Source organism: Trachypithecus francoisi, unplaced genomic scaffold, assembly GCF_009764315.1.
Source record: "Trachypithecus francoisi isolate TF-2019V2 unplaced genomic scaffold, Tfra_2.0 Lachesis_group20, whole genome shotgun sequence".
Classification (NCBI taxonomy): domain Eukaryota; kingdom Metazoa; phylum Chordata; class Mammalia; order Primates; family Cercopithecidae; genus Trachypithecus; species Trachypithecus francoisi.
In genome coordinates, this window is record NW_022681466.1 from 9,233,618 (window position 1) to 9,304,690 (window position 71,073).

Here is a 71,073-nt window from a genome sequence, read left to right on the forward strand (position 1 = left end):
CCTTGCCCCATATGGTTTCCAGAAGAGGCACTGTTGCCATGGGAACACTCGTCCAATTATTCTACTTTGCAGAAAATCACTTTTCAGCCAACTTGGCTAGAACACATCCCTTCTACCAAGCAAAAATTGCGTTTTGGTTTTTGACCTTACCCATGACCAAATATTTGAGTGGAAAAGTGGCCAGGGGACTCAGGCCACAAGAGAGATGGTCATGTAGCTGGAGATGGCAGGAGAGACCCAAGCCCTGTAATAAACCGCAGGTGGACTCCCAATGTCTGCAAGTTGACAGACGAGTAGGAGCCTCCTTGAGGGACGAAGGGACAGCAGGAGTGGGGAAGGATTGAGGTTGTTCGATTCCACTCAACCAGTAGCCCTGAAGACCAAGCTCTGCTAGACAATAGGAAAGCAGGATGCTTCCAGCACCTCTTTCTGCCTCCATGGGGGGCTCAGAGTCCAAAGGGGAGTGGATGCTGGTGAGCAGATTAACAATAAGTGACAATGACAAAGGTAGAATATGTTCTAGGTAGTAAGAAGTAGCTCAATGGAGGAGAGAGAATGGAGGAGGGTAACTTGGAGGCTGGGTTTTGACGTATGAATAGGAGTTTGCCCAGCAGACAAAGGGTGAGGGAGGGTGCTCTGGGCAGAGGAAACATGAGTAAGGAAAGGAGTCATGGAACAACAAAGTACATTATGAGAACAACAGGTTGTTGAGTCGTGTCTCAGTGTAAAACACCAAGGGGGAGAGGCAGGATCATCAGATTGGAAGCTGAGTGTGCCCTGCAGAGTCTGGTGTTTGGCCTGTGTGCAGCGCGAAGAACCCCCATCAGACTGGCATTTGACAAAGGCAGGCAGGACAGAGAGCAGGAAGGAATGGCAGAAGACCAGCCAGGAGGCAAGAGGCAAAGAAGCCTGAACCGGTGCCAGTGTCAGGCAAAAGGAGCAGGAAGAGAGGATCAGCAGGCCTGGGTCTTGTGGGATGGAGGGCCAGGGCCAGGAATGAGGAGAAGACCCTGCCAGTTCTCAGCCTCACGAGACAAAGTTTAGAGATGGCTTAAACCAAATGGGGGACAGAGGAAGGCTTGGTCTGGAGGGTGGAAATGGTGCAGATTGAGTCACTCTGAGGAAGAGGGGCCCAGGAAGCATCGAGGAGGTCGGCAGTGTCAAGCACTATTGAGCCAGACTGCCTGAGTTCCAACCCCAGCACTGCAGAATACTAGCTGTGTGGCCTTAGGCAAATTACTGAACCTCTCTGAGGCTGTTTCGTCTTCTGTAAAATAGCCCCCACCTCACTGGGCCCTTATGAGGATTCACTGAGGTCCATGTGAAAGGCCTGTAGACCAGGATGGGAGTTGATGTGGGCTTTTAAGGCTCAGACTCCCTGGCTGCCTGGCCAGGGTCCTCCTGCAGCCTCCGTGGCATATGGTCCTTGTGAGGCTCAGTAAAATGTGTTGCATGCAGGGCCGCCCCTTGCGAGGCCCATTAGCCTACCTGGTGTCCTCCAGGGTGAAGACCACCTTGTCCGGCTGCTTCTCCTCCTCCCCATAGCTCACCTGGCCATGCTAGGCACAGCAAAGCGAAGATACATTTTCACAAGCAAGGAAGACCCAAGTTGCACCTAGAAATGTATGGAATGCTGTATCAGTGGAAAATGGCAAGGCCTGAAATCCCAGGCTCCCCCCAGCTCCCCACTGAACGCACATCCTCCAGGGACATCCCAGAGGCAGAAGAGGTGGGAAGAAGGGGCCGGGTTCCCCCACGCCTGAGTCCCTGCTGTGGATTAGGGATGCCCCTCTAAGCTCAGATTGGCAGCTGTCTATTCAAGCATGTCTACCCTGCTTCCCTGAGGGTGGGAAGGACTCGTTCTCTTACACAGCTTGTTTCACCTTTAGGAATCAGCGGACAGTGGGTCATAGCAAGAAAATCCTCCCACCACTCAGATTAGAACAAAAGGTGCCCGCAATGGCCCCGCAGTGGTCTCCTCCTTCCTAGCTGCTTCAGGTGTGTGCAGAACCAACAGCATGATGAGGTCAAGGACCAAGCCAGGATCCGCTCAGCCCGGGAAGGGGGAAAGGCTTTCAAAAACCATGATTTGAACTCACTTAGTTGCTCTTCAATGAAGTACAAAGCCCTTGGTTCCCTGCACGCCCACCAGCACACCCAGCCTGTGTGTTCCTCTCTGCTCCTCCTGAGACACTGTAGGCTGTATATACACGAGCACTCGGTCCTCCCTCACTCGTGTCCTCTCGGGTGCTCCTGCAAGAGGCCCTCCCTGCCTAGTCTCCGGGACCTGCCTTAATTACTTTGCATGTATTGGTTGGACGTTAATCCCGAGCTAGGTATTTGACCGACCTGGGTGACATTACTTTTTGGGGAACAGAGGCATTCTTCCAGCTTGTCTGCTCTGTGGACTTTGTGTGCATGTGGGTGGCTGCGCTCAACGGATGACCTGCTGCCACTTGGGATGGGACAGCCCAGTCTTCCACCTCCTGGCCGTGTCTTAGAGAAGTCTGAGGAGATGACTTCCCTGAACAATACACACCTCTCCGCCAGATGTGCCGCCGGCCCTTCACCAGCAAAGCCACCTGGAAGGTAGCTCTGGCATGGAGAGTTTTTCACCAACCCTGAGCTTCTCAAAGCTGCTCACCTGGCTCAAGCCACCTCCACCTTCCTCCTCCTGGGCCTAGCACAGTGCCAGGCATGTAGGAGATATGGGCAAATGTGTGTGAATTCATTCATTCATTCGTCTCTAAGACGGTCTCAATTCTCCCCAGCGGCCAGCATTCCTCTGCAAGAGACTGGGAACCTGGCATGTATCTGTGTAGGAAAACCCTCTGCAGAGAGCTGGTAGGGCCATATGGCCCCCAAGGAACAAAACAGAATAAGCCGGTATGGGGGTCTAGGCAGGGTCATGTCCAGGTGCCAGGGAGCATAAGTACCCGTAGGCAGCTCCACCAAGGCTGGCTGCTGACGGCAGAGAGCAGACTGGGGGAGTCCAGATGTAAAGGCCAAGGTGTGACCCTGACCCCCAAAGGAGTGGAGGAGAGACGGAGGCAGCAGGACTCTCCTACAGAGCAGTGGTCAGTGCCTGAGGAGCATGTGAATGGCACTGCCTCAGGATAGCTCCGCCCACCCCGCCACCCCTCCCCATCACTGCCCTCCCGCTCAGGAAGCAGAGGCTGGCTTCCACAAGCCAGGAATTCCTAGACCCCCAGGGCGTCTGGGAACATCTCTATCTGCAAAGCCCCCCGACCCCCCACCGCTTCCCAGGACAAGGACCTCACTGCTAACTCTTGGGAACCTTCATTGTTGGCATCTGCTGGAGATGGCCCCTGGGACCTTCAGGGCCTCAGACAGCCACCCACACACCCACCCCAATTTCCCAGACCATGCAACGGTGTGCTTGAGAGGCATCTCAGAGCAGGGCATGATCGTGAGCTTGCGGGCTTCACAGACCTGGACTGGAAAATAGCACTTACAGTTGTGTGTCCTTGAACAAGCCATCCTCCCAGGCCTGAGTTTGCTCATCTCTTCTGCGGAGGGGATGACACTGCCCCCGCCCCCAGAACTGCTGGGAAGGGGAGCCACAGGGTGACATGCAGACAGCACCTGAGACAGAGCTTTCCCCTCCTCTCCGCCACCTCCCGCTCCATCCTGCTCCGTGAGTGGAGTGATCACATCTTCCACACCCAAAACTGAAACACGTGGTTTGACAAAGGATTTCTGGGCTCTTGTTAGATACACAAGAGGGGTTGAAGGATTCTGTCTGAATGTCAAAATGGCAGGAAATCCACATCCTGCAGGTGGAGTTGACTTTGAAACTAGGACTGCTCTGGGACTCCAGACTGAGTCTCCTACACAGACACAGGGTTGGTCCTGCCTGACCCCAGATGTCCAACCTTCCCCCTCACCTGCTACCTCACCCATTACCCAGAGGCCTGGGCTGCAGGGTGTCCGCCCCTGTCCTTGATGCAGCAACAAGGACTCAACGACCCTGGCTCAGCATGGAGCTGGTGCCAAGAGCAGCCCACCAGGCAGAGGAAGAGAACTGAGTCCACCACTATCAGGGAGGAAAATGATGCAAATCGTAAAAGCATCAGACCCTCCCCGGCCCCGGCATCACTGCAGGTGGAGACAGACCCCAAACAGGTGCCTGGGCTTCCACTACAAATCACCCTATTGGAAAAAAAAGGGGGGAAAGATATCCATAATGGAAAACCATGACTCAGTTTTGTGGGTTTGTTTGTTTGTTGAGGCAAAGCTCTCAGCTCTGTGGAACAACCCCAGGTTCCTTATAATTTCATCAAAAGGTGGGGCATTTGGTCCACCCTGAAGGGCCAGGCACCATTTTCTGGATATCTGTTCAGTTGGAAGAAGAATGAATCTCTTCTTTTCTAAAACAATAAAAAGGTGCATAATTAGTGTGTAATGGTTAATGGGTAATTTTACAGGGGTGAGCTGAGTTCATAACATCATTCTGAATATATTTGCATTTAACTGAACTCCTTTTTTCTCTCTCTCTTCTGTGATTTTTTTTGTTGTCACTGTAATTATTTTAATTGAGTTCTTCCTCTAATGAAAACAAAGAGCGATGTCTGTGGGAGGCTTCTGGGGTGGCTGTGAGCTCCGTGGTGCCTCCTCTCCCAAGTCAGCTCAGAGTCCCCAAGTCCTTCACTCAGCCTCTGGAGGCTTCTGCCCTCTCCACCTGCTCTCTCACTCGGCTCCACTGATAACAGGAACAGGCAGGGAGGCTTTGCGTATGCACGTGTGCCTGTGTGTGTGAGGGCATGTGTGTGCATGTGTGTGTGTGTGTCCCTGTGTGTGCATGTATATGCATGTGGGGGCGTGCATTCGTTCATGTGTGTGCATGTGTGTGAGCGTGTCCGTCTGTGCATGTATATGCATGTGGGGTGTGCATGCGTTCATGCGTGTGCATGCATGTGTGCATGTATGTTGTGCACATGTGTGTGCATGTGTGTGTGAGCGTGCATCCGTGTGTGCATGTGTGTGTATATGCATGTGGGGTTGTGCATGCATCCATGCGTGTCCATGTATGTGCATGTGGGGTGTGCATGCATGCATGTATGTGTGTATGTGTGTGTGTGTATGCTTTTGTGTATTTGCCTTCCTTCATTGACCCCCACCTGTTCCAGGACAGAGTCTTGCTATGTTGTCCAGGCTGGACAGTGCAGTGGCTATTCACAGGCGTGATCACAGCTCACTGCAGCCTCGATCTCCTAGCCTCAAGTGATCCTCCCCCCTCAGCCTCTGAGTAGCTGGGAGCGCAGGTGCCTGCTACCACGCCAGCTTCAGTGCAGACATGCAAAGGCACAAAGTGGACACTCAGGAAGCTCAGAGAGAGCCTGTGGTCCCCAGGAAAGGCAACTCAAAGCCAGCTCCTAGGGACAAGGTCAGCAAAGAGCGAGCTTCACGCATCACAAGTCGACCACCTTGGCTTTGGGGTCCTAAATGTACCAAACACAGGGAGGACAGGAAGACGTGCCTGCTCACAGAAGCCTCTGTCCCAGCACAGAGGGACAGCCCTCATTCCTTCAGCCCCTGTCTCTCCACATGGTCACCAGGAGCATTGCTCAAGAAGGCCAGTTCCTGGGAAGGAACAGTAACCTTCCCAGCATGAAAGCCGAAGTCTAGGCCACAATGGGGCCATCTGTGAGGCCGACAGGGCCTCAGCACAGCCGGGGACACAAGCGGGCAGCAGAGCCTGGAAGACTCCCTCCTGGGCAGGAGGGGCCCCTGCCCACCCACTCGGCCCAGCCCAGCAGGGCACCTCTCCCAGAGCCAGTCCCTTCTCCCTCTGCCCCAGTAACAAACCTTTCCTCCCAGGAGTGCTGAGTGGCTGGGGGGGCGGGGCAGAGGAAACTCCACCCTGATTTTTCATTGTTTTTACAGAAAAGTTAGTTTCTGCCAAAAGGAAAAAATTAAAATGGGAACAGCCTCCCCCATCCCTGGGGAATTGTTATTCTCTTGATTAAACCCTCGCCTGGCCTGGCCACCGATGCTGTGCCTGGCAAATCCTCTCTCCTCCTTGGCTAAAGAAGGCCTTCCCGCTTCCTGCTCAGAAGGCCCAGGCCTTGCTGGAGTTTGAATCCAAAGCAAAAAAGAGGCAGGACCAGTCGGCCTGGGCCTGAGTAGGAGGCGTCCAGAGAGAGGGCGCCATTGCAGAGCCATGGCCCAGGACCCCCTCCGGGCCCCACCCATCCCTCTGGACACACAAGTTAGGGTTCTGATTCTGAAAAGCTGTCACTGGGTCTCTGCAGCCCCCAAGGCTCCGTCAGTCCTGAAGTTGATCCTCCCTCCCTCTCCTTGGAGAACCAGCCCAGTCGGGCTCACCGTGAAAGCCGCTGAGCTGTGGGCGTTCTGTTTTCCCTTTCCGGCCTCCTCTGAGTCACAGAGCTGGGAGGAGGGGGAAGCCACTCTTGGAGATGGGCCCTCTTCTCCCCTCCTTGGAAGGCCCTGGGGGTAACTGGCTTTTGATCCCCTGCCCCAGCCCGTGGGTGGATGGCTGCACCCTGCTGTGCCCAGGCCAGTGTCCCTTCCCAGCCTGGCCCATCTCGGCACATCTGGCTCCCTGCCTGCCTATCCCAGGCAGGTGATGTCTTCCAGCTTCTGTCTCTGCTATTTGGGGAGGTCAGGGAGGGGTGGGTAGGGTTGACGCCTGGGCCAATAATAAGTTGAAATGCTAGGAGGAGAGGACAGGAGACGTTCACCCCTCACACCACCTCCAGAGAAATCCAAGGCAGAAGTGAGGCAAAGGCCGACAGGGCTGGATACAGGGCCAAAGGGTAGGGTGCAGGTGCCCATTCCATTTCTGGGCTTGCTGACTGAGCTCCCCACCGCCAGCACCTGCATCTCTTTCCCTGGCCCCGAGCACAGCAGACAGGAAGTGCCAGGGAAGCAACACCTGCTTGCAGCCAAAGCAGCCCTCAGTCAAAGCCCAGCAAGGCTTGGTGAATGAATGCTCCAGGTCCCTGGGTCCCGAGGGATGAGCCTCCACCTGCCTTCCACGGGTCCCGGCAGGACTGTGCTCCGGCCGCCTGCAGTGGTAACCCGCTTCACAGCCCACTTTCTGCGTGCAAAGGTCCTTCCCTTCCCCGGCTCATTTCTCACGCCCCTGCCTGTGCCCCTGGGATCACCTCCCAAATAAACTACTGGGACTCAAGTATTTGAGTCAGCGTCTGCTTCAGAGGGAATCCAAAATAAGATGGGAGGGGCGGCGATGCTCCAGCCACCCGCTCCTCTGTCCTCTTTCACACAAATGTATCCTGCTTCTTTCCGATGTCCTGCTTAGCGGGGCTGGATTTATCTTCAAAAGTCCTGATTTGCCTCTGATTGAAAACCAATGTGCTCCCTGTGGTTACGGACAGCTGTGTGGGTTTTCGTTTTGTTGAAGGGAATTGGCTCACTCTGAGTCAGCCATGCACAGGGGCTGCTGATGCAGTCTCGGTGTGATCGTTAAACTTTAAGTGTCAGTTTGACTGGGCTAAGGGATGCCAGGCATTATTTCTGGGACACTGTGTGAGGGTGTTTCCAGGAGATTCGCATTTGAATCAGTAAAGATCTGCCCTCACCAAGGTAGATGGGCATCAGCCACTCCATTGAGAGCCAACAGAACACAAAGGCATAGGAAGAGCACATTTTTCTCTGCTGGAGTGGGGACAGCCATCTTCTCCCACCCTCAGACACCGGACATTGGAGCTTATCCTGGGCTGATGCCAGCATCCGCCTCCTGCCCCCGCCTCGTTCTCAGGTCTTCGGACCCAGGTTGAGTTATAGCACAGGATTTTCTAGTCCTCCAGCTTATAGGCAGCATTTCCCGGGACTTCTTGGCCTCCATAGTCGTGTGAGCCAATTCCCATAAGTCTTCTCTTACATATCTCTATATATCCTACTGGTTCTGTTTCTCTGGAAAACCCTGACTAATACACCTGGGCTCCATTGCTAAAAGTATTGTCTCCTTAAGAAGGGAGATGAGAATAACTCACTCTCCTCCACTCTGGCCTGGCACCCTCTAGCCCAGGGGTCCCCAGCCCCGGGGGACCCCTGGACACTGGAGCTTCAGCAGGAGGTGAGCTGTAGGTGAGCAAGTGAAACTTCATCTGTATTTACAGCCGCAGCTGATCCCTCGCATTGCCCCCTGAGCTCTGCCTCCTGTCAGATCGGCAGTGGCATTTGATTCTCACAGGAGCACAATCCCTACTGTGAACTGCACATGTGAGGGGTCTGGGTTGCACACTCCTTGTGAAAATCTAATGCCTGATGATCTGTCACTGTGAAAATCCAATGCCTGATGATCTGTCACCATCTCCCATCACCCCCAGACGGGATCATCTAGTTGCAGGAAAACAAGTTCAGGGATCCCACGGATTCTACATTATGGTGAGTTGTATAGTTATTTCATTACATATTACAATGTAATACTAATAGAAATAAAGTGGACAATCAATGTAATGCACTTGAATCATCCTGAAACCATCCCCTGCCCCAGTCCATGGAAAAACTGTCTTCCATGAAACTGATCCCTGGTGCCAAGAAGGTTGAGGATCACTGCTCTGTCCTATTATTTAGTTTTGGTAAAAGGAGGAACAGGGGGCCGGGCGCGGTGGCTCAAGCCTGTAATCCCAGCACTTTGGGAGGCCGAGGCGGGCGGATCACGAGGTCAGGAGATCGAGACCATCCTGGCGAACACTGTGAAACCCCGTCTCTACTAAAAATACAAAAAACTAGCCGGCGAGGTGGCGGGCGTCTGTAGTCCCAGCTACTCGGGAGGCTGAGGCAGGAGAATGGCGTGAACCCAGGAGGCGGAGCTTGCAGTGAGCTGAGATCCGGCCACTGCACTCCAGCCCCGGCGACAGAGCAAGACTCCGTCTCAAAAAAAAAAAAAAAAAAAAAAGGAGGAACAGGGGAGCAGAGAGTAAATCATATTACAGGGAACTAACCAGGAAGGTAAAGGGTGAAATCAGGCTCCTTGAAAAATGATTAGGACTGGAGAAGACAAACTTAAGAGGGACAAAAGCCTCTCTTCAAGAATGCTAGAGGGTTACACTGCTACAAAGAAAACAGATGCACTCGAGGCCTGGCACGGTGGCTCACGCCTGTAATCCCAGCACTTTGGGAGGCTGAGGCATGCAGATCATGAGGTTAGAGTTTCAGACCAGTTTGACCAACATGCTGAAACCCATCTCTACTAAAAATACAAAAATCAGCCAAGTGTGGTGGTGGGCGCCTGTAATCCCAGTTACTCAGGAGGCTGAGGCAGGAGAATTGCTTGAACCCGGAAGGTGGAGTTTGTAGTGAGCTGAGATGGCACCATTGCACTCCAGCCTGGGCAATGAGAGCAAGACTCCATCTCAAAAAAAAAAAAAAAAGAAAGAATAAAAAAGGAAATAGATGCACTCTGTGGGCCTTGTCTTAGCCCATTTGTGCTTCTATAACAAAACACCCTAGACTATTCTTACAATTCTGGGGACTGGCAAGTCCAAAATTGAGGCACCACATTTGGTGTCTGGTGAGGGCTGCTCTCGCTCCAAGGTGGCATCTTGGTGCTGCATCCTCACATGGCAGAAGGTGGAAGGGCAAGTGAGCACTCCCTTCAATCTCAGGACCTTTTATAACAGTGCCAATACCATTCATGAAGGTGGGGCCCTCATGATTCAATCACCTCCCAAAGGACATGCCTCTTAATACTCTTGCACTAGAATTAAGTTTCAATGGAAATCTGGAGGAGATGCCATCATTCAAACCATAGCAGGCACAAGGGATAACATTAAGATGAGTGAGTGAAAGCTCTAGCAATATGGATTTTCAGTCTCACAGCTGACTCAAGATGCCATAAGCTGCTGTTGGAAGGTTACTGAGGTCCTCATCACAGGAGGCATTCAAATACTGGAAACCAGTTGTGGAGAATAGCACAAGAGGACTTAGTTCAAGATCAAGACTTTGGGGTTTTCCCTGGCAGGTTTTAATTTGGCCCCATGGGTAAACTGATGGATTACTGTCTCTTTGATCTGACGTATGATAATACTCATTGGACATTGATTTGGATGGAGGCTGAGCCCTGCATGGGAGAAAGCGCGGAAAGCTGTGTGGGAAGGAGTGTGGTGGGAATGGTAGCAGCCTCAGCCTCTCTGTGCTCAGCAGGTAATCAGACCCCGCCCCTCCACAGAAGGCAGCTCACCCGTGAGGTTGTTCCCCTACCTCACTCTCTGGGGAATCCCAGCCCCCCACTCCCCCTGCCCCCACCACCCCAGCAGCTGATTGAAAAAATCTTCCCACTACAAACAATGCTGTCCCCAGATAGTCTGGGATCTAGCATGTTCTGCTTTTGTTGCACTTCGGGGATCAGTCTAATGCCCCAGGGATGCAATAGTGCTCCTGACTCTGAAGTCAAAGGACCTTTTGCTGCCTGTCACTCAACCATAACTGGAGCTGACTGGGCTGATCTGTCCACAGTGTTCCAGATCTCCCTCCCTGGGTGACCTCCAAAGCTGCACCCTGTTCTCAAGAGGCATCTTCCCAGGCCAGAATCTCCATGCAAACCCCAAGGTTCTTTTGGAGGATACTGCAGGGTGGTCACGCTTCTGAGCTGATTCTGTGGCCCCTCCCAGCCCTGAGATCCCACGAGGCTTTCCTACCTAGGCCTCTGGAATGCCAGGAAAGGAAAGCCGAATGCTCAGAGCTCCTTACACTCGCCCCAGTCCCTGGCAGAAGGGAAGCTGCCCTGAGTCCCACTGGCTGCGGCAGTCCTCCCGGCTGCTGAGTGACTCATCAGCCTCAGCAGAGCCTACTGTGGTTGGTTTAGCTCCTCTCATGCTTGCCCTGACCACCCCACTGGGAAAGGGCTTCTCAGAACAGATAAGAATTAAGTAGCAGTTGCTCTTGGCCTCTCTAAGGCAGGGGGACAAAAGGGACCAGGCTGACCAGAGGCAAAACCATGGACCAGGCAAAGCATGGTCCCGGACCCCTCTCTTCTGCCAGCTCCTCCTACCCTCTTGCCATCCAAAGCAACCACATTCCCAAATGCCTCTTTGAGCTCCTTACCCCAATCAGCCCTTCCTCCCACAAGGGCTGCATACCCCCAATAACCCCCTCTGTCCTTGCCTCCCCTTGCCCCATTTCTTCATTGACCGCCGTAACTGGAGGCCTGGAGGAAGGCAAGTGTATCAGGGAAAATAGTGCAAGCCCTTGGAATAGGCAAAAAAGATGAATGGGTATCTATCTAGCACACCTTTTGAGGTTATCTTCATTTTTCATTGTCTTTGAGCTATTTTGCCACTCTGCAAGTTGTAGAAAACTCATAATCATGCACATGACCCTTGTCCATAGAAATACAAATGAATTGTGTCCAGTGGAATGCGGGTGAATATAGCAGAGTGTCCTGCAGAATGCAATTGACTGTTGCCCTGTTGCGTGCTTATGAATATACTTCAGCATTCCTTACTGCCTATGGATGTGAGGTTCTTTGAACCAGTTGTAACAATGCACTGGTATCTTCCCTAATTAACAAGTTAAATGAAATCACTGGCATATATTCATTTTATATTTGTATGAGACTCAAGCGCTTAGCTTTTATCAAAATTATCAGCTGGGTGTGGTGGCTCACACCTGTAATTCCAGCACTTTGAGAGGCTAAAGTAAGAGGATCTCTTCAGCCCAGAAGTTAGGGGTCAGACCGGGCAACATAGCAAGACCCCACCTCTACAAAAATTAAAAAGTTAGCCAGACATGGTGGTACACACCTATAGTCTTAGCTACTTGGGAGACTGAGGCGGAAGGATTGCTTGAGCCCTGGAGTTTGAGGCCACAGTGAGCTATGACTCCAACACTGCACTCCAGCCTGGGCCACAGAGTGAGACCCTATCTTAAAAAAACATTTTTTTTTTGTTTTGAGACAGAGTCTTTCATTGTCCCCCGGGCTGGAGTGCAATGACATTATCTCAACTCCACCTGAATGGCGCAACCTCCACCTCCCGGTTTCAAGCGATTCTCCTGCCTCAGCCTCCTGAGTAGCTGGGATTACAGGTGCCTGCCACCATGTCCAGCTAATTTTTTGTATTTTTAGTAGAGACAGGGTTTCACTAGTTGACCAGGCTGGTCCTGAACTCTTGACCTCGTGATCTGCCCGCCTCAGCCTCCCAAAGTTTTGGGATTACAGGCGTGAGCCACCACGCCCAGCAAAAAAAAAAAAAAAAAAATCTTTTTTAATAAAATTTAAAAATTATCCTTTAGCAAGGGTGGACCACTAATTGGTGGTCTTTCAAGCTCTGTGGGTAAGAGCTGGAGGATGGAGCATTTAAGCGTTTCTGTATTTGGAATGTCCAGCAGGAGACGGGAGGCGGGGCCAGCTGTCCCTGTCTACCCTCGACCCTACATTCTCCTCCAAGCCAACTCTGGCCTTGCTCATTTTCCTTTGAGACTGACTCAGGAGTTCCCAGGACTCCAAGGCGTAGTGACTCACGCCTGTAATCTCAGGACTTTGGGAGGCCAAGGCAGGCAGATTACTTGAGGTCAGGAGTTCGAGGCCAGTCTGGCCAACATGGTGAAACCATCTTTACAAAAATACAAAAAACAAAAAAGTTCCCAGGACTCTGCTTTTAAAAACTGTCTCAGAACCGCCACCCCTGCCATCTGCCTGCCCATCTCTGCAGTTGCTGAGTAACATTAAGGTCTTGCTGCTGCTGCTGTCACTTTTCCCTTGAAATGACTCACAGCACTTACTTAAAACAAGCATTAGGGGATTACGTGTCCAACACATGCCTTTGGGATCACATTCAAACCGTAGCTGGGGTGATAGCTAAAGGGCACAAGGCCTTGGGTTTTTTCCAAGGTGATGAAATGCTCCAAAGTTGACCTAAGTGATGATTGCAGATATCTGTGAATATGCCAAAAACCACCTGCCAAAAACACAACGGATGAGTCACATGGTGGATTCATTCATTTGCCAGGGCTCCTATAACAGAAGACAACAGGCGGGGTGCCTTCAACAACAGAAATGTATTTCCTCACAGTTCCGGAGGCTGGAAGTCGAAGAGAAGGTGTCAGCAGGGTTGGTTTCTTCTTTTTTTTTTTGAGATGGGGTCTCACTCTGTCTCACTCTGGCAGTGGTGCAATCACGGCTCACTGCAGCCTCTTCCTCCCAGGCTCAAGCGATTCTCCCACCTCAGCCCCCCGAGTAGCTGGGACTACAGGTGTATGCCACCACAGCTGGCTAATTTTTGTACTTTTTGTAGAGATGGGGTTTTGCCATATTGCCCAGGCTGGTCTTGAACTCCTGGGCTCAAGCTATCCTCCCGCCTCAGCCTCCCAAATTACTGGGATTATGGGCATGAGCCACTGTGCCCAGCCCACAGGGTCTGTTTCTTCTGAGGCCTCTAGCCTTGAGTTGCAGACAGCCACCTTCTCCTAGTGCCTGGTGCCACATGGTCCTTCCTCTGCCTGTGGGCATCTCTGCCGTTTGTGAGTCCAAATCTTCTTCTCTCAGGAGAACATCAATCTTATTAGATTGGAGCCTACCCTAATGGCCACATTTTAACTTAATCACCTCTCTAGAGTCCTATTTCCAAACACAGTCACATCCTGAGGGACTGGGGATGAGGGCCTCAACATGAATTTTGGAAGGACACAGTTTAGGCCATATGAATTAGATCTCAATAAAACTGTGTTTTAGAAAATGAGCGAAAGATCCCCACAGCTTTTGCCAAAGAGGGGCCTCTTATTCCTCTCCAAGGGAGGTCACCATTTAACTTCCTCCCATATTTCTCCGGAATCAAAGGTGACTGTCCCAGCTTCCACTAACCTCAAATGGGCAGGCCAGGCCACAAGCAGGGGGTGCTGGTTTGGAGTCTAGTGGACCTGGCTCGCACCTGGTGGGACAGGTGGACTCTTTGGGCTTGAAGTGTCTCTAGGAGCCTCAGCCCCTGCAAGGAGCCAGGCGTCCCTCCAAACATCCACGAGGAAATCTAAGCTGACTCGCCGACATGTACCAGGCTGTGCTAGGGGAGGGACAAAGAGAGGAAATTGGAGGCGAGTCCTTGTCCCACAAGGTAACAGGTGCCCTGCCTTCGGGGGTATCACCAGGGTGGGCGTTGTTCCCCACCTCAGGTAGCTCATAGCCTGGCCAGGACCACCCCACTCAAACCTGAACCCAGGCCTGAGGGTGGGTGGGAAAGCTGGGGGAACTGGAGACTGAGCTCCCTCATCTACTCTCTTTCCCCAGCACCCCAAGGGCTCCACAGAGATGACCTGAACACAGAATAAACAGGGCTCCTCATGGCAGCCGCCAGCAGTGGGTGTCTGAGGCAAGCCCTGGAGGGCTGGCTCCCTCTCCCAAGGCACACCGCCCACCAGGCTGCCTGTTGGAGCCTGCAGCCCCTGCTGATGCATCAGAAGGGCGATGCCTCTAAGATTTGAGCCGTCTCTCCTTCTGTTGTGAGTTGCTCTCCTGTGCGCTCCTGGCGGGCCTGGCACCTTCAAAGCATTCTGTGGATATTAACTAATTAGTGTAAACACAACAATACAGAGATGACCTATTAGGAGGCTGTTGTTGGTATCAGATGATTAAAGGTGGTGAAAGCCTCCCCGACAGTTCTTCTGGGACTCAGCTCCAACTTTTCTCCCTGCAAGCCTGGTCTCATGGCCTGGAAAAGCATAATGAGGTCAGAGTCTGGTGAATTCGGAGTGGGTGAGAAAGCGCAGTGCCTGTTGCCTCCGCCAGTTAACCCAAAGAATCTGTGGCAGGCCGGGCGCGGTGGCTCAAGCCTGTAATCCCAGCACTTTGGGAGGCCGAGACGGGCGGATCACGAGGTCAGGAGATCGAGACCATCCTGGCTAACACGGTGAAACCCCGTTTCTACTAAAAAATACAAAAAACTAGCCGGGCGAGGTGGCGGGCGCCTGTAGTCCCAGCTACTCGGGAGGCTGAGGCAGGAGAATGGCGTAAACCTGGGGAGCGGAGCTTGCAGTGAGCTGAGATCCGGCCACTGCACTCCAAGCCCGGGCGACAGAGCGAGACTCCGTCTCAAAAAAAAAAAAAAAAAAAAAAAAAAAGAATCTGTGGCAATGGCTGCTCAGGATGAAATCTTGACCTGGACTACAGGAGACAAGAAGTTTGGACTTGTGTGTGACCAAGGGATCTGGGACTCCCAGTGTCCATAGGTCAGCGCTCAACTAGTGCCAAGGAGGACCCTAAAAGGAGACAGCCATGCAGCGGGGAGGGTCAAAGGAGCCAGGCGGCTGGCTGCTGGGCCCTGCTGGGACACTGACTTTCTTACCTCCGTGGGCTTCCTCAGAGGCAGTCATATTGGCTCATTTGACTTGCACATACCTGTGAGTTGGTAGGTTCTATATTTTACCAGTGAGGTACACAAAGCCCAGAGAGCTTTGCCCAAGGTCACACCAGGAGGAAGCAGCTGGAGCCAGCCCAGAATCCCTGATCTCTGGAAAGTCACCTCATTCATTCATTCAACAAACTCTCCAAAGCATTAAAAACAGATACCTGCATTCTTGTCTCATCAGCAAATCACGGCACTCTTGTCTTCTAAATTTATCCAGAATCAGCTACTTCTTACATTCCCCAAATATCATGCGACGACTGCAGTAGCCTCCCAACAGCTCCCCATGCTTCCCCTAACCCCCTGTCCCCCGCAGTGTCTGAACACATCAAGTGTCAACACAGCAGCCTCTTTAGCTCAGAAAACCCCAGCGGCCTTCATCCCAATCAGAGGAAGCGCACAACCCTCACAGCTCCCTTCTCTCACTCCCAACCGGCCTTCTTGCCTCCTCCACAGCGCCCAGCACATTCCACGTTAGGGCCGTGACACTTGCAGTTCCCTATGCCTTGAGCCCTCTTCCACCAGAAACCGCTTGGCTTGCTTCTTCGCCTTCCCCAAGAGGTCTTCCCTGTCCACACTGTCTAAACAGCCATCAGCAAACTTTTTCTGGAAAGGGCCAGATTGTAAACATTTTCAGCTTTGCAAGCCAGACAGTCTCTGCAGCAACTCTTCAGCTCAAAAGCAGTCCTAGGCCACACATGCATAGAGGAACAGCGCTGTATTCCAATAAAACTTTATTTATAAACACTGGCTACCGTGGACTGATTTGACCCAGGGACCGTTGTTTGCCAACCGCTGATCTAAAAAATCAACTCACCATTCCCTCCTCTCTCCTCAGCTTCATTGTTCTTGGTGGCACGCATTGCCATGTGATATGTAGATAATTGTCTACTTCTTTGTCACCTGCCTCTGCCACTGGGACATCAGCTTCACAAGAACAAGGACTCTGTCTATTTTGCTTATTGCTGTATCTTTAAGTCCTCAGACAGCATCTGGCATACAATCAGCACTCGTATTAAAAATAAATACAAGCCACACATTATGCATCGGGGAGGAGGACACCCACTGGCTTCAACAAAGATTCGGGTTCTGTAATTATATCTTTTCAGCATGGGTTTCTCTAAGGAGCAAGCAGGAAGAACAGGTATGAGTAGCAAGACCTTCAGACCAGCCCAGTGCCTGGAGACTCTGGACTCAAATGAAAAGCACTGTCTGAGCCTTGTTTGGAAAGGAAACTCTCCAAGTGTCTGAGCCTCATAATCAACCAGCAGGAATGCTTGTGACATTTCATAACAAATAATAACAATTTCTTACCTCCATGGGCTTCCTCAGAGGCAGTCATACTGGCTCATTTGACTTGCACATACCTGTGAGTTGGTAGGTTCTATATTTTACCGATGAGGTACACAAAGCCCAGAGAGCTTTGCCCAAGGTCACACCGGGAGGAAGCAGCTGGAGCCAGCCCAGAATCCAGGCTTCCAGCTTCCATCACAGCCCTGCTCTGACACATCCTCCTTAAAGGCCAGCCTCCTGTTTCCCCGATGCATAAACCAGTGCTAACGCAACATATCACTTAACAGATATTCGCCGAGTCCCTATCTGATGCAAGAAACTGAACTAAGTGCAATGCAGGAGATAAAGATATTCGTGTAAGTTCTGGTTGTAAAGAGACTCCACAGGAGAGCCAGTCTGACCTTCCAATGCAGGAATCTCCTTTACGGCATTGCATGCTGGTTATTGCTGTAAACCAAAATCACCACAAACTTGGCAGTTTAAAACAACAGTTTATGTGGGTCAGGAGTCTGAGTGTGGCTTAGCTGGGCCCTCTGCTTCAGGGTCTCATCTAAAAGCTGTAGCCAAGATCAGAGCTGCAGGCTTATCTGAGGCTCAGCCCAGGAAGGTCTGCTTCCCAGCTGTCATGGATGGTGGCAGCGTTCAGTTGCTTGTGGCCTGTTAAATGGAAAGCCGCACTTTCTTGCTGGCTATTGGCCTGTGGTCACCATCGCGTCATGCTGTTGGACAGAGGCTGCCGTCAGCTCCTTGCTTTGTGGGCCTCCCCAGTGTGGCCACTTACTCCATCAAAACCAGCAAGAGAGAAATTCTCTCAGCAAGACAGATGTCACAATCTTATGGAATCACAAGAGTGACATCCCATCGCTTTGCTGTATTCTATTGCAATGTAAAGGCAAGTCACAGGTGCTGCTTGCACTGAAGGTGAGAGGACTGCATAAAGCCATGAACGCCGGCAGGTAGGACCGTGGAGCCAGCATACACCCTGTCCACCTCATCTGCTAGGTCTTCCAACTCTCCCTGAACATCTTCAGAGACACACTGACCACTCCCTCACAAGGCAGCTTATTCCATTCTGATGTCACTTGAATGGTTAGAAAGTTCTTCCTAGCATCAAACCCAAATCCATGTCTCTATGGCTTTTAATCATTGATCCAAGCCCTGCCGTCTGGAGTGACATAGAAAAATTCTAATCTGGGCCAGGCACGGTGGCTCACTCCTGTAATCCCAACACTTTGGGAGGCCAAGGCGGGCAGATCACTCAAGTTCAGGAGTTCAAGACCAGCCTGGCCAACATGGTGAAACCCCATCTCTACTAAAAACACAAAAAATTAGCTGGGCATAGTGGTACATGCCTATAGTCCCAGTTGCTCGAGAGGCTGAGGTAGGAGAATCACTTGAACCCAGGAGGTAGAGGTTGCAGTGAGCTGGGATCACACCACTGCACTCCAGTGCAGTGCGATACAGTGAGACTCCACCTCAAGAAAAAAAAAAAAGAAAAGAAAAATTCTAATCTGGCAGAAGTTAGACTCCAGGAGGGCAGGGATTTGCTGTATCCTCGGAGAAGAAGGTTGCTGGAAAGTTCCAGGCACATCAAAGGTATTCCATAACTACGTGTTGAGACTAGAGAACGGTGGTTCAAGAGGTTGTCTCAGCAGCTTATTGGCTGCTTTCAAATGTAGAGGTAGCCTTGTATAGGAACTTGCTTATCCTGTGTCTTGAGGGACAGACCTTCACACCCTTCCTCGGGAGACTGGCACTTTAAGAGGCTCTATTCCAACCCTGGCACATGACTTGCTCAAGGTCACATAACTGGTAAATGGCAGGTGTTGGACGCCAAGCCTCTTGACTCCTAGCATTTCTCTGCCTCTCTATCTTTGTGTGTGACTGAATGTGAGACAGGGACACCAGACAGGCCTGGATCCTGCCTCCTGGGAGTTCGCAACTCTAAGCTATTTCCTCTACCTTCTGTGAACTGCCTTGATCCCTGGTCAGCAAACTAGACGTGGTATCCTCAAAGCCAGACACAGGTGAGCAGCGGGCCTCTGCGGGCTGCAGCAGGGATCCAGGCAGTCACTGCCTGCTGCTTTCACTTAGGACTGCTGTGCACCTGCTCTCCTTCTCCCACCAGGAATGACCACACCCAGTATACCTCCTAGGGTGTTGGCAGCCTCCCCAACACTGAGCGCCCAGCCTACTTCAGCCTCCAGGCTTCCAGTTTCCTGGCAGTCAGGTCCGTTTGCTCTGGAGCTTCTCAAGGGGCCCCCAGGTCCTTCATCACTGCACCTGCAGCTGCAGTACAGGCCTTGACCCATGGCGAATTTAGCAGGTGTTGAATGAATGATTTGAGCCCACAGGATCTGAAGACCTTGGCCGGGAATCTCAGTGGTGAGGCACAGCCTGCCTGAGCCAGTGAGAGGAGAGGTGGAGCATCTACAGGGCTCCAGGAAGCCCCTGCTGCAACCCTGCCTGCAAGTCGAGGAGTCGGAGGGAGCTGAGACTGAATTTCAAGTTCTGGGGAAATGGAAAGGCCACGAGGAGAAGCAGGACGTGAAAGCCACTTTCCCTTCTCGGAAATGTCCGTGTCACCATTATCCCCAACACTTTCCTTTCCACTTCCCTGCCTCTAAGGGACCCTCCCACCATCAGCTTCCTCCTCTTTATCCTGTGCCTCCAACTGCCCCCTTCCATGGCTGCTATATAATAAGCATTCAATAAATATGAGTCATTAAATAGTCACTCCTGTTCCTGCCTCTTCTCCCTCTCTATATTAACACACTCAAGGTTCTATCACCTAAGAAAATTAAAACTTTCCAAAATGTTTCCCACATGTGGTTGGCTATCGATGATTTTTATTCCTGCCTTTGCATTTTTACATGTCAGAGTTCTCTACCACACACATGTCTCTAAGAGGATTACGATGAATAAGAGCTGACATTGGCTGAGCAGGAACTCTGGGCCATCCCTCTTGCTAGAAGTTTCCTATGCATCCTATCGGTTCAGCCTCTCGACAACCCCATGTAGGGTTATCAACTGTCCCAGATGGCCCAGGCCTGAGGGGCTTCCTGGGACAAGAGACTTTTATTGCAAAAACTGGGATAATCTCAGGCAAACCAGGATGGTTGGCCACCCTTCCATCAAGGAGGCACTATCATGTTCCCCATTTTACAGATGAGAAAACTGAGGCTCAAAGAGGCTTAAAACTCTGCCTCGGGGCCAGGCACAGTGGCTCATGCTTGTAATCCCAGCACTTTGGGAGGCCAAGGCGGGGGGAGATCAGTTGAGGTCAGAAGTTCGAGACTAGCCTTGCCAACATGGTGAAACCCCATCTCTACCAAAAAATACAAAAATTCGCCAGCTACGGTGGCACATGGCTGTAGTCCTGGCTACTCGGGAGGCTGAGTCATGAGAATTGTTTGAACCCAGGAGGCGGAGGTTGCAACGAGCCGAAATCGCACCACTGCACTCCAGCATGGATGACAAAATGAGACTGTCTCAGAAAACAAAAACAAAAACAAAAAAACCTGCCTCAGAATCTGATCCAAAAAGGGACAAGCAAAGGACATAAGTAGACGTTTCTCCGGAGAAGACATACGAATGGCCAAGAAGCCCACGAAAACATGCTCAACAGCATTAGTCATCAGGGAAATGCAAATCAAAACCACAATGAGGTTGAGGTGCCATTCACACGCTCAACAACAGCCATAATTTTGTTTTAAAACTGAAAATAAGCGTTGGTGAGGTTATAGAGAAATTAGAACACTTGCACATTGCTGGTGGAAATGTAAAATGTTTCAGCCACTGTGGAAAACAATTTGGTGATTCCTCAAGAAGTTAATCATAAAATTACTACATAATCCATGATTCCACTCCTACAACTATACCCAGAAAAACCTGAAAATAGAGACTCAAACAAATACATGTGCACACACGTTCATAGCAGCATTATTCACGCCATCCAAAAAGTGGAAACAATCCAGATGTCCATCCAACAAATGAATTGTGGTCCATCCACACGCCGGAATATGATTCCTTAAAGAGGAATGAAGCTCTTAGACAGATGGAGCCTGAGAACGTAAAACTCAGTGAGAGAGGCCACAGGCCACATGCAAAGCTCCTGTTTAACCTGATTGCATTTTTTTTTTTTTTTTTGAGATGGAGTCTCATTCTGTCACTCAGGCTGGAGTGCAGTGGCATGATCTCGGCTCACTGCAACCTCTGCCTCCCAGGTTCAAGCCATTCTTCTGTGTAAGCCTCCCAAGTAGCTGGGATTACAGGCGTTCGACACCACCTCCAGCTAATTTTTGTATGTTTTAGTATAGAGGGGTTTCGCCATGTTGGCCAGGCTGGTCTTGAACTCCTGATCTCAGGTGATCCCCCCACCTCAGCTTCCCAAAGTACTGATTGCATTTTTATGAATTATTCAGAGGTGGCAATACATGGAGACAACACAGATTGGTGGCTGCCAGGGGCTGCGGAAGGAGGAAGGAGGACTGACTACCAGTGGGTACGAGGTTTCCTCTTGGGTGATGCCAAGGTTTGGGAACTTGTAGAGGTAGTGGTTGCACAACACTGAATATACTAAATGCCAGTGAATTGTACACTTAAAAATGGCTCATTTTGAGATGTGAGTTTCACCTTGATTTACCAAAAACGACAAAAACAAAACCTGTACTTCAGGTCACACAGCTGATAAACACAGAGCCGGCCCCAGAGCATATCACACCCACCAGCCCGCCTTCCCTGACCACTGGAGCCCCGTGTCGCTGCTAGTCCCCCAACCCCCGCCTGCCTCCCAAGCTTCTCCAAAGCCTCTCTCTACTTGTCCACTCGCCATTTGCTTGTCACCAGGGTCAGGCTTCCCCGCCCACCACCCTGTGCTGGTCACCCACCCTCTTCTGCTGGGCAAGTCCAGTGAACAGCACTGGGGGGTATTTGCCATTTTCCCCTGCAGACTGCTGCAAACTGCCTACGTAAAATTACTCAGAAAAACCCAGGGAGGCCAAGCATGGTGGCTCACACCTGTAATCCCAGCACTTTGGGAGGCCAAGGTGGGCAGATCACTTGAGATCAGCAGTTCAAGACCAGCCTGGTCAACATGGCAAAACCCCGTCTCTACTAAAAACACAAAAATTAGCCGGGCACGGTGACAGACCCCTGTAATCCCAGCTACTTGGGAGGTTGAGGTGGGAGAATCAGTTGAACCCAGGAGGCAGAGCTTGCAGTGAGCTGAGATTGTGCCACTGTACTCTAGCCTGGGTGACAGAGTGAGACCCCATCTCACAAAAAAAAAAAAAAAAAAGAAAGAAAGAAAGAAAAGAGAGAGAGAGAGAAGGCAAAGGAAGAAAAGAAAAGAAAGAAAAGAGAGAGAGAGAGAAGGCAAAGGAAGAAAAGAAAAGAAAAGAAAAGAAAAACCCAGGGAGCACAGGACCCAAGCTGGTCACCTCCTGAGGCTGCTGCTTTGCCCCTCTAAAGACGTCTCAAGGGCTATGTCTTCCGATGCCCCCTCTTCTCCTCTTGGTCGGCCCCCACCTCTCAGGCCTGCCCTGCAGGTTGTCGCGGGGGGCTCTTCCTCCTTTGTTTTTCTAGCCTTCGCTCAGCTCAGTCAGTCGGAGCCTGACCATGGGGGTTGCTCCTCTCTGGGGCAAGAGAATCATTCCTGTCTCCTGTCGAGGTGACCCTTGGTAGGAAGGTAAGGTCACTGTCCCCAGAAGGCCTGTGGGAAGAGGCACTGCATTTTACTCAGAGCCCCTGCAGCTGGGGAGCTGAGGCGGGGCCATTTGTCTCCTCTGTCTGTCAAGACACACCTGAGAAGCAGGTGGGGAGAGAATCCACAGAGCTCCTGCAGGTGGCTCTCTAGGTGGGACGGGGCCTCTCTGCTTCCTGGGGCCGCAGGGAAGGCGTCACAGGCTAAGGGTGGACCCTGGACATGGCTGCAGTTCTCACCATTTAGCTATGGGGTCTCTCTTCACACCTCCGTCCCGAGTGTCAGGGAAGGACTGGGCGGAAAGCAGCCAAGAAGCGGGTCTCATCCACAGACACGCGGGGCTTCAAGGTGGAGGAGCTGCAGCCCAGTGGGGTGAACAAGGTGCCGGCAACTGCGTAGTGACCGTCAGGGCAGCCATCAGTTCCTCCTATGAAACCCCACAAGGGCGGCTGGGACTTGTCACCCTGAAGAGGCTGCAGTCCCCTCGCACAGGTCATCTTGGAGCAGGCAAATTCATGAAAGGCCCCTGGGGCCAGGAGGAGGCTCAGTACAGTCCCAGAAGGTTCCATGAAAGCCAGAAGCAGTGCCCTCAGCTTCAGCCAGGATCCTCCTGCCTGCACCTTGGTTGACCACCCAAGGCCTGGGTGCTCCTGCCTCCAGCCCCCTTTCCCACCATGAATCCACATGGTCTCCTTCTTTCCTGGTACAGCCACAGGACAGCTCTGTCACACCCTCCCCAGTGACCTACCATGAGCCACCTGGGCCAACTGGCCCTCCTTCCCCACAGAGCCCTTAGCGCCCAGGACATCCCACGGTGCAGGCCCAGAAGTCCTGGGCTCCCTCTGGGCTCCTATGTAAAGCCAGAGCCCTGGAGGCCAGGTGTTTCCTGTGGGTGGGGGCCTAAAAGGTTCTATCACACTCACACTCCACCTCCTCCTCCTCCAGGGCCTCCCACTCGTGGCTCAGGCTCTGCTGTTGTCAATCAGAGGCAAGAGAGAAGGCCCCGGGGTTGGAGTGCGTGAAGGCCTAGACTCTCTATCACAAGGTGGGCAGGGGTGGGGGAGTCTCAGGACAGCAAGGCAGGAAGGGGAGAAACACCCAGAGCTTGAGGGCAGAGATAAGCAAGGGGCCCCCAGTTCCAGGCAGCCTGTGGGTGTGGCCTCTGGGGACCAGCCAGACAGCCTGGCATGGACAGCCTCACTCGTCTCGCTGCTTTGCAAATCCACAGGTGGTCAAGCACCCACGTGGTCATCACACACCCGCGCCTTGCAGGTCCAGGATGAAGCTGTGATCATCGCTGGCTGGGAAAGCAGCTTCCCGGCTCCCTCTCAGCAAGCGGAGTGCAATGGGGTGGGCGGCTGCTTGCTGCAGACTCACTCCTGTCCCCAAAGGAGCCTTGAGAGGAGGCCCCACCATATGGGGAGACGGAAGATCCAAAAGGCCCAGCCTGCCCAAGGAACTCCCAGTGAATGGCAGAGCCTCTCCCTGTCCCAAAACTCTGCCTCTGGCCACCCCCAAGCACTGCCCCTCTGGTGGCATCAGGAACCCGAAAAAGAAACCTCAGGCGGGGCCGGCCGAGAGCCCTTCTCCCAGGCTTGCCTCCAGCTGTGCAGGAAGCCCACCTGTCCGAGACTCACCTGGAGCATTTGATGAAAAGTAGTCCTGGGCCCCCACCCTCCCTGGCCTACTTGAACAGGATCTCGAGGGGTGGACCCAGGACTCTGCCCAAGACTGTTGAGTCCCTCCCTCCCCGGTCTTTGAGGTGGCAGGGCCTCCCCTTTTGCCTCCGCTCCCCTGTTCCTGCCACAGCTGCCTCCTCAGGACTGTGTTGCTCTTTTTCTCTGAGCTGGTCTGGCTCTCAGTGGGTGGGGACCTGATGTAGCACTGACATGTTTCATCTGCTTGACTAGCAGGTCAAGGACAACCTGGAGATGGACAAGTCATCAGGACCCCAGACCAGGAAGGACGGAGACTCCAAAGTCCACCAGTAGAGGGAAGAAAATAGCCACTGTCCCCAGACAGAGCCACCAGTCACACAGGGACAGGATCCCAGAATGAGCACTGGGCAGGTTTCTCAGGGGCGTTGAGCTCTGGTCTTCCCTGTGAGCGGCCTTGGACAAGTCATCTGCCCAGACTCTCCATGCCCCGTACTGTGTCTTCTCAGAGAGTGAGGGTTCAGAAGCATGGTGCTCTCTGAAGTCTGTGGCTGGGATGTCCATGGCAGTGACGACCTTCTGAAAACCATGTGGTCTCTGTCCCACTTTCAGCTTCATAGTGCACGAAAGCAAGTCCAGAGTAAGCACCCCAACAGGGCTCAAGACCTTCTTCTTGGGCGTCCCTGTCGCATCAGCTTCTTTTAAGTTAACTTTTTCTTGCAGTACAGTACGAATAAAGAAAAGTCTAACACTATGTGTCCAACTCCATTTGGACTTTCACAAAGTGAGTACATTCATGTCCTCAGCTCTCAGATCAAGAAGAACATATTGCCAGCTCCCAAGTCCCCTTCTGCCTCTTCCTGTCATTAATACCCTAAGACAACCACGACCTTGACTACTAATCCCAGAGGTTAATCTGGCCTCCTTTGGAATTACGTGACAGCTACACTGTTGCATCTGGCCTCTCCTCCCACAGGGAGTCTGAGCCTCACCACATGACGTCATAACTCCTCTCTCTCACTGCTGTAGCCCAGCCCATCTCATGAACAAAGCACCATTCGTGTATCCATGCCTCTGTGGATGGATGCTTGGCTCGGTTTTGGGTTTGGGCTATTATGGTGCTGTCATGAACAGTCTTTTGGTGAACATTTGCACACGTTTGCTTTGGGAAATCCTTGGGAAAGGAATTGCTGGGTTGTTGGGCAGGCGTGTTCAGCTGCAGTAGGCCCTGCCAGCTTCCTCAAGTGGCCGTACAAATTCACCCTCCCTCCACCATTGTGGGAGGCCCCAGGCTGCCCCTCGGCACCAACATCTAGGATGTCTTTTTCTTTTGAACCACTCTCTTTCTTGGATTTCGTGTAATGCTGTGATTGTAATTTGTATTTCTGTGATGACTAGTGAGGTTGAGCACCTTTTTCTATGCCATCATCTTTCTTTTTTCTTTTTTTATTTTGAGTTTCTAATAGACACATTATAATTGTACATATTTATGAGGTATATGTGATATATTGGTACATGCATACAATTTGTAATGATCAAATCGGGATTTCAGGACAGGCATCCCTTCAAACATTTACCATTTCTTTGTGTTAGGAGCATTCTGAATCTTCTAGCTATTTTGAAATACACTACAAATTATTGATATCCATAGTCACCCTATCATGCTATTGAACACTAGAACACGTTCCTTCTATCTAACTGCATTTTTGTACTCATTAACCAACCTCTCTTCATCCTCTCTCCAACTCCCTACCCTTCCCAGCCTCTGGGAACCACTATTCTACTCTCTACCACCATGAGATCCATCCTTTCAGCTCCCACATATAAGAACATGCAGTATCTGTCTTTCTGTGCCTGGCTAATTTCACTTAATATTATGACCTGTGGTTCCATCCATGTCGCTGCACCTGATAAGATTTCATTCTTGGCCGGGCGCGGTGGCTCAAGCCTGTAATCCCAGCACTTTGGGAGGCCGAGACGGGCGGATCACGAGGTCAGGAGATCGAGACCATCCTGGCTAACACGGTGAAACCCCGTCTCTACTAAAAATACAAAAACTAGCCGGGCGAGATGGCGGGCGCCTGTAGTCCCAGCTACTGGGGAGGCTGAGGCAGGAGAATGGCGTAAAACCCGGGAGGCGGAGCTTGCAGTGAGCTGAGATCCGGCCACTGCACTCCAGCCTGGGCCACAGAGTGAGACTCCGCCTCAAAAAAAAAAAAAAAAAAAAAAAAAAAAAGATTTCATTCTTTTTGTGGCTGAATAATATTCCACTGGGTATATGAACCCCATTTCCTTTACCCAGTGTCCTTGATGAACACTGAGGTTGATCTCATCTCTTGGCTACTGTGAATAGTGCTGCAGTAAACATGGGGGCTCCGCTGTCCTTTCATATTGAAGTTCTTTATATATTCTGGGCACTAAACATAGATATAGATATGAGTATAGACATAGATACGGATATGGATATGGATAGGTTGAATATGGATATAGAAATGGATATGGATATAGATATGGATATGGATATAGATATGGATAGTTTGAATATGGATATAGATGTGGATATATATGGATGTGGATATGGATATGGATATAGATATGGATAGATTGGATATGATATGGATATATAGATACAGATATGGATGTGGATATGGATGTGGATATAGATATGGATATAGACACAGATATAGATATGGATAGATTGGATATGGATATAGATATGGATATGGATATATAGATAAGGATATAGACATGGATAAATTGGATATGGATATAGATGTGAATATGGATATGAATGTGGATATGGATATAGCCATGGTTGCAGGTATAGATATAGATATGGATAGACTAGATATGGATATAGATGTGGATGTGGATATAGATACAGATATGGATATAGATATAGATATGGACAGATTGGAAATGGATATGGATGTGGATATGAATATAGATGTGGATATGGATATAGATGTGGATATAGACATGGATAGATTGGATATGGATATAGATGTGGATATGGATGTGGATGTGGATATAGACACGGATGTGGATGTAGATATGGATATAGATAAGGATATAGACATGGATAGATTGGATATGGATATAGATGGGGATATGGATATAGATATGGATATGGATGTGGATATGGATATAGCTATGGTTGCAGATATAGATATAGATATGGATATGGATGTAGATATGGATATGGATATGGATATAAATATGGATGCAGACATAGACATATCATAGATATGGATGTGGATTACAAATGTCCTCTCAGACTCTCTCAAGGTGATGCTTCTTCTTTATTCAGTTAATGCAGTGACTTACACTGATAGGCTCTCCATTGCTAAACCACCTCTCCATTCCTGGAATAAACTCAACTTGGTTGTGATGCGTTCACTTTTTGCATGTTGTTTGGTCGGAGTCGCCAGTGTTTGTCGTAGGACTATTGCAGTCACATTCATGGGGGGGCCACCTGTAATTTTCTTTTCTTTTCTCGACGTTTCAGTGGAAGGTCTGTGTATCAGGGTTAAACGGCCTCATAAAAGGTGCCGAGAGGCATCCCTCTTTCTCTGTTCTCTGTGAGAGTCCGTGTGAGGTGGGTTTGATTGACACGTTTGTTGTCAATTTGGGGAAAGACCCACAGGGCTCATCTCTGTCAGGCCAGGGGACCATGTCTGGGGGTCAGGCCTCAGTGGCGTTGTCTGTATTCCCATGGGACAGGAGCGTGGGGAATGGGGAGAACCTGGCTTGTCACATGACAGAAGTCCCTGAAATGGGCTTGAACAGGAGGGCAGGGTCTGCAGCCAGGGCCTCTGCCTTCTCCTCCGTGTTCCTTCTCAGCTCTCTCTGTTCCTCCAGGGCCTCCCGCCACCCTCCTGCCCACTGTCCTGCTTTCCTCCTGTTCCATCTGGGCCCCTCTTCCTCTGTCTCCACCTCTCTCTCAGCCAGGACTATTCATAGACCCCTCCTGATGCTGTGCGTGCCTATATGTGTGTTTATGTGTGTGTGTTTATGTGTCTGTGTGTGTCCGTGTGTTTATGTGTGTGCTTGTGTGTGTGTGTGCATGTCTTTGTGTGTGTTTGTGTTTGTGTGTGCAGGCTTTGTGTGTGTGTTTGTGTTTGTGTGTACAGGTTTTGTGTGTGTGTTTGTGTGTACGCGTGTGTGTGCATGTGTTTATGTGTGCATATGCATCTGTGTGTGTCTGTGCATGTGTGTTTGTTTATGTGTGTGCGTGTTTATGTATGCATGTGTTTGTGTGTGTCTGTATGTTCGTGTGTGTTTATATGTGTGCATGTGTTTGTGTGTTTATGTGTGTTTGCAAGTTTCGTGGGTTTGTGTTTGCGAGCATGTGTTTGTGTGTGTTCTGTGTATGTGCATGTGTTTTGTGTGTGTGCATGTGTTTATGTGTGTGCGTGTGTGTGGGTATGCATCCGCTCACATGTATGTGTGTGTGCACGGCCAGCAGCAGTGCCCACTGCTGGGAGATTCTGCCCACTGCTTGAGGCTGCCCTGTTCCTTCACCAGCTGTGGCTGGGACTCAGGCCTGTGCCTCCTCCTCGGCCACTCTCATGCCCCCGTTCCCACCTTCACCACCTCCGCCTCCTCTGTTTCCCGACCCTGCTGCTGGAGCGCGCAGCCCTGTGGTGACCCCACCGCATATGCCTGAACAATGTTCTAGAGCGCCGTGAAAGATTCAGGAGGGTAAAGCACTAGCACATGTGCCGACTGAGCTCCCGGCTGGCGGAGGCAGAGAGGCGGCAGGGCAGAGCTGTGGTGTAGGCAGGAGCTGGAGTGGAGGTGGGCCCTGCACCGCGGGCCTCCTGGCTCCTGCCCTGGTCACACAGTGGGAGTGCCTCACCTCCATGCCCCCAAGCCCAGAGCATCACAGCCAAGGCGAGGCGAGGAGGAGGGCACCCCGTAGCTGACAATCAGGCGAGTGTTCCCTGAGAGCAGACGCAGCACCTAAATTATGCATGGCCCAGGCCAGGTGCTGACTGGGCTGCCCTGGAGGGATTGCCCACTGCCTTTTTCAGGGATTAGTCCCTTAATGACACCTAAAAATGAGCAAGCAAACGTGGGCATTCAGCCGAACGCCTGCCCTTGCCTGATAGAAATGCAGCTGTCTGGTCTCAAGGCTGTGCCATCGATGCTCTGGGAATAGGTCCTTAGGGAAGGACCTAGCCACACCCGTGCCAGATCAGCCAGCTGTGATAATGGCTGACGCTCCCTGACGGAGGAGTCCCCCATCCTCCAAAGTTTCCTAACCAAGCCCTGGCCTGGAAGCCTCCCTGTCAAGCCTCCGGGTGGCCCTGCCCAGGAGCTGGACCCAAAGCCCAGGCCACACCTGCCACACCGTCAGCATGACTCTGGCTGGCCTGGACAGAAGAGACAGGCAAAGGTAAGTGTCCAGCGAGAAGGGTCATGGCCTGCCCCGGTGAGGGCTGTCCTCTTCCACTGGCCCACATCTCTGTTCTGTGACCCCAGCCCTCCTGGGAGAGGAAACACCAGGGAGCCTAGCAACCCGGATTGGAGCCCAGGTTTGGAGTCCAGGATTGGAGCCCAGAATTGGAGTCCGTGGATCTCTGGTCCAGGCCCTGCAGCTGACTCACACCATGCCCTTGGGTACATCCCTTCCCGCTCTAGGCCCCGTGGCCCTCTCCTCAAAGGAACAGAATTATTCCAGGTGACAAGGACTGTCCCCACTCCAACAGTCTACAGCTCCACGGGATCTGGGCCCAATGAAGCCAATGTGTGGCCCTGGAGATGCCCGGGGCTGTGAGGGGTGGTGGGATGAGCCCCCTTCAGTCCTGGAAAAGTGTCCCCGTGGGCTTTCTCCCAGCCAGGGGCTTTGTGGGCTCTCAGCAGAAGTTGTGTTCATCATTATCATTCATTGCAATAACGAAAATAATAGTAACATCCTAATCATAGGCTCCTGGGCAGGATGGTGGCTGCCTTAAGGGACTCTTTAGCACAGGGGAGAGGAACATTCTCAGAAACTAAAGAAGCTCCCCAGGCTTGGGACTGCAGGGAAGTGACCGAGGGGCAAAGGCCTGCAACCCCAGCCATAACCCTTGGCCGCAGGTGGGCACCTCTGCAGGGAGGCAGCATCGGCAGGAGCATTTCCTGTCCCAGGGCTTGGCTCTGGAGCCCAGAGAGCCTGCCCTGGCCCGAGACTCATTCAAAGAAGCAGCAGAATCCCCAACACAAGCTTCTTCCCCCTGCACCCCTAGGAGCCCCTCCTGTGGCCTCTGCTGCAGGCACCTTACTTCAAAAGAGATCCTAGCAAACTGAGTTCACCCAGTTGGCGCCAAGGAGAGGAGAGGGAGGTAAGGACCGGCAGGGAGAGGAGATGGCGCTGGGAAAGCTTTGCCTGTGGGGAAGGGAACCCCAGCTTCAGCCAGGGAGTGGGACAGAGCAGTGCCCTGGGGCAGAAATGCACTGGCCCTGAGGGAGGGTAGCTGCAGAGCTAGCAAAGGCCGGACATCCAGGCAGTGCTCCTTTCTCCCACCCCCACCCTCCACTCCCGCCCCCCTCAGCAGAAGGTGGTTGCCTTCAGCAACTTCCCCCCGGACCACCCTCACCCAATGCCTGGGTCATAACAGCGGTCCCAAAAAGACACGAGCTGATGGGTCAATCTGGGCCCAGTTTCTGGGCAGTTGTGGCCGGGGTGGTGGGGCAGGTCCCACAGAACCAACAAGGGTTAGGGGGGTGGTAGTTAAAGCGTGGGCCCCCAGCACTACGGAAGGCTGGGCCATCACCCCCAAAGGTGCCTGCCTGCTATGTAGCGCGTCCTGTGAATAGGAGGTGGGGAAGGCAGGCTGGTTGAGTTTGATCTAAGAAACAGAAAGAAGATTTATAGGGGTGGTGTTTGGACTTCAGAAACTTGGACAGCAGCCAAGGGAGGGATGAGATGAGTTCTGTGGCGCCAGAACCCTGGGCACAGTGGTGGCACATCAGGAAGCAGGAACAGGCTTTAGCCCGACAGCAGGAACCTGCTAGGAACTAAGAGAGCCGATGGGCAGGGAAAGGCCACCTCGTCAAGGAGTGAGCCCTGCAGTGCTGCGAACATCTGAGTGGACTCACATCCACCGGCCAGGCATGGGGTAGAGCAAGGTCCAATGCGGCCTCAAAGGCCCTCCCTACACAGCCCCAGCATCCTCCAGGGGTTCCTTCCTGTCCTCACGGGCCTGCTCACCTCGGCAGCCTCCACAATGCCACGCCTGCCTCTGTGTCCTCCCTCGAGACACTCAGGACCCAATAGGCCACGTTATGTCCTTTCTCAGGCTTGGCACCTGCAGGTCACTCTGCCATCCCCTATCCATCCTTCACTTCTCTTCATGAGCATCAGCTCTTCCAGGAAGATAAGAACCGCCCCTCCCTTATCATAAGGAACTCTTGTGCTTGTTTGAAAGCCTATGTCCCTGTGGACTTTCAGCATCACAAGTGCAGGGGCCACCTCACCCCGGTTTGCCTCTCCGTCCCAGAGGAGAGCACAGGGCCTGGCACATAGCAAGTGTTTAAGATGTAGGTGCTGAATGAATGAATGAGTGAATAATGTCAAACGGACAGTGGTTGGGTCTCCCGACATGGTACTCTCTGGCCTCTCTAGAGACACTGACATCCCAGGGACTCTTCCTGGGCGTCCAGGTTAAGAAGATAAACCCAGCTCAGGGAACCTCCGAGAGGTGAAGGTTAATGAAGACTAGAGGCAGCTGATGGGGTTGAGGTGAGGCAAGGTGTGACTGGCATTCAGGGAGCCAACAGAGTGTGCCATTTTCTTGTTGGTTTCACCCCTCTCTTTATTTATATATACACCCCACTTCTTCTCTGGAAGCATCAGGGAGTCGGGAGGTTTGGATTCCAGTTCTAGGTCTGTTCTTGGGAAGCCCTAATGTAATGACTTCCCCTCTTGGGACTTCAATTTTCTCAACTTTGAACTTCACCACTTGGGCCAGATAATTTCTCAACCTCATATCCGCGGCTGGCAGATGTCCTGGGATCTGAAGGCTGGGTGAGCACTCCCAGAGCCTGAGTGTGAACCGGACTTCTGGTTTACTCATGGCCACCCAGCCAGTGGGACAGAAGCCACCAGAAAAAGAGACCTCTTCATCTGGGTGCAGTGGATCCTGCCTGTAATCCCAGCACTGTGGGAGGCCGACATAGGCAGATCACTTGAGGTCAGGAGTTCAAGACCAGCCTGACCAATATGGCAAAACCCCATTTCTACTAAAAATACAAAAAACTTAGCCAGGCGTGGTGGTGGGCACCTGTAGTCCCAGCTACTTGGGAGGCTGAGACAAGAGAATTGCTTGAACCCGGGAGGCAGAGGTTGCTGTGAGCCAAGATCATGCCACTGTACTCCAGTCTGGGTGACAGTGTGAGACACCACCTCAAAAAAGAAAATAAATAAATAAATAAATAAACAAAAACAAGTAACTTTTTCCCAGTTCATGTCCAGGAGGTCAGTATGGCTCCCCAGCTGCCCCTCCTCCCCAGAGTCAGCAAGGTGAGAAATGCAGCACTGCAGATGCCTGACTCCAGGGTAGAGTGTGGGCGTGGGTGGGCTTGCTGGAGCCCCCGCTTTCCTCCATCACAGGAAGTGCGACCCAGTGGTTTTTTGCAGTTGCTTGTGCCAGGGCCCCCGGGCCTGACTCCCACCTCTGCTGTGTAATAGCCCTGTGGGTGTGGGGCTGATGCTGTGTCTTCCATGCAAGGTCTTAGAAACAGTCTCCAGGAGACCAGGCTACTCCCATGCAGCAGACGGCAGGGAGAACTGAACCTGGCCGTTCTACAAGCTTCACAGCATGTGTGCACACCAGGCTTTTGATTTTTAATGAGTTTTATCCGTATCTTCAATTGCATAATGCATCTCCCTGCTCCTTCCTCCTTGTGGGGCCACCTTTCTTGGGTCACTTTGGAAGGCACTTTGCTGTGACTAAGATGAAGTTCCTCACCCCTAGGACCTCACTTCCTTCCGTGGGTGACTGACGTGTGCACACGTCACCAGAGGACCTGGCAAACTCTGAAGAAGCCTTGTTGGGGGCTGTGGAGGGGGTGTCGGTGATGATGGGGGATTGACGGGAGCTTTGCAGGGAAGGGGTCTTTGAGGTCCCTGGGTCCCAGCTGGGCTGAGCTGAGGGGCAAAAGTCTTCCTGCATCTGTTTTCTCAGGTCCTGTTTGCAAGGAGGCTGAGTAGACTTCCAGGAGAACATGGGCCAGGTCTGGACCTGACTAGGGGCGCCCACAGGCACATCTATGAAGACTGGGGAACACGACGCCAGGGAGGGATGGGGCCCCTGAGGGGAGGATTCTGGTTCCCTGAGATAATGGAGTCACAGGACTCAAGGACAAGTACCTGCAGCCTCTCGGCCTGTCCTGGAGTGTGGGGTCAAGTGAGCCTCCTGCACACCTCCCCGCTGTCCTCCAGAGCTCAAGCAGCCTCGGATGGGGCCCCCAAGACTACAGAATGCAGAAGGGTGAATGGCTTCCCCATCCCTCCAAAGAAATCAGGCGAGGATTTGGGGTTCAGACCACCCATTATGACACCAAGGTGGCAACCAGGAGTGATGGGAAGAGGTCAGGGCTGACCATCAAGGGCGTGTGAGGGCCCCCAGGCCTTCCAGGGATGGTAGAAGGGGACTGAACACAAACTGACTGAGGCCAAGGTCCTGCACTAACACAGATAAAGATAAACACACCTGCACAGTTGGCTGTGCACATGACCGTGACTCATTTATCCTCAAAGGCTTGGAAGAGTGGGGGCGCTTGAGCTGCATAACATAATTTGCCTAACATGAACATAATTTCAGTGGGCTGACCTGTGAAGGAAGGGAGTTCCATGTGGAGGATAGATTTCAGGGTCCTATAGATTCCCAAGGATCCCATCTTTTTCAAGCCAACCTGGATGAATAGCTGCTTGGTGTGGTGGGTTAAAAACAGCTGCCAAGTCTTGGACTCTCCTCTTATTGAGAGGTGATGTCTAATTGTCCTCCAGGCAGTGGACACAGGCAGAAACCAGAAGGCTTTTCTGCCCTAGCCTCAGCAGTCCCAAAGTATCACTTCCACTACTTTCTATCACTCTAGCAAATCATCTACCCCTCATCCATTCATCCACTCATTCAAGCATCCCTCCATTCTTCCATCACCCCTCCCATCTGCCCACCCACTCATTTATCCATCCAACCATCTGTCCACCCATCAACCCACTTACTCCTCATTCATCTATCCACTCATCCAATCATCCATTCATTCTTCCATTACCTCTCCCATTCACCCACCTACTCATCTATCCATGCAACTATCTGTTCACCCATCGTTCCACCCATCCATTCATCCATCTATCCATTCAAACATCAGCCCACCCATCTACCCACTCACCAACCACCCATCAATTCAAACACCTATCCACACACCCATATACCCAGTCACCCATCCATCCATCCATCCATCCATCCACCCACCCACCCATCCACCCATCCATCCAACCAACCATCCATCCATCCAGTCCATAAACTCTGACTTTGGAGAGCCATGGGTATGAATCCTTTCCTGATGGCACTCACCCCCAGTGGGGAGAGTGACACGCAAACACATGGGCCAAGAAACTGCAAACTGTGAGACATGCTTGAAGGAAAAGAACCAGGAGCTGTGAGGGAAAACATTATGGGAGATCATCTAGATGGGGTGGGAGGAACGGCCAGCTGCTTGGAAGTATCTGAATGCTAACATGGCACACAGTAAAATCCAAACTGTAACCTGCTTTATTGGAATGTTTGTATGATCCTGAAATCATTCAACAAATGGTCTGCAAGACCCAAAGTCCAACTCCAGCTCATTAGCAACTTTCAAAAGACTGAAACCAGCAGTGCAAGCCCAGCCTATCTCCCCTGGACAAACAGCCATGCTGCTGGCCACAGGCAGCCTCCCTGGGCTCAAGGGAGAGCCAGCAGTCGAGATCCCACCAGAGCCTCCTTTGCCTGCAGCTGCATCATAAGCCGAGCCTCCTGTGCCAGCAGGGAGGTGGGAGGAGACCATGGAAGAGAGGGAGAGGGAGGCAGGACTAGCTCTGCTTCCCATTCCCCAGAGAGGCCAGAATGCTGATGTGTGCACTTAACCCAAATTGAAGCCCAGGAAGGAATGATAAACTGAAAGTCTGACGTGTTTCTCAGCCTTCTGCATTTTCTGTTTTGGAATGTAGGAAGAAACTGGCATTTGAAGAGTCACCCCGTGGTACAAAGCCCCAGCACCACCACCACGCCTTCCTCTTAGGTACCTGGCTAGGTTCCTGGAAGAGGCTTCCATCCAGGAAGAGCCACTCGAGATCTTAGCTTGCTGGATCAGTGGTACCAGCCAGCCCTGGGCAGAATCGGTCAGACTCTCAGGGCCCCTGTCACCCCCGGTGCCTGGTCAGCACTGTCCTGTTCTTTCCCCTAGCCCAGCACCAGCTACAGTCATCTCCCCTCAGAATGGCTGGTGGGGTCCCCCCAGCACTCTGCCCCACCTCATCCCACATTGGCCCCTCCAGTTCTCAGCCTGGACTATTTACAATCTTTGATGAGTAAAAGATACTCATGATGGAGACCTTCACCTGAAACAGGGGTGGCCAGCATCTGACACCGTACTCTTCTTGGCTGTGCCATCTGCTTCTGGGCAATGGACTCTTGGGGCACTAGCCTCATTGTGGAGCCCATCGAGGTGGAGGGGTTCACTGCAGACCCTCTCCCTTCCTCCTTCTGTCTTGTTGGCATCACAGTCAACTTCCAACAGAGTCTCTCTGTTCATTGTCCTATCTGCTTCTGTCTTCCCTCATTGATATCCAAGGGGATGGGGAAGCAGGAGCTGGCCACTTTATTGAATATAGAATGTAGATCTGGAAGGGATGAGGGCATGTGGGCCTGACCCCTGGGAGGCTACAGAGTCGTAATGCACAGACCAGGACCCTACACACCCATCCTGCTTGTGTAGCCTGAATAAATAATGCCCATCTCAGGGTTATTTTCCAAATGTATATGCATGCAGTTGCAAATAATCAAATACAAATTGATTTTAAACCACTACTGAATTCAAAGTAGCTTTTTGTCATTGTGAGTTTTCTCAACCAATGAAACCTAAAAATAAAAGCGCCCGCACGTGAAGAGATCCTCAAAGGGTTGACATTAAAATGCAGTTCACAGGCTTGAAAAGATGAAGAACCACAATTCCATGGCAAATCCTTCTTTTTTGATAAAGGAATTGCGTTCAGAGCAGTTAACAGCCTTGGCCAAGGTCACACAGCTTGGGACGGTGGTAGAACCTGAACTCTCCCGGGCTCTGACCTCAGATGAGAGCAATTACCTTAATTCCTCTGAACTTCCACTTCCTCTTCTGTAAAATGGGATTGTTGAGAGAATTAAATGAAAGAATCTGGGTCTGGTGTTTGGCATGGTGCTAGCACACGGTAGGCACTCAGTAAGTGATGACCATCCCATTATTGTTCTCATTATCACAATTATATCCTGCTGCCTCATGCATTCTCCATTCGCTTCTAAATCAACTCACATTGGTGAATTACTTGCCCGCACGCACACAATGGAATTGGGTAGGCAACGTGGTCAGATAGCACAGTCCCCTTTAGCGCTACCCCACCCTGACCAGCACTCAGGAGTTGAAAAGCAAATGCCCCTCAGCATGGAGCCCTTGCATTGAGCTCCCCCAACAGCTGGCACTTTTCCTCCTACAGCTCTGCTCTCTCAGAATTGTCATTGCCTGGATCTGTGTCCTACATCAAAGAGCAAGCAAAGTAGGGATGGGAACCAGATGAACCCTTCACCAGGTAGCATCAATGCTTTACAGAGAAACCAATCAATGGGTCAATGGCTGGATGGATGGGCGGATGAATGAATAGATGGTTGAAGGGTAGATGGATGGATGGATGGATGGATGGAGGATGGGTGGGTGGGTGGGTGGATGGATGGATGGGTGAATGAGTGGAGGATGGGCAGGTGGGTATATGAAAGAAAGGAAGGAAATACAGATAGATGAATAGATGGATAAATGGACAGATGGATGAGAGGGTGGATGGATAGAAGGAAGGAAGAGAAGAAAGATAGAGTGTATGGATGGATGGATGCACAGATTAATGAATGGATGGGTGGATAGAAGGAAGGGGGGAATAAAATATGGATGGATAGATGAGTGGGTAGATGGGTCAATGGAAGGATGAATGAATGAATGGGTGGGTGAGTAGAAGGAAGGAAGGAAGGAAATATGGATGAATAGATGGATGGGTGGGTAAATGAGTGGAGATGGGTGGGTGAATGGAAGGAAGCATGGAAGAAAATGTGGAAGGATGTCCATTTGTAAATAAATAAATAGACGGATGGATAAGTGGGTGAATGGATAGAAGGAAGGAAGGAAAGATGGATGAATGGATGAACAGATGAATGAATGGGTGGACAGATAGAAGGAAGAAAGAGCATATGGATGGGTGGAGATGGGTGGATGGACCCTTTGCTCAGGATACTCCCTGAAACTGCAGAGAAAGAGGTTAAGCAAGAGGGTGAGGAAAGACAGGTACAATGCTTTGGGGAGACTCCACATGAAGTTTCCACAGACCCTAAAACCACTCAGCAGCTGCCCAGAGTCCTAGTGTCCCTGCTTACCCTAGTGTCTCTGCTCACACCTTGGAGATGGGAAGTGAAGGCCAACTGGAGAATCGGAGGAACCCAGAAAACCTCAGCCCAGTCACCAGAGCAAACCACCTTCTGCCCTAAGCCATGGAAAGGCTTAGAGGTTAGGTGTACTGGCCACAGAAAGGAGGGAGTTTAATGGTGGTGGAATCAATGCAATAGGCAGCAGCTGGCTAAGAAAGGATTTTCTCTGAGAAGGGCTCCAGGTCCTGGCCCAGGCCCTGGCCCTACATGAAGGTTGGGGTGGGTCTCTTCCTGCCTGAGTCCAGGGCCAGGACTCCACTTGGGAAGGGAGCTGGCAGCCACCTGGGGGATCCTCGGGCTTGCATCTATTTGCAGCCTGGACTGCTTGCTTTATTTATTTGTGCTTTTGGCTCCCGTGTGCCAGAGACCCTGTGTGCTTTGTTCTGCCACAACATGGCTGCATGGCCTTGGACAGTGCTGCAGCCTTGCAACGCCCCAACCCCCTCCACAATGACAACAGAAAGCCACCACACATGTGCACGTACACACACATCCACACACACCAGTGTGTGCACATAGGCACACCAATGTGCACGTGCACATGCGGGCACGAACACACACACGCCTGCAGGCGTACACACACATCCACACACACCAGTGTGTGCACATATGCACACCAATGTGCACGTGCACATGCGGGCACGAACACACACACGCCTGCAGGCGTACACACACACACACACACACCAGTGTGTGCACATAGGCACACCAATGTGCACGTGCACATGCGGGCACAAACACACACACGCCTGCAGGCGTACACACACACACACACACCAGTGTGTGCACATAGGCACACCAATGTGCACGTGCACATGCGGGCATGAACACACACACGCCTGCAGGCGTACACACACACACACACACACACCAGTGTGTGCACATAGGCACAGCAATGTGCACGTGCACATGCGGGCATGAACACACACACGCCTGCAGGCGTACACACACACACACACACACACACCAGTGTGTGCACATAGGCACACCAATGTGCACGTGCACATGCGGGCATGAACACACACACGCCTGCAGGCGTACACACACACACACACACACACACCAGTGTGTGCACATATGCACACCAATGTGCACGTGCACATGCGGGCACGAACACACACACGCCTGCAGGCGTACACACACACACACACACACACACACGAGGCACCCACTCTCTAGTCACAACTCTCCTCTCTCCTCTCTGGAGCCTGTCTCTGTCTGGCCCATCCTCTGGCACCCCACTCACCTCTACTGATCCATGTATCTCTTGCTTTACACACACAAAAAAACCTGTATCTGAAATGTTCACACTCATGTCTCAGCTTGAAAATTAAATCCCTTTAATGACTGAAGGTCCAAGTCCTTCTGCAAAGGAAATCCTGGAGCGAGTCCTTGGGTAAAGTTAAACATTCTGTTTGTAAGCCTGCCAGCCAGGCCCAGGCCAGATGCTGGAGAGAGAATAGCCAGGGCTACACAGGCAGATTTCTCCTTTTTCCAGGTGTGACGCTCAAGTGACTTCTTTGGGGACAACTAGCTATAGCCAGCTGGGCTTACCAGCTCAGCCTCCTCCACAGTGTCCTAATGGAGAGCTGTCTAGTGAATATTCCTTCAGGTCTTTTTTTCACTATTTTTATTAAAAGACAGTATAGGCCTGAGTTCAAATCCTATTCTGCCACTTAGTAGCTGTGTGACTTTGGACAAGTTACTTGACCTCTCTGAGCCCTGGTATCTTCAGTCTGTAGAATGATGATAATGTCAATACCACCTCATTGCATTACTGTGAAGAGTGAATGGGAAAACACACACACAGTCACGAGCACCGTGTCCAAGTTGTTAATAATGAAAATATTACTACCATTTTATTTACAGCGTACTAAATAGTGAACAATATGATTCTATTTACAGCAAACCATGATGAATGGATGGCATGGGCTCAATGCCAGCTTCCAGCCCCAGTCACCAGGCAGCAGTTCAGCCCCCCTTGAGGTAGGGCTAAGGGAACTTGAGGCCTCGGCTCAGGCCTGGTCTATGCCTTGTCTTCTTGCTCCACATCCTTGGATGCCATTGCACACCCCACCCTGGCCTCACTAGGTTTTTTCCTTGGCCTCCACCTGCAGGTTCAGATCTCAGAATGTGTATCAAAGTTCAAGGAACAAGTTTCCTTCGGGGGCTGCCCATGTCCCCCCAGTGTCCCCTGGAAGAACCAGGGGAACACTCATCAGTCCTCTAGACCATCTGAATCTGGTTGCTGGTGAGCTCAGAGAGGGGAAGCAACCTGCCCCGAGACACACAGCAAGGCAGCGGCAGGAGGCTCCCAAGGCTCTGAGCTCCAGCCTCCGACTCTACCACCAGACAAGTTTGCAATGGAACTACTTCATGCCCCAACGACAGGGAGGGGAGAATGAGTCCTTGGTAAATATGAAAAGCCAACTCCTCCCTCCTGAGGTCTCCACCACCAAGAGCTGCTCATACACTTCCTGTTGCCTTCACGCTGTGGTCAAGGCTGACCTCTCTTCTCCGCCAAAGGCTGACCTCTCTTCTCCGCCCTTCAGAAAGAGAAGACATTAAAGCATGCGGAGAGAAGGGAGGGCCCTGGGGACAGGGAGCCGGCAGAGCCGCCAGTCTCACTGAGTGCAGTGAAAGAAAGCAGCCACCCTTGCCTTCAGTGTGGAGCCTGGGCTGCACCCAGCCTGGAGTCCAGGGCCTCAGGCAAGCTGCCTCCCTTCCAGGCCGGCACTGGCCATTCCAGGACCCCGGGACTCCCTGCCCTCACTTTCACAGAGGCATCTGGGTGTTCTGGGTGCACAGCTCCTCTCAGCACAGCAGGCTCGGGAGCCCACTGGGCTTCAGGCAACTGTCAGCAAAAAACAGTAACAGCACGATCCCTCCTGCTCACGGGCACCTGCCAAGTCCTGCAGGAAAAGCCCAGATGGGCCGGGCACGGTGGCTCAAGCCTGTAATCCCAGCACTTTGGGAGGCGGAGACGGGCGGATCATGAGGTCAGGAGATCGAGACCATCCTGGCTAACACGGTGAAACCCCGTCTCTACTAAAAATACAAAAAACTAGCCGGGCGAGGTGGCGGGCGCCTGTAGTCCCAGCTACTCGGGAGGCTGAGGCAGGAGAATGGCGTAAACCCGGGAGGCGGAGCTTGCAGTGAGCTGAGATCCGGCCACTGCACTCCAGGTCGGGCGACAGAGCGAGACTCCGTCTCAAAAAAAAAAAAAAAAAGCCCAGATGACTCCGGGATGGGCCCCTGACTTCGAGGGAGGCCAGCCCCCTCGTTTCTTCACTTTTTTGACCCGTGAGAAAACAGAAGCGTTCATTATCCAGAAGCATGTGGACGTCCATGCAACCGGCAGCACCATGCCCTGGGCCAGCAAGGGCTGAGGACAGGACATCTGATTCTTTCCTCACCTTCCCTCAAGGACAAGGTCAGCCAGCAGAGCACTGGGGCGAAGATGTGATGGAAGAATGCATTTATAACCAAGGGGAGCCGGATCACCCTCACCAGCTAAGGTTAGGCAATAAACGAGTGCTCAGGTTTGCATAGAATCAGGGCTGTCTCCCTGGAAGAAGGGGACTGTCAACCAGGTTGAGAAGGAGAGGCACCAGGACTGAAGCATGTACCTAACTTCAGGTGTTAAATTATCTGCACAGTTCTACACACCTGCTTGCTGGGCAGGGCAGCCACCTGCCAGCTGCTCCTGTGACCTCCGAGAATTGCTGAAGCCTTTGAGGTGTCTGTCCAACACCAGCCGGGATGTGTGAGAGCTGGGGCGTGTGTTTGGGGCTATTTCTGAGTGTCGCGGGTGAGAAGATGAAGCGGCCAGTATTTCCTGATCACTCTTCCTGGCTGATTCTGACTTTTATTTAGCCTCAAGCAGTTCTGAGACTCCAGGAGCTAGAGTTGTGTCAGACACTGCCAATGAGTGAGGCAGACACACTGAAGCAAGCTGGGCGTGGCAGAAAATCAGGTGTGCCCGAGGCCTGACTACCCCTCCCTTTCGGTCCTCACAGCAATAGGATTCCCCAATAGACATGTGGGTCCTGATTGCATGGCTCTGGAGAGGGAGGAGAGGCTGTCCACAGCACCGGCCCCTCTGCAGACACACACACACACACACACACACACACACACACACACATCTGAACAGGCCAGGCCAGGCCGGGCCAATGCAGTGTCTCGCTGTGAAGTAAGAGGACAGCAGACGCCCTGTCTGAGAGCCACATGGACCAGCAGCCTGCGTAGGAGCAGCAAACCATGTCCCAGACTCTGGGTGGGCCTCGTTTATGTCTGGAAAGAAAAGGGATTCTGAGGCGGGCTGGGGCAGGCAGTTGGCTGCAGGGCAGGGAGCTCGCCCCTATTCACCACAGCCCAAGGCCCACCGTACGGGCCAAGAGGCTCTGCAGGCCAGCCCTGGCTGCCAGGGGTCCCTGGGGACAGCTTTGGAGCCCCTGGCTCAGCGGCACCTTTCTCTTGGATGTTTAACCTCCCAAAGTTGTTGATGGTTGATCAGGCAAACAGAGGGTGCTTCGATGCTGGCCAACTTGGAGAGCCCTCTTACCTCTCCTGCGTGGGATTTTCCTGCCCAAGGGCCTGTTGATGAAGCGGGGCATCCCTGGGTCACCACCGGCTACAAGGCCTTTCTTAAAAAAAAAATAAAGCCAGATATAGACAGCACTGCCTGCAGGAGCCAGGTGAAGAGCAGGATAGAAACAATTGCCCAGATTCTCCAAGCCCAGGGATCACTGCCACCTTCAGTGTCTGACCTTGGGCCTAAGGGCCCAGATAATTGTCTCATTGGAATTGTCTCATTGGGCCTCCACCCTAGACTGTCTGAATACTTCTGGAGCCCAGCCCTCACCACAGAGGCCATTGTCATTTTTAAAAAATAGTAATAATGGATAAACATTACATTTAAATTGTGATATGTCTAGACAATGGAATATTATTCAGAGAGAAAGAGAAATGGGCTATCAAGCTACATAAAGACATGGAAGGAAATGTAAACACATATTGCTAGGTGAAAGAAGCCATTTCCAAAGACTGCATCCCATATGATTCCAACTCTGTGACATTCTAGAAATGGTAAAACTGTGGGCTGGGTGCAGTGGCTCACACCTGTAATCCCAGCACTTTGGGAGCCCAAGGTGGGCAGATTATTTGAGGTCAGGAGTTCAAGACCAGCCTGACCAACATGGCGAAACATCATCTCTACCAAAAAAATATATATATACAAAAATTAACCGGGCATGGCAACATGTGCCTGTGGTCCCAGCTACTCAGGAGGCTGAGGCAGGAGAATCACTTGAACCAGGGAGGCAGAGGTTGCAGTGAGCTGAGATCGTGCCAATGTGTATTGGCCTGGGTTACAGAGCAAGACTCCATCTCAAAAAAAAAAAAAGGCAAAACTACGAAGACAGTAAAAAGATCAGTGGCCACCAGGGTTTGGAGGGGAATGGAGGATGACTGTGTGGAGCACCGGGGGTTTTGGTGAACGAAATGATTCTGTAACTTACTAGAACGGTGGATACAGGGCATTGTGTGTTTGCTGAAACCCACAGAGTGTACAACACAAAGAGTGAACTCTAAGGGAACTGTGGGCCCTAGTTAATGACAATGGATCAGCATTGGTTCAGTTGGAAGGAATGTGCCACACTAATGCAAGGCCTCAGCAATAGGGCAAGTGTGTATGTTGGCAGTGGGGAGGGTAATACAGGAACACTGTATTTTCCACTCAATTTTTCTGTAAGTTTAAAACTTCTCTAAAATGTAGTCAATTAACGCTAGTCTGGGCAACATAGTGAGATCCCCATCTGTTAAAAAATATTTTTAGTAGTCTCTAAATTAAATAATAATAATAGGTCAGGCGCAGTGGCTCATGCCTGTAATCCCACTCAGGCAGATCACCTGAGGTCTGGAGTTGGAGACCAGCCTGACCAACATGAAGAAACCCCGTCTCTACTAAAAATACAAAACGAGCACAGTGGTACATGCCTGTAATCCCAGCTACTCGGGAGGCTGAGGCAGGAGAATCACTTGAACCCGGGAGGCGGAAGTTGTGGTGAGCCAAGATTGTGCCATTGCACTCCAGCCTGGGCAACAAGAGCAAAACTCCATCTCAAAAATCATAACAATAAATTACACACAACGCACATTTCATTGTGTGTCTATTAACCACACCTTTTATTTTCTGCATTCTGATGCTTTGACATCTTGGGGCCTTCCAGACCCTGGTGGGATTGCCCCTCCCAGGGTTAGGTAATTCCTCAACGTAGCAAACAGCTCACCTTCTAAAGGGCCTTTCATATGCAAACCAGCCAGTCCAGAGCCCACACCCTAGCCATCTCCTTTATCAGGCTTTCTCACCCTGGGCCACTATGCACCTGCCCTGATCACCCCAGGGCCAACTGCCAGACATCTTGGGACAACCCCTATCCCCAGAGCCCTCTGAAATTATTCAAACTAGCAATCCTAAACCTGCTTATCCCACCCAGTCCTTCCCACGGAAACCACGGGAAAGGCTCCTGCCGGGCTCCACTTCCGTCCACCCAGTCCTTCCCACGGAAACCACGGGAAAGGCTCCTGCCGGGCTCCACTTCCGTCCCACCCAGTCCTTCCCACGGAAACCACGGGAAAGGCTCCTGCCGGGCTCCACTTCCGTCCACCCAGTCCTTCCCACGGAAACCACGGGAAAGGCTCCTGCCGGGCTCCACTTCCGTCCGCCTCTGGCCAGCCCTGGTGCTCCCCCGTGTGGCCTGCATGGTGTGGTCTGGGCCTTTCTCGGGGCTGTGAGTAATAAACTGTCTTGTCCATGGCCTGGTCTGTTAGCCACATCAGACCTAAATAACAACAGCACCTACATTTTAAACAGCACTGATCTAGGACGGACACAGGGTGAGGCGCTGGACAATTTATCCACCTGGGACTCTCGTTTGGAAGGTGAGCTTGGCTCGGTTTTCAGGGCGGCAGCAGCAGCTCCTAAATTGAAGGATTTTCAGTCTGTGGAGTGTCCATGAGATCCATGCTCTCTGGAAGTCCTGGACTGTGGTGGTAGGGATGGAGTCCACCCCGTTTAGTCCCCAGATGAATGAACTGAGGCCCAGAGAGGGGAGGATTTGCCCAAAGTAGCAAAGCTCACTAGCAGCCCATCTTGCACTTGGCACGTATGGGAAGCCACAGAAACTGGGCACAGCTCAGTGTCTCATGCCCTGCCATGTCTGGGTGGGTGGGGCTCGGACACCCACTGCTAACACAGATGCCCAATTTCAATCAAGCCCCCAGACCCCCAGCCCACCCATGGCAAGTGTGTTCCAGCCACGTCGCCTTTCTTCCTATTCCTCAGTATCCTGTCCTCCTATCCAGGCCTCACCTGACCTCAGTGCCGCCCAGAACCCCAGCCCTCCAGTTCAGAAGGGTTCAAGAAATGCAGATAGGATCTTAGCACTGACACACAGGAGGGTCCCCCGATGCACACGAGCCACCTCCCCTCCCTCAACCCTGCTGCAGGGCAAAGCCAAGCAGATGCTCTTAGCAGAGCAGCCCTGGAATGCCTTGGGAGGCATAACTGGCAACTGTGTGCAGCTCAAAGGTGGAGCCACTTCCAATGCCCAGAGGAGGCTAGCCAGAGGGGCGAAGAGGAGACCAGGCTGTCACATCAGGTCAAGTGATACGTTCAGTGGTGGCCTGACCACAACCAGCTTGGAGAGGAGGGTTTGGGACCTGGACTCTCATGCCCAGACTCTCTCTCTCTCTCTCTCTCTCTCTCTCTCTGTGTGTGTGTGTGTGTGTGTGTGTAGGGGCAGAGTGGAGCTCTCCCTAAAAGTTCTTCTTAAATAGATAATGTTTATCAAGAAGTACCCAGACTAGCAGCAGGAAAAATAGTTAATAACCACTTAAGTAAACACCAAGATTGGCATGAACCATTTTTCAAGAGAAAAGAGCTGGGAGAAGGCTGCCAAGCAATAGATGGAAAGTATAATAAATTCCATGTCACTCACGAGGCTGTGACTCTCCAAGGCGCTCTGGGCCCATATCTGTCGCTAAGGTTCTGATGGGCCAGCACACGACACTTCATCGTCTTACTACTTTGACATATCACATCCAAAAAGGTGGTGCTGGGCTTGGGATGTGGTGGCTCCTCTTCCCAAACCACTGAGAGTTTGGAGAGTTCTGTGTCTGTGGAAGGGGAGCTGGCATCAAGCTCGCTGAGGCAGTGGCACCGGGAGGAAAGAGCACTTTCCAGAAGCCAGTGTCCAGGGCAGAGGATGGGAGGTGATCTTAGGTGATGGCATACGAAGAGGGGCTGTTCCTCCTCCTTCATGCAAGGATCATGCAGCTGACCCTAAGCCAGGCTCCAGGCACTCTGGCCAAGCCTCATGTGCCCTCATCCTTCTCCAGTAGTTCCCAGCGTGGGGCAAACAGTTCTGTCTTCTCAAAACCCAGGCGCATGTATCTCCTTTGCAGATGCTTCAGAATCCAGAGCCAGAACTCTGCAGAATGAGGCAGCTGGAGTGCCCCAGTGGAACCTCATTCTGCAGACCTAGCCCAGGGGAGGTTACGGGGCAGGCAGCTTCAGAAACCCACAGACAAGCAAAGGGATGTTTTATTTGAGACTACAAGGCCACAGTGATTCCCAACTCACCAATCCACGCTCCAGCACTGACCTGCTGTGTGAACTCAGACAAGCCCCTTAACCTCTCCTCCACCTCAGGTTTTCTCACCTGTCAAATGCAATTCACAGTTTTAGCTCTGCCAACCCTGCCAGGCTGTGGGCAGATCAGGTGAGAAAATGGGATGGGCTTGCATTTAGCCCTCCTCTATGGTCCTCCCTGCAGCGGCTGAGGATGGTAATAACGACAGCAGCCGAGCTTCATTGAGTATGTTGCACAACAACTCATTTCACTCTCCCAGCAACCCCATTTTTCAGATGAAGAAACTGAGGTGTAGAGAAGGTAAGAAATTGGCCAAAGTCAGAGTGAACGAGCAGTGAGGCCGGGTCTGCGTCTTGGATCTATCCAGCAGCCCCCGGGCCAGGTTTCTCAAACATTGGCTCTCCACCTTTGTGATTTTTGCCAGATCTGTGTCCCACCCTGAACTATGATGTATAATATTGTGTTTGTATGTATTAGGTATCGTCATTTATTCAACACATTTTTATTGAGGACCTAATAGATGTGCCAGGCACCTTTCTAAGGTTAGAGATACGGAGTAAACAAAAGGGACAAATACACCTACCCATGTAGGACTTTTAATTTTTTGAGACAGGGTCTTGCTCTGTCACCCAGGCTGGAGTGCAGTGGTGCAATCACGGCTCACTGTAGCCTCTGCTTCTGAGCTCAAGTGATCCTCCCACCTCAGCCTCCGAAGTAGCTGGGACTACAGGTGCGTACCGCCATGCACACCTAGTTTTTTTTGTTTTGGTTTGGTTTGGGTTTTTGTTTGTTTGTTTGTTTTTGTTTTGTTTTGTTTTGCTTTGTTTTTGTAGAGACAAGTTTCACCATGTTCCCCAGGCTGGTCTCAAACTCCTGGGCTCAAAAGCAATCCACCTACCTCTGTCTCCCAAAGTGCTGGGATTACAGGTATGAGCCACCACTCCTAACCAATAACCTACTCACTTTTAAAGTAACATTTATTTTCAGTCTGGGTGTGGTGGCCTATAATCCTAGCACTTTGTGAGGCCAAGGCAGGCAAATCACTTGAGGTCAGGGGTTCAAGGCCAGCCTGGTTAATATGGCCAAACCCCGTCTCTACCAAAAATATAAAAATTAGCCAGATGTGGTGGTGCTCGCCTGTAGTCCCAGCTACTCGGGAGGCTGAGGCACGAGAATCACTTGAACCCGGAGGCGGAGGTTGAAGTGAGCCAAGATCCCGCCACTGCCCTCCATCCTGGGTGACAAAGGGAGACTCTGTCTCAAAAGAAAAAAAAAAAGGTAACATTGATTTTTTAAAAGACAAGTTCATGTCGCTACTACAAATGAAAATCCAGGATTGGATGTTCTGATCCTGTAAACATAAATAACATTAGAAATCAAGGTCAGCAAAGTCTAGCTGAGTATTCTTGTCTGCTAAAGGCTTGAATCCTGAAGAACGCTCTTGTTTGCTTAAAAAGGAGATTTCCAATCTTCAAAAATGTCTAAACATGGAATTATCCCATGACCCAGGAATTCCACTCTTAGTATACACCCAAAAGAATTGAAAACAGATATCCAAATCCTTGCACACAAACGTTCCCAGGAGCACAGTTCACTCACAGGAGCAGAAAGGTAGAAAGAACGCAAACGTCCGCTCGGGGCTGAATGAACACACAAGATGTGGTTGACCCACACAGCGGAGTATCACAAAAGGAGGGTCACAGCTGGGTGTGGTGACTCACGCCTGTAATCCCAGCACTTTTGGGAGGCCGAGGTGAGCACATCACCTGAGGTCAGGAGTTCGAGACCAGCCTGGCCAACATGGTGAAACACCATCTTTACTAAAAATACAAAAATTAGCCAGGTGGGGTGGTGGGCACCTGTAATTCCAGCTACTGGGGAGGCTGAGGCAGGAGAATTGCTTGAACCCAGGAGGCAGAGGTGGCAGTGAGCCGAGATTGTACCACTGCACTCCAGCAGTCTGAGTGAGACTTCGTCTCAAAAAAAAAAAAAAAAAGGAGGCCCGACCAGGCGCAGTGGCTCAAGCCTGTAATCCCAGCACTTTTGGGAGGCCGAGACGGGCAGATCACGAGGTCAGGAGATCAAGACCATCCTGGCTAACACAGTGAAACTCCGTCTCTACTAAAAAAATACAAAAAACTAGCGGGATGTGGTGGCAGGCGCCTGCAGTCCCAGCTACTTGGGAGGCTGAGGCAGGAGAATGGCGTAAACCCGGGAGGCAGAGCTTGCAGTGAGCTGAGATCCAGCCACTGCACTCCAGCCTGGGCAACAGAGCGAGACTCTGTTTCAAAAAAACCGAGGCCCACAAAAAGGAGGGAAGCACCAATTCAGGCTGTAGCACAAAGGAGCTTCTAAAACATTATGTTCAGTGAAAGACACCACGCACAAAAGGTCACATGTAAAATAATTACATTTCTATGAAATATCCGGAATAGGCAAATCCACAGAGCCAGAAAGCAAGGTGCTGAATGCCAGGGGGTGTGGGGGGGGCGGAGACGAGGTGAGGGAAGGAGGAACGAGGAGTGGTTGCTTAATGAGTATGGATTTTCCTTTCGGAGTGATGAAAGTGTCCTAGAACTAGATAGAAGTGACAGTTCCACAACATGGCGAGGACACTAAATGTCACAGAAGTGCACACTTTAAAATGGCTAGTGGTTAATTTTATGTTCAGTGAATTTTATCTACATTTTTTTTCAAATGGGAGATTCCCAAGTGTTAGCAAGGTGTTAGAGACATACCTTCACCAAATGAGATTTTCTCCTTAATGCAACAAGAGAAGAATGAAAGAGAATTGCCTATTGCCTGCTGATCTCCATGGTACTTGCGCCTGCAGTGTCTCCTTGGGTCTGCTGGGTGAGCAAGCCGACAGGACTGCCGACAGGAAGGTGATGGTATCTGCATTTATTTCCTGGCGCTGCTATCACGAAGAACCACAGACTGGGGGTGGTTTCAACAGCAGAAATGTATCATCTCACAGTGCTGTAGGTTAGAAGCTCAAGATCAGGGTGTCAGCAGGTTTGGCTTCTCCTCAGGCCTCTCTCCTTGGCTTGCAGGTGTCTGTCTTCCCACTGTGTCCTCACATGGTCTCCGGGCGCTCACACATCCCTGGTGTCTCTGTGTCCAAATTATTGTGAGGACACCAGTCAGGTTGGATGAGGACCCATCCTAATGGCCTCATTTCAACTTAATCACCTTTGAAAGACCTCATCTCCAAACACAGTGCAGTCACATTCTGGGGCACCGGGGACTTGGGCTTTAGCATGTAAATTTTGCCAGGAGAGGACACAATCTGGCCCCCAGTGATGTCCCAGCTGATTTGATGAGGGACATGCAGAAGGCAGCTCAAGCCACAAAGTTGGTGGGAGCAGAGCCGGCCAACAGTCCAGGTGCTCAGAGCTCCCACCCAAATATGTTCCTCCGCACCTGCTGCTGCACCCAGGGGTGTAAATGACCATACACACACACACACGGGCACATGCACGCACACACACAGTCTATTTCAGAGATCAAGACTGTTCAGCCCCAGCTCCCTTGCCATCTCCACTGTGTCTCTCTCTCTATCCAACAGCTGCACAGGCCCCCATGAAGGCTCTGATCCAGCATCTGGGGGATGCATGTGACTGACTAATTAACTCTAATGAATTACGTGTCCACACGCCTGGTGAAAAGGGCACACACAGAGGATGCATGCTTTCCCGAGTTTGGACCTGGAGAGATTGATAACAACAGCCACGCATTTGGAATTCAGAGTTGGGTCTTTGTTTAATATGCATCTTTCTTCTCCAGGCATCAAAGAGATTAATTTTTTTTAGAGTAAACAGACTTCAAAACAGGATTTAGTCTCTGAAAGCCTGCACCTGATTTGTCAGTCCTGGCTCAGGCTGCCCCAAGCCTTAATCATTTTGCAGGTGGATGAAAGAGATCTGAGATAGTGACGGGGGTTGCGGGGGAGAGGAGGGGAGAGGATGCATGCGGAAGTGCCAAGCATACTGGCTCTGCTCCTGCAGCTGAAGCAGACATCAGGACCGGGTCTATTTGAGCCAGAAACAAAGGACACGAAGCAATAAAAATGAGCCCATTTTCCCATCCCGCGCTTCCCACAGCCCCTGCCTCGCGGGAGCCCCATCTCCTCGCTGAATGTGTCCAAGGATGTGCCCATTTCATCCTGGCTGTTTTAAAAGCCATCCTGGAAAAGATGCTCATGTGGGAAGCCCTTTACCTCAGTGTCAGCTGGCTGACTCCACTTGAAGCAGCCTCCTCCTGAACCAGTAGCCCCTCCACTCTGCTCAAACCCAAAACTGGAGTCCCCTTCACGGTCTCTGTGTCTCTTGCCCCAGGCCAAGCCTGCAGAGTCCAGCATTGCAGACCAAGCCTGCAAGGCCCATGTTCAAATAACATGCTCTCATTCTTGAGGGGCCCCTTCTTCCCCCATCCCTCCCCAGCCACATGGCGGGACTGAAGCTTACACCTGTTTTGATATCCAGGGAAGAGTCTAGTCCAGTAGGTCACCTGTCTGATGGCCACCCCTTAAATGCAGGTGGCATGCCCCAAAAGAATCAACCTGCCTCTGAAACCCTCCCTGGTCCCCACAGAGGGACAGCTGCCCCCACCCTCCCTCCCTGCACCATCACCAAACACAGATCACAACCTGTATCCTTCTTTCCTGTCCCACCGCGGCCTCAACAGCAAAGCAGTGTCCTGTTACATGATGGGGGGTGGGGCGAGATGTTAGGGGAGGCCCAGCTCAGCCACACTGCTGGAGGACATTTCTGTTCCTATAGTATCCAGCAGCTGCCTGGATCCAGTATGTCTACACCCCCTCAGAGGCCCGGTTTCTGCACTGCCCCGCCTCCCCACAGCAGAGTGTGGACCCTCAGTGTAAGACAAGCAGTGCCCAGAAGCTGGGTGTGGAGTCAGACAGAGCTGGACTAAACCCCAGTGTCTCTTCTTTGCGACTTTGGCAACTTCTGAACCACCCTGAGCCTGTTTCCTCTTAGGAAGAATGGAGGTGATCATGGAACCCACCCTTGGGCTGAGTGTGATGTGATAGATGGTGTGAAAATGCCTGGCACAGAGCGGGCACTCAGCACACACTAGCTCCCCTGCTTACTCCTGTGCGCCTCGGCTCCTCAGAAAGAGAAAGCTGCTCAGCAGAGAGAGGAAGGATGCAGGGAGAGGGGAGGGCTCCAGGAGAAGGGAGGGCGTGGAGAGAAGGGAGGGTGGGCCCTACTCCCTGTTTAGGCCAAACTGCACTTCACCAATCTCCAGGTTCCCTTGTGACCCCCCAGCTCCTTGGGGCACCCACATGCTCCCCTGAATCCCAGCCCCCCATTTGTGGGCACTAAGGGAGCTCAGACTGCAGAAACATCCAGGTTGGCTCCAGCCCGGCCATTCTGACCACATACTCGTGCTAATTCTGCCAGAAAGACCAGCCTGTGGTTAGCAAGGGCAGCCATTATGGTTTCCAGAAAATTCCTTTGAGCAAAGAGAAGCTGTTTGCCATTCCTGAGGCCCCTCCAGCCTGTACAAATGTGGCTTTCCAATTAAGCTGGGGCTGCTCCCAGATCTCTATCTGCTTTCGTTCTAAAGTAAGTAAAATCCTAGAGCAGTAGGCACTCCTTTTTGTTTTTCTAAATCACTTCCAGTTATTTTTTCTGATGACCCAAGTAGTGCCTTTTCTGTTATCCAGGAACATGGTGGAGGGGCTGGTTGGAGTCAGAAGTCCAGGGGACCAAGTTGGGGACCTCACAAGGAGAAACGAGTTTGGGGGTAGGATGGCAAGCTCCTCTCTGGATGGATTGAGCAAGACGCACTTTGGAATTCTTGAATCTGCCTCTGGGCAAGAATGTCTGGGAGAGTTGGATGCCCGAGGCTAGTTCTCAGGTGTGGGCTGGAGTGGCAGACTTGGAGTTGTGTGGGCTGGAGTGACAGACTTGGAGTTCCTTGGCACAGATAGGACATCACATCATGGGCTTGGATGGGGTCTCTGGGACAGTGTGTGGAGTTGAGAGAGGAAAAGGCCAAGAATGAAACAAGGAAGAGAAAACCTAGAGAAGAGAAATTATCAAAGTGTGGTAGGAACGCAGCGGGGGACAAGACCAAGACAGAGGGATGCAGTGAAGTTGGGGAGGAGAGGGCTTCAAGAAGGGGCAGGTCAGCTGCATCATGTGGCCAGAGAGCTCAGTTCAGATGAGGCCCCAAATGGTCCACTGGACGTGGTACTTGAGATGTCATCAGGCAACCAGGAGAACACAGCAAAAGTGACATTATGCCAGTTCTAGGTCCAGTCTTGAAGACTGGCACATTTCACTTCCTCTTTCTTAAAATAGGCTCTCTTGGGGCCCTCCCTCTCAGACCCAAGCACCCATGCTGTGAGAATCCCAGCCTAGGTTTTGCGTAGCCTCTCTAAGCAACAGCCCTGGTGGAGTGGCCAGCCCAGAGTCAGCATCAAATTCCAGTCCTGTGAGTGATACATCTTGGGGACTCTGACCTAGTCATGTTCGTTTATGACTGCAGCCTATCCAGAAGAACCTCCCAGCTGAGCCCAGTCAACTCATAAACTCATGAAATAACAAAATGGTTGGTTTTCACAAGCCAAAAAAAAAAAAAAGTGTCATCAGAGATTTCACCAGAACAACTTTAATGGCTCAATGGGGATAGACCCCTAACCAAGAGGGATAAAGCATGAACAAGCATGTGTATTGTGTGCACACAGGCATGTGTGCAGGGAGGAGAGACAGCGTTTAGAAGGACTTCATTGAGGAACTTGACTTTGGAAGGACTGCTCATTCCCCCTCACTACTAAAGGTCCCATCTTTGCCAGGTCTCAGGTAACTTTCCTACCAGGAAAAGCCCACCCACAGCTTGAGCAAATGGCTTCACCAAAGACCTTGACCCTGTGATCAAGCAGCCTCAGAGCCTTAGGCAGGGAGTAGCAGCCTCAGGCCCCAGTCCCAGCCCTTCTACTTAAATTATTGGGTCTCAGCTGGGTGCGGTGGCTCATGACTGTAATCCCAGCACTTTGGGAGGCCAAGGCAGGTGGATCACTTGAGGAGTTCAAGTCCAGTCTGGTCAACATGGCAAAACCCCATCTCTACTAAAAATACAAAAATTAGCTGGGCGTGGTGGCACACGGCTGTAATCCCAGCTACTCGGAAGGCTGAGGCATGAGAATCATTTGAACCGGAAAGGTGGAGATTTCAGTGAACTGAGATCGTGCCACTGCACTCCAGCCTGGGCGACAAAGCGAGACTCTGTCTCAAAAAATAAATATGTATATATACAGGGTCTCAATTTCCTCCTCTCCAATGCAGGGCTAATGGCATTTCGCCTGCCAATTTCTCAGGGCCATTGCTGGAAAGAAGTAAAATGAAAGATATAAAAACTATCAAGGCAAAGGCTAATGTAAGAGATTCTTCGGATTCCTATTCAAAGGGAGGAGGAAGTTGAGGGAGGAGGAGGTTGAGGTCCAACCAGAAGCTGGCGGCCTCCTGAAGCTTCGGCAGCACGCTTCTCTAAAAGCAAGCTTAGGAAGATCAAGGCACCCACAGGGCTTTGAATCTCACTAACAACCTCTGGAAGCTCTTCCATTCTGCTCAGATTGACATTGTACTAAAGAGCCTGCCTTTAAAGAGTCACCAAACGGGAGGAGAAATGAAGTAAGTGTGACAAATATGCTGATATCCAGAGAGAAAGAGAAGGTGGGGGAAGGAGGCGGGCAAGCCCAAGGGCTTCCTCCAGGGCAAGTGGCTGGGGTCCCTGCCTGGGACTCTGAGGGCATTTCTGGGGGACCGGGTCTAACCAAACTCTGATGTAGAAAAATCCAGGGACTCAAATACCCAAAGGGTTTGGAGAGAAAGGTGATCTGAGCTCCTGTGTGCAGTTGACCAGGTCTTACACAGCAGTTCCCTGGGAACACAGAACCCTGAGAGACCAGGCTCCATGGCCACCATGGTCAGGTCTTATTGGGCTCACTGCCCCCCAGGCCTCCGGCAGAAAGTTCAGCCTTTATCTCCATGCTGGCCATATGAGCTGTGTGGCCTGTATTCGCTGTGTGACCTCGCAAAGCCTGTGCCCATCTCTCTGAAAAGATACTGGGTTGTTCTGAGTATTGAAAATCCTATATTTAGATGTTCCCAGCTCATGCCTAGGACATAGAAGGATTGCAGAAAGCTGTAGCTTTTTAAAATACCCATTTCATTGAAGTACAATTTACATGCAATGAAACTCATTCTAATTCTAAGTGTATCATTTGACGGATTTTAACATGTATATATAGTCATGGAACCACCACCCAATCAAGATAGAGAATGTTTCTATGATGCAAAAAAGTCCCTCCTGGCCCTCTGCAGTCAATCTTCTGCCCCTGTCTTGACCCCAAGCAACCACTGATGGGTTTTCTGTCCCTAAAGCTCTGCCTTTTCCAGAATGTCATACACGCAGAGGTCTCTGTGTCTGGCTTCCTTCACTTCTCACAATGCTTTCAAGGCTCACCCACATTGCTGCATGTACCAGTAGCTCCTTCACTTTCCTTGCTGGGTAGCATTCCATCCTTTGGATTAAACAATAACTTGTGTGTGTGTGTGTGTGTGTGTGTGTGTGTGTGTCAGGGTCTTGCTCTGTTGCCCAGGCTGGAGTGCAGTGGCATGATCATAGCTCACGGCACCCTTGACCTCCTAGACTCAAGCAATCCTCTTGCTTCAGCCTCTTGAGTAGCTAGGACTACAGGTGTGCACCACCATGCCCAGCTAATTTTTTTTTTATTTCTTGTATTTTATTTCCTGGTTTTATTTTTTTTTTAGAGATAGGGTCTCACTATGTTGCCCATGCTGGTCTCAAACTCCTAAGCTAAAGTGATCTTCCTACCTTGGCCTCTCTAAGTGCTGGGATTAAAGGTGTGAGCCACTGCACCCAGTTAATAATAACTTTTTAAATATTTGATTATGTTTAATGATACTTGAAGCCCACCCTGACTCCTGTTCCCCTGTATAATACTCTGCTGTTTCTTCTTGGGTTCATCTCAGAGGTATCATCATGGTCACTTTCCTGGCATGTTCCTGAGCTTTTTTCTTCACTCAGACCCAATAGTACCTGCTGGTGGGGAGAGGGGTAGGGAAGGGGAAGGGGTCGCCCACCCAACCCAGGCTCAGCCCCCATCCCATGTGAAACTGTGCCCACCCGCCGTGGCTGCACCCACGGATGTCACCAGTGCAGCAGCAGTGCAGGTGTGGCCTTGCTGTAGCAGGCCTGGTCCACCTAATGCCTTCCCAGCCCCCGCCTGACCTTTGCCGAATCTGTCCTTTCTTTCTCAGCCAGCCCTACAGCCCCACAGAGAAGGTGGCGTGGAAGGTCCCCACAAAAGAATCCAGCCCTTCTCCATCCACTGATTTCTTTTCTTTCATTCATTCAACAGGAAATTATTGAGGGGCTTCCTGTGCCAGGCACAAGCCAGGGGCTGAATGGCAGGCTCCAGGGCCGCAGGGCCCAGCCAGGCCCACCTCCATCACCTCTCCTTCCCCGCCCCGGACTCGGCCCAACAGGCAGGACTGAAATGAAACCTCACCCCTCCAGCATCCTCCAATTTCTTGCTCTTAGATCAGACCCTACACAGCAGCAGGCAATTGAAAAGGACTTCCGGGTGCCCGCTCACACTTTCATCCTTCTTTTCTCTCTCCCTTTTTTCATCTTCTTTTTAAAAATGCTCTTTAATAGTGGGAAAGTTAGCATGAAAAGGAGAGAAAATGAGGCTTGAAAAGAATGTGTCTGATGTGCAGCAATTTGTTCACCTGCGAGAGGTTCTTCCCCTCCTGAACCTTGCTGCTGGGGGGCCCAGCGCTGCCAGGCGGCAGGAGGCGGGAGGCGGCTGGGAAGCGGGAGGAGGCCCTCCCTTCTGCCCTTCTGAAAGCAGAGGCAGGAGGTGGGTCAAGGTAGGAGATTGACCTCATGACAGCAAGTAAAGTCAGGGTCATAGGAGACCAGGGTCACCTGCCATGTCCCTCTGGCACCTGTTGGAGCTACACTAGAGACCTGGAGAATTGTTCACCATAAGGCATTTCCTTTCCTGTCTTAAGGCAAGAGCCTGGTGTCCTGTGTGGTGGGGAAAGGGGGCCTAGAGTCAGGGAATGGGGTCCCAGCAGGGCAGGTTCAGGGCCTGGTCACCCCAGGACTCGGGCCACCTTTGCTCCCTCCCTCCTGTTTGGGCTCCAGCCACGTGCCCCACTGACCCCTGGAAGAGCCAGTCAGGACCCAGCTAAGGATCCTTCCCCGAGGATCCCAACTGGGTTTGGGGTTTCAAGAGAGCCTCAACCAGCCTCCATCCACTCTGCACTGGACTGACCCTGCTGCCCCCTCCCCTTACTCAATGAGAAAGCTCAGGACCCACACGCAAGACAGAGCCTGCAAGAGAAGACCCCCGATGGGCTCCTTTCCTGCAAAGGAGACTGTTCTTTGGCTGCTGTCATGAAAGGCAGGGAGGCGGGGAGTCTGGGCCAAAGTGCCCACAGGGTAGGGGCTACTAGAGCTTGTTTCCCTGGGAAATGACAGAGGGGTGCGACGCCAGTGATCCTGGAGTCTTGACAGGCTGGACCACTCAATGGTTAGACGGTGGGCTCTGGGCCAGCCTGCCCGGGTTCAGATAAAATCGCATCAAATCCATTTGCTGCTTATTAGTTGTGTGGCCAGGACTGGAACCAGACAGAAACTGGGGGTGATTGTAGCGGTGCCTCTCTGAGCCGTTGTACAAGTTACCATCCATAATGCACTTGGGATGGTACTTGGCACATAGTAGGTGCACGGAGAAGGCTTGTGTCCCAAGCTCAGCGTCATTATTTAGCCAGACCTTCCCCTGCATAGTAGCGCCCACCCAGCTGGCAGGATAGGAGGATGGAGGATGGGCACTTCCCCCCTCCCCTTCCACCTGGGGCAGGGACAATCTGCCAGGAGTGCCCCTGTCCCTGAGCTCTGGCCTCCCCCCAGTGACCGAGACAGAGCTGGAGCTGGGCTGGGTAGCAAAAGCTGCAGACAGGGGGCTGGGCTGCCACCTCAGGGTTGCCCCCACACTGTACAACTCTAGGGGATGCCATTTACATTAACAGCCCATGGTGGCCCCTGCCCAGGGCCAAGGCACAAGCTCCGGAGGAGACAGGCTAGGGCTCCCTGAGATCCTGTTTGCCCACCAAAGGCTGCTTCAAAGGCCTGAAGAATAAGCCTGACAAGGCAGAGACAGAGGCATGGGCTGAGAAGGGCCTGGGAGCCCAGTTTGCCAGTGGGGGCCCAGCCTCAGGGGAGACATGGGTTTTCCCTTCTCCTGGAGCACAGTGGCCTAGTTTTCTCCTGGAGACAGAAGAGACCCAGAGAAAAGCTTCACGCTGTCCCTCCTTCAAAGCCATCTCACACCCACACAACTCCGCACCCCTCCCCAGAGGCCAGAGCTGCAGGAACCCAAGCGAGAGTGTGGTTTCCTCTCAGCCTCGCCCCTCAGAGGCTTCCGCTCAGCAGCAGCTGCGGCCAGCCCAGCTCAAGGCGAGATATCAGCCAGTCCTTGTGAAACCTCCCTGCACGGTGGAGACAGACAGACAGGGCACCAGGCCAGGTCCCTTCCGGTGGAGGGGGCAGCAAGTGAGCAGAGGCGATCAGAGGGGTGGGAATCACAGGGAGAACAGTGACTAGGGAGAGTGATAGAGAAGTGTGTGCCACTGCTGTGTGCATGTGCAAATGTGCCTGTGTGCACATGCGTATGTGTGCTGCACGCTCAAGTGTATAGCATGTGTGCAAGTGTGTAGGTGGGTGTGTGCAGATGTGTGAGCAGGCATAGCTGTGTGCAAATGTGTAAGTGTGCACTGCATAGGCACAAAGGATGTGTGTCAGTGTACAAGTGCTGCTTATGCAAGTTTGTGATTGTGTGTGCAAATGCATGCTGGTGTGTCTGTGCCTGTGTGCAAATGGGTGTGTGCAAGTGTGCAGGTGTGTCACACAAGTGCAAGGGTGTATTTCTGCAAATGCACATGTGTGCAAGTGTGTGGGTATGCGTGCAAATGGGTGCTAGTGCACAGATATGTGGGTGTGCAAGTGTATGCAAACGCATATATGTGCACATGTGTTCAATACATGTGTGTGCAACTGTGTACATGTGTGCAAGTGTGTGTGTGAGTGCCCCGGAAAAGAGAGAGGGAGAGGATGAGAGAAGGAAGAGCAGAAAAATACCTGTGGTAAAAGCCAGTACTGCTCAGCAGATGTGTCCAGCGGAGAGCACCAAGAGGCAGGACCAGCCTCTCTTTGTTCCTATCTCGGTAGCAGCCATGTAGCAGTACAATGACTTGTGTTGCTTGCCTGGCAGATCACACAGGTCACAGATGCCTCCTCGTCACAGGATGTGGTCGCTGCACCCTGTCCTAACTCTAGTCCTTTCCCTCATCTTCCCCAGCTAACCCCTTCCCTCCAAGCCCCCTGCCCTGATCGCTGTCAAGGTCAGCAGACCACACCCCATCCATGAGGGAGCCAAAGGTAGTATCTGCTCAATGCTGTCACTCTCTGTGGGCCAGCTTCTCCTCGCCCAGGAACAAGGGGATTTCCTGACTGTCTCTTTAGGCAGGGTGACGTAAGCTGTTTTCCTAGAGTGGAGCCAAAGAGCCTTCCAGGCCTTCATTTATCTAGATGTGGAGTCCTTTGGGAATGAGCATGGCAGGCTTGTTCCTGCCCAGCATCTTGGAAGATTTCAGACCAGTGCTTCCTGTAGACGATTGGGACCTAAGAAACAGAGCCCTGCAGAAGGCTTGGCAAGACCGCATGTCCCAGGGTGGCCGGTGTTTCCAGCGGTGACACTTGGGATTGAAATCAACCTTTGGAGGGCAAGAGACCCCACAGCAGCAGCTGTGCCACTGACTGGGAAGTGCCCAGCCTTGGCGCTGGAGTTGGGAAATGGCCTGGACATGAAATGTGTGGAGACCTGACCCCTGTGCTGGCCCCCGCAGCAGAGGCAGGCCCAGGCAGGCAGGGACCTGCTTTTCCCAGGGCTCTCCAGGGATTTCCTGCACAGCCCTCAAGAGCCTACCCTGCATTAACATCCTCAAGGTCAAGAAACTCTCCTTGAGGGAGTCTCCAGAGACAGACAGCCTGGCCATGCCCTGGCAGACCCACCCACTCTACTCCAGGACTTCCGGATTTGGTCTGTGAGTCATGGCACGGAGGAGTCTGCCATCGAACCAGCCACCGCATCAGAGCCGGGGCCACCTCCTCCTCCGTCCCACTGTAGCTCTTTGAGCCTCAGTTTCCTCATCTGTAAGGTGGGAGGTGAGGATACCCAATTCAGTGTCTGGTGAAGACAAAATTTATCCCCTCATCCAGGACTGGCCTGGAGCAGACACTGCCCCTTCCTCCTCATCTCGGCCCCAGGACAAGCATGGCTTCCCTCCCTAGCCTTCCTCCCTTGGAGCTCCAGGCACTGAGGACTCTTGGCAGATCTCATTCATGTCATTCTCTCTCTCTCTCTCTCTCTGTCTTTCTCTCTCCTTTTTGGAGACAGGGTCTCACTTTTGTCGCCCAGGTTGGAGTGCAGTGGCCTCAGCCTCCCAAGTAGCTGGGATTACAGATATGCACCACCATGCCTGGCTGCTTTTTGTATTTTTAATGGAGACAGGGTTTCACCATGTTGGCCAGGCTGGTCTGGAACTCCTGACCTCAAGGGATCTGCCCACCTCAGCCTCCCAAAGTGCTGGGATTCTCTCTCTCTCTATCTCTTTCTCCTCTCTCTACCCTGTCTCTTTCCCACTGTCTGTCTCTAATCTCTGTGTCTATGTCTCTGTCTCTCCTGCACCCCCACCTGGATCTCCACCCCCATTCTTCACCAGCTGACTCCTTCATCCATCAGAATGCCGCATAGATACTCCTCTCTCCTGGAGAACTTTCCTGCCTCTGTGTCCTAGGGGCTTGTATGTGTCCCAAACTTTCCCTATCTTCCCATCAATCGTGGTGAGCTAGAATTACATGATAATCTGCCTGCCTCTTTCTTGGGCTACAGTCCCCTTGAGAGCGAGACTGGGTCCAGTAGACTGCTGTATGCCCAGTGCCCAGCACAGGGTAGATGGCCATTAAATATACATGAACCAGTGACCGATTGAGATTGAGACCTGACTAGAAGCATCTTCCAAATGGCTGCTGGGAGAGCAGCCCATCCTGCACCCCAACTTGTACCCCATCCCCCACTCCTCCAGCTCCTCTCCTCCCAAATCCCTGCCACCACAGCCAAGCTCGAGCTCCACGGCGGCTCTGCCATCATCGGAGGCAGACTCATCAGCTGTTGCCATGGAGACCAGCCAGCAGTGAGCTCTGCGCCCTCCTGCTGCAGGGGCCGAGCAGAGCATGGGGACAGCCTGAAGCAGGCAGAGAGAACCCATCAAGGAGGAGGCAGGGGCACGCATGGCTCTGCACCCAGGCAAACCTGGAGTTGGGCCCCATCTGCCGCTACTCTCCTTCCTACACCTGTGACACCTCAGGCAAGTTGCTTCATCTCCCTGAGCCTCCCGTGAAATGCAGAAAATACCAGCCACACAGTATTATTGAGGGATGGGATCGACCCATTAGGGTGCGGGGCTGTCTCCGTGTCATTTTGGTGTGCCAACCTCTGCCTTGCTGTCTGGGGGCTGTTTTGAGTGTTTCTCTCCCCTTGACCTTTGTGTCCAACTCTCCCTACCTCAATTCAGATGAGGCTGAAGGAAGGAGAGACTCCATTCCTGCGATAGCACAAAAAGATTTTCTGTGACATTTGAAAACAAAGAAGAAGTCTACAGGGTTGTTAACCAAATTTTGAACTTGGTCTGGCCCTGAGGGCTACTGATGTGGGGATCACATTGGTTGCTTTCTGCAACGAGCTAAGGGCTATGGGCAACTCTGCTCACGAAGAGCTTAAGGTGGCATCTCACTTGCAGGACAGCCTCCAGGTCTCACTGGAGTCAGGGAAAGTGATCGTTGTCCTGTCTCCTTGTTGCTTTAAATGGTAGCTATCTCTGGAGATGGCTGAATATCCCTGTGTCCACTGGGGACTTTGGGGACAGAAACATGCCAAGATGCTACAACCAGCCCTGGGCACAAAGCCAGCTCTCCAGCTTTCCATGCCCAGCATTAGTCCTGGCATGGAGCTGAACACCTGTGTCTGAGGCGGACCCAGGCCCTGATGCAAAAATGTGCCACCCACCTCCTTCTCCCAAATGTCAGCTTGACCCAGCTGAAAGGCAGAGAAAACTTGGCAATGTTCCCAAAGGGGACAGGAAATTGTCTCTATTGTTAAATGGATGGATGGATGGATGGATGGATGGATGGATGGATGGATGGATAGATAGATGAGTGGATGGGTGAAAGGGTGGGTGGGTGGATGGATGGATGGGTGGATGATTGGATGGATGGGTGGATGGATGGGGGGTGGGTGGGTGGGTGGGTGGATAACTGGATGGGTGGATGGGTGGTTGAATGGGTGGATGACTAGGTGAAAGAATAGATGAATGGATGGATGGGTGGGTGAGTGGGTGGATGGATGGATGGATGGATGGATGGATGGATGCATGCATGCATGCATGGATGGGCAGGTGGGTGGATGGATGGGTGGATGGATGATTGGATGGATAGATGGATAGATGAGCAGATGGGTGGGAAGGTGGGTGGCTAGAAGGAAGGGAGGAAAGGAAGGAATACAAGAGCCATTCTTGGTGTAAAGGCCCACAGAGGTCAGGAGTTCGAGGCCAGCCTGGCCAACATGGTGAAACCCCATCTCTACTAAAAAGACAAACAATTATCCAAGCCTAGTGGTGTAGGCCTGTAATCCCAACTACTCAGGAGGTTGAGGCGGGAGAATCACTTGCACCTGGGAGGTGGAGGTTTCAGTGAGCCAAGATTGTGCCATTGCACTCCAGGCTGGATGACAGAGTGAGACTCTGTCTCAAAAATAAATGAAGGAAAAGAAAGAGGGAAGGAAGGAAGGAACGAAGGAAGGAAGGAAGGAAGGAAGGAACGAAGGAAGGAAGGAAGGAGAGAGAGAGAAGGAAGGGAAAGAAGGAAGGAAAGAAGGAGAGAGAGAGGGAAAGAAAGGAGAGAGAAAGAAAGAAAGAGAGAAAGAAAGAAGAAAGAGAAAGAAAGAAAGAAGAAAGGAGAAGGAAGGAAGGAAGGAAGGAAGAAGAAAGAAGAAGAAAGAAAGAAAGAAAGAAAGAAAGGAAGGAAGGAAGGATAAGGAGGAAGGAAAGAAAGAGAAGGAAGGAAGAAAGAAGGAGAGAGGAAGGAAGGAAGGAAGGAAAGAAAGAAAGAAAGAAAGAAAGAAAGAAAGAAAGAGAAGAAAGAAAGAAAGAAGACAAAGTGGGGAAGATTGCACCACGATTGTCTCAGATGGGTGTTGCTATGAATAAAATTCAACAATACCAAAAAGAGCCTTACAAAGAGAGAGAGAGAGAGAGATAAGGTCAAAGAGACTTCTGTGTGCTTCATGAATGAAGCACACTAAGGAGAAAGGTTCCAGAAATTTTAGAGGAAAAAAAGTGGCTGAACATAGATGTTTGGTGAGCATAATAAAAATAAATAATGCCGTAAACTCCTAGAAAACCTGGTAGTTTTCCTTCAAGGGCTTCAGTTAACTCCGGAGTGAGCCGTGAGCTGTGTCTGATTCCGTAATTTCACAGAGCAGGACACTGAGCCAAGGGCCATTGAGACTAGGCTGTAACTCGGAGCTGGTGAAATACAACAGTAAGGTGTTTATTGGAGAATTTTGAGTATGACTAAGTCATTCTTTACAGAGCTTAGCATTTTCATCGTCTGTTTTAGGATGAGAAAACACCGTCAACAGCATTCGGCACGATCGACAGGTTGTGTTTGCTGTTGGCTTATACCTCCTGAAAAAGGACTGTCATGTAAGTTTTATTGTAATTCCCCTCGAAGCAGCCACAGGTGCTCACTGGCTCACCAACAACGAGGAGGTGATGCCATGGGCACAGTCATTCCTCACGGCCATCAGCGTGTGCAGCTTGGGGAAGCACCACAGCACCAGGCGTGGCTCAGTTGACCCACCGAAGTTTCCAGATCACGGAGGCAGAGAGGAGAAGCTGGCAACAGAAGGCAAGGCGGGGTCTGTGGAGGCTCTGCCTCTGCCTCTGCCACTGTGGAACCCTGAGCCAGCCCCCTGCCTCGGGCCTGCCTATATTCCTACAGAGATGTGAAGAGGTATTATGTGTAGCTAGACGGGTTCTAACATGTCTCCCAGGGCTGGTATTTGGAAGAAATAATAAAGAGGAGAAGGACATTGGTGCTCCCCCATGGATCCCAGTGGGTCTGGCCTGAGGTTTGGGGGCAGTCCCGGTCTTCCTTATTGAGTCTGTGTGATCTCAGTTTCCCCTCCTGTGACCTGCAGCTTCCTCCCACAGAGCTTTGCAAACTGTTCTGGCAGTGGGATCCTTTTGGGAAACAGCACCTTACTCAGGACCCCAAAATATGACACGGATTAAAAAGTAGGCCTGTCGTTCTGAGTGAGAGGTGGGCCACCCCTCCAGGCACCCCACCTGCTCGGGCTCCCATTTCCACCCTCTCCACTCCAAACTCTGAAAATCCCTGTGTGACAGGGAACTGGCTTTGTCTTGTCTCCTCACAGCCTGACAGCCACAACTCTCTTATATTGTAAGACCCCTGAGGCTAGAGACTATGTCCTGTCCTTTTATCTCCAGCTCCTAGCAGCATTCCTAACCCAAGGCAGCCACACAGTGTTTGTTGAGTGAATGAATGACCTGGGAACTAGTCGTTACAATAATGCTACTTAACAGACAGCCCCAGAAATCTCAATGACCTACAGCAACAAAGATCAGCATTTTTTCTTATTGGTGGGTACAGGACAGCAGAGGCTGGGCTCCAGGTGTAATTTCAGGGTACATAGCCACACCCAGCATTGACGCGGAGCAGGAAAAATTCTGCACCCACTCTTGGCGGGGAAGGGCGGGAACGCACTGCTAAGCCACCTGGCGAAAGAGGCAAACGTGAAATTCAACACCAGGGAGGGAGGGAAGAATTAGAAACAGGAATCCAATCTGCCACAAACTAGAAAACGGAAATAATAAAAAAGAATGCACTCCTGGCAGGGTAGAGGTTGTTACGGCGCCACGTGTTTCAAGCTGCTATAGGCTACAAAGCGGCAGGTGAGTGGAGCGACCATGCGCTGTTATGCCACGCCCCCTTCGCTGCGACCACGCCCCCTCTGCTGCGACCACGCCCCCTCTTCTGCGTCCACCGCGCAGTGACCGTAAGGAGAGCTCATTCTCATACACCGGGATGGCGTGCTGGACATAGGGACCCCTGTGCAAACAAGGCCCACCCCACAGAGGGATTGAAGCCCTGCGTTCTGCTCTAACAACCGCCTGAGCTGCCACTCCTCAGAAAATGACCGATTAGGAAGGGAGGCTGGCCTGGCATCTCCAAAGCTGTCAGGACAGAGAAAAATGGGGATATTGCCAGCACCTCAGGCTCGGTGGCAGTATATCCGAGGATGTGAGGGTGTCTGTGTAACTGGCATGGGAATAGAAAGGTCCCGCCTCCCCCATGCACCGGTGTCCGCACACACACTCACACCCTCCCTCCCTCCTGCTCCCCCAAAGGGACTCAATTCAAAGGCGTAAATACACCGTGTCTGCCCACCTGAGGGCTGCTGTGAGTGTCAGATGAGAAAACGCCTGGGGTAGTGGCCCGAGACCGAAGCTGCTCCACGGCTACCAAGTGTCACTCAACCCCAATTCTGCCCTCAGGGAGAGAAGAGAACTCCTGCCAGATCCGAGTGTTTTCAGAAGTTTGTCAGTTTAGACTTTCCTTTTTTTCCTTTCCAAAGTTTCTCTCACCCAAGAGAATAATGTAAACACTTACGATGGCGTTTTCGTAGTCCCGGAGGCATTGATCATGATTGTGAACCTGAAAAGAGCTGAGTTATGAATGTTTGACAATGCAGTCCTGCAGCGCTCTACATGTTACAATCTTTAACGGTGAACATTGCTTTTATTTTCCAAGCACTTTCTCATCTGTTGTCTCATAGGGGAGGAGTTATTCTCCCACTTAGGGCGATCAGAAAACAGGGATCAAGGCCAGGCATGATGACTCATACCCGTAATCCCAACACTTTGGGAGGTCGAGGTGGGAGGATCACCTGAGATCAGGAATTTGAGACCAGCCTGGTCAACATGATGAAACCCCATCTCTACTAAAAATACAAGAAAAAAAAAAAAAGCTGGGTGTGGTGGCAGCACCTGTAATTCCAGCTACTCAGGAGGCTGAGGCAAGAGAATTGCTTGAACCTGGGAGGCAGAGGTTGCAGTGAGCCGAGATGGTGCCACTGTACTCCAGCCTGGGTGACAGAGTGAGACTCTGAGAGAAGGAAGGAAGGAAGGAAGGAAGGAAGGAAGGAAGAAGGAAGGAAAGAAAGAAAAAGGGAAAGCAGGGGTCAAGAAGGATCAGGCCACTGGCCTACTGAGGGATGGTGCGTGGAGGGATCAGACCTCACAGCTTGCTCTTCTTCCCCCTAGAACCCTCGCCACTGCCAGATCACTGGGCTGTGGGAACTGCACTGCTTCCCTCAAAATGCCTTCAGCTTTATTTCCCGCACCTCTGAGACTTAAGGATCCCACCTCCCTCCCCAGGCCTGTGTCCTGTCCCCATCTGTTCCTCATTTCCCTGGGGTCTTTTTGCATCTCCCTCCTGTCCCTCTGCACAGCCACCATCCTGCCTCCCTGTACAAACCCCGAAGTGACCTACTCTCCCCGCGGATCCTCCAGACAGACAGACTCCCGCCTGCTGCCTTGGCGTGGGCTCCCCTGAAAGCAGCGTCTGTGACTCGAGCTGGTGGCAGGTGTGAAGCTGTGTCTGCAGGAGGTTGAACTATGTTCTCCAAGCGATCATACGCCCAGCATCTGTACATGTGACCTTATTCAGGAATAGCGTCTTTGCAGATGTAATCAAGCTAAGATGAGATCTTACTGGATTAGGGTGGGACTTAATTCCAAAGACTGGCATCCTTAAAATAAAGGAATTTTTCCTGGCCAACATGGTGAAACCCTGTCTCTACTAAAAATACAAAGAATTAAATGGGCGTGGTTGCGGGTGCCTGTAATCCCAGCTACTGGGGAGGCTGAGGCAGGAGAATGGCGTGAACCCAGGAGGCAGAGCTTGCAGTGAGCTGAGATACCACCACTGCACTCCAGCCTGGGCGACAGAGTGAGACTCCCTCTCTAAATAAATAAATCAATCAATAAAAATAAAGGGATTTTTTTTTTTTTTTTTTTTTTTTTTGGATACAGAGTCTTGCTCTGTCGCCCAGGCTGAGTGCAGTGGCTCGATCTCAGCTCACTGCAACCTCCACCTCCCGGGGGTTCAAGCGATTCTCCTGCCTCAGCGTCCCAAGTAGCTGGGATTATAGGTGCCTGCCACCACACCTGCCTAATTTTTGTATTTTTAGCAGAGACGGGGTTTCATCATGTTGGCCAGGCTGGTCTTGAACTCCTGACCTCAAGTGATTCACCCACCTCAGCCTCCCAAAGTGCTGGGATTATGGGAGTGAGTCACCACGGCTGGCCAGAAAGGGAAATTTGGACACAGAGACACACGCATGAGACCACCAAGGCAGAGGCTGGAGCGATGTGTCTACAAGCCAAGGAACACTAAGGCCTGCAGGCAAGCACTGGAAGCAAGGAGAGAGACGGGGTGGGGGGCTTCTCCCCTGGAGTCTTCAGAAGGAACCCACCTCACTGATAACTTGATCTCGGGCTACTGGCCTCCAGACCCGTGAGAGGATCCATGCCTGCTGTTCGCAGGCTCTCAGTCTGTGCGAATTTGTTACAGCAGCCACAGGAAACCGACACAGTGTCCCCCTCCCTGAGGCATCTACAGTTCTCAGAAAGAGATGAGGCCAGGGTCACCTGCAGAAAGTCCTTTGGGAAGCACCGTGATTGGGGCAGCTGTGGCCTGGTGGGGAAGGCAGGACTTGGAGTGGGAGAGAGCTCTGTGCCAACCGCAGCTCATCCCCTCGGTGGGGGCAGGTGCTTAGTGTCCCCCACCAGGGGCTCCTCAACTCTCAAGGGGTGAGTTCAATGCCCATATCCCAACGTTAATGATAATAATAATAATAACAGAGCAGCAGCCCTTGCCAGGCACCCTGATGCGCCTTTGGAGATACTACTTCTCACCCTTCAAGATGAGTCTTGCCGTCCCAGGTCAGAGGAACGGACCGTGAAGAAGCACCCAGAACAGCTGGGGGCACCGCAGGCAACCGCCGCACTTCCAGCATCTCCCGATGGCAAGGTGGGGGTGTGCAAGGAGCTCTTGCAGGAATGCTTGTACCGAAGACCCCAAACAGGGTGGCAGAGGCCCAAGGCTGGCTGGAGTGCCAGGTTTGGAGCTGCATGCCCCCCATCCTCCCATCCACTTTCCCCCTCCCACTCCCCGCAGTTGAGGCCCCTCCCTCCTGGGCAAGGGTCTGGTCATCCCCCGACACCTGGGTTCCCCTGAACCCTGCTCTGAAAGTCACTTTTCATGCATTTGTCATTCACTCAAAGCCCACTCTGAGCACCCAGGCTGTGCCTGATGCCATGCTGCAAAATGGAGCCCTGACTTCAAGAGGCAAGCCCAGCACACCTCTAACACAGGCCCAGGCCTTGGGGCGGTGGGAGAAACCTGAGGCCATGCTGGCTTCCCCCCAGCTCCCCATCCCCACCTCCTCCCTGTCCCCTCCCAGGGATGCCTGTAAGCCCAGGTTTGTCCAACTGAGGCCCTCAGGAGCTCCAGGTGAGGGGCTCGGGACACGCTCATCAGCTCATCTTGCTGGAGGAACCATTTTACTTAAGTAAATTGGAATGGGAAGATTAAATGTTGTTGTTGTTGTCGTCATTGTTTTGAGTCCGGGTCTTGCTCTGTTGCCCCGGGCTGCAGTGCAATGATGCACCATGGCCTCCAACCCCTGGGCTCAAGCAATCCTCCCACCTCAGCCTCCCAAATCTTGGGCACCACCACACTCAGATAACTTTTAAATGTTTTGTAGAGATGGGGTCTCCTTATGTTACCCACCCTGGTCTCCAAGTCCTGGGCTCAAGTGTTTCTCCTGCCCTGGCCTCCCAAAGTGCTGGGATTTTAGACATGAGCCACTGCACCTGGCCGGTGTTAACTTAAATAATTTGATTGTTGCACAATCTAAAACATAATTGTTCTACTAAGACACACCAGACTGTATTACAGGGCATGATGTAAAAGTCATGAATTTCTAAAAGTCTCAGTGGTTCACAAACTTCTGTTCTCTTCTGCCTGCAGCCCCACAGATCCGCTCTGGCCTGGAGCAAACTCTCATTTTCCCAAGAGAGCAGCTCCCCAGCCTCCCTCCAGGCCCCATTTCAGAATCGCAGCCTCCTCTTGGTCCAGAAGTGTTTGTCCCGAAGTCTGCTGAAAGGCTGAAGCCTGGAGTCACACGAGTGGTTCCTGGGCAGCCGTTGAAGCCTCCCTCCCTGTGGTGGTGGCAGCAAGGACACCAGCCATTAATCACTCTTCTCTCTGTTTTGTCAGACCCGGCAGCCTCCTGAAGATGCTGCATAAACACACTTAACCTTTAAAGGGCCAGGTGGCAGCCCCAGGGAGGGAGATCTCAACATCCTCACCCCAGGGGTGAGCCCCCTCCCTCCTCCGCTCTCAGACTCTCCCGGTCGGGGAAGAGGAGGGAGTTTCAAACAAGAAGGAAGGGCTCCTGGTAACCCTCACTCCACCCGTCAAGCTGACAGAGCTCTGGCCACTGAGAATCCAGGGGAGGTTCTCCAAGGAGGACAAGGGTCAAGGAGAGATGTCGGCAGGGGTGGCTGTCCCTGTCTGTCATCGCTTCCCCAGGGGCCTCTGCCACTGTGGCCCCTGAGGATGAGGCCTTTCCTGCCCACAGGAGCGAGAAGCAGTGAGGGTGCCAGGCTGGGAGAAGGGGGCTCTGCCTGGGGCCTGACACCTGGGGGTCTGCTTGGCTGGAGGAGGATCCCCCACCACTCCTTCCCTTTGCCTCCCTCCTACATTCATTCAGCAAAATCAGGAGTCGCTTCCAGGTTCCAGGCATGACACTGGGAACCAAGGATGAAAGGAGAAAGAAAAGACAGTGTCTGACCCCAAGGGACTCCTGGTCAGTGTGGGGTGGGGATCAGGCTTGCAAGACATTATTTCCATAGGATGAATGTAAATTCCAGGATGGGTAGGAAGGAGGCGCTGTGGAGCCTTGAGAGGAGAATGGAGCTCCGGTGCTGGAGAGATGGCTGTCAGAGACTGGCAGCTCAGCAAAGGTGACATTTGACCTGGGTCTTACAGTATGAGTAAGAGTTCTCTGAACAGACAGAGGGAACTTGAATGCACTGGTTAGGACCTGAGAGTGAGGATGTGGAGGCCAAGGCTCAGGTCCTGGCCACCCTGGAGGGTCAGTGAGGCCAGCCCCAAGCACCACGACTATGTGGTGGACGCCGGACTCTCATGGTGGATGCATTACCTGCTGCTGGCAGCTCGCTCCAGGACCCCTCAGCTGCAGAAAGCCCTGCCCACGGCAACACCCTCCCCTGAGGGGCCACAGCCAAAGGCCTGTGCTGGAGAGCAGGGCTGGCCACCTCAGCCCACTCCGGACAGCTCTGAGGGCTGCCCTCCAGCCAGGCTCTCCCGCAGCCGCTCCAGCCTCTGCCTCCATTGTTCTTCAATAACCATCCTGCAGACTCAGCCTGCTGCTGGGAAACCAAATCTGCAACACACAGAGGGTGACGGTAAAGCTGTCATTTAGAAACCAGTGGGCAGTAAACCAGATCAGAAATAAAAGCTCCCCATCAGCTGGAAACCCAAGCTCATTCCAGTTTCACAACCAAGGCTCACTCCCTCCAAATGCCCACCATGAAGGACCACAGAGATCGACGCTTCCCAGGGAGCCGTTTGAGATTCTGTCTCCCACGTCCTTGAGGTTCCTAAACCCCTAAACCAGGACACCACACACTCAGGACACCACCGTAGGCTAGAGAGGGTTTGTTCTAAAGAAACACTGTCGCATCAGACATGGGATTTCCTGGCGTAAAAGAATGCACTACAGCTTCAGTGACACCGAAGATGCGATAGCCAGTGTCCCAGAATGTGGAGTAACGGCACCCAGACGCCTGTGCTCAGAATATCTCAGAGCCACGCCTGCACCACACCAGAGATGCGGAAGCCACAGAGCGCACACAGATGGCTTGCTTACCCGCCGTGCACGGCCTGCTCCAGCAAAAGGGGCCGGCTGAATTTCCGGGGCAGCAAATGAAGAAAGCTCGGCTCTCAGAGAGGGGAATCAAGAGGTAACAGATGGAACTCACCTCCTCCTCCTCTTCTTCTCTCTGTATCCCTGGCTAAGAGGCTCGAGGTTGGAGGCAAATGGATGGCCTTTGAGTGCTTAATTTGTCCATCAATTATACTCTCCCGCCGAGCCATTGCAACCTGCTTTCAATAAACATCGTGAGCCTTTGGCCAGGCACTGACCTAACACCAGCCTGGAGTGGCTGCTGAATGGCACTTGTTCATTTGTTTGTGGTGAGGAAGCTTAGTTGCCAGGGATTTGTTAAAGAAGACACCGTGGTATGTTGTTCATTCACTCGGACCTGCCTGGCTACCTTTATCTGTAGTGGAGAGAGGGAGGCATTCTGCCCTCTGGATTTCTAACGTACCAAGCAGGTATGGCAATGGCTTACAAATGCCAGTCCTGTG

At 51.9% G+C, this 71,073-nt stretch overlaps 1 protein-coding gene and 2 long non-coding RNA genes across 3 annotated transcripts; all 3 read right to left on the reverse strand.

Annotated features, from left to right (window-relative positions):
- Positions 1-4,226: 4,226 nt before the first annotated feature.
- Positions 4,227-23,367, reverse strand: LOC117066470. The gene is made up of 2 exons (XR_004430353.1): positions 23,090-23,367; positions 4,227-4,391 (listed from the first exon to the last, which is right to left on the reverse strand). It is a non-coding gene; the product is annotated as an uncharacterized LOC117066470 (long non-coding RNA).
- Positions 23,368-44,357: 20,990 nt separating this feature from the next.
- LOC117066755 lies at positions 44,358-58,786 on the reverse strand. Its single transcript, XR_004430495.1, has 3 exons — positions 58,549-58,786; positions 49,086-49,461; positions 44,358-46,416 (listed from the first exon to the last, which is right to left on the reverse strand). It is a non-coding gene; the product is annotated as an uncharacterized LOC117066755 (long non-coding RNA).
- LOC117066754 (putative uncharacterized protein FLJ46204) lies at positions 55,177-58,553 on the reverse strand. Its single transcript, XM_033182340.1, is given in 2 exon segments — positions 55,177-58,198; positions 58,201-58,553. Coding segments are annotated over 2 exon segments (462 nt in total). The 5' UTR covers positions 58,475-58,553; the 3' UTR covers positions 55,177-58,010.
- Positions 58,787-71,073: the final 12,287 nt, after the last annotated feature.